This window comes from Ochotona princeps, chromosome 2 (genome assembly GCF_030435755.1).
Source record: "Ochotona princeps isolate mOchPri1 chromosome 2, mOchPri1.hap1, whole genome shotgun sequence".
Classification (NCBI taxonomy): Eukaryota; Metazoa; Chordata; class Mammalia; order Lagomorpha; family Ochotonidae; genus Ochotona; species Ochotona princeps.
The window spans coordinates 25,929,872-26,000,726 of record NC_080833.1 but is presented as its reverse complement, the minus strand read 5'-3'; the positions used below and the strand labels follow the sequence as shown (position 1 = coordinate 26,000,726).

General features: G+C 45.5%; 2 protein-coding genes across 2 annotated transcripts; both read left to right on the top strand.

Annotated features, from left to right (window-relative positions):
• The first annotated feature begins 23,863 nt into the window (after nucleotides 1-23,863).
• On the top strand, nucleotides 23,864-63,616 carry ZMYM6 (zinc finger MYM-type containing 6). The gene is made up of 15 exons (XM_058678658.1): nucleotides 23,864-24,002; nucleotides 30,752-30,836; nucleotides 31,286-31,535; nucleotides 35,086-35,260; nucleotides 35,370-35,561; nucleotides 39,136-39,286; nucleotides 40,886-41,001; nucleotides 42,105-42,392; nucleotides 42,547-42,697; nucleotides 43,448-43,620; nucleotides 47,925-48,072; nucleotides 49,147-49,284; nucleotides 49,676-49,713; nucleotides 59,034-59,178; nucleotides 61,657-63,616. Exons 1-15 carry the CDS (start codon nucleotides 23,910-23,912, stop codon nucleotides 63,486-63,488), a joined length of 3,975 nt encoding a protein of 1,324 aa, XP_058534641.1. The 5' UTR covers nucleotides 23,864-23,909; the 3' UTR covers nucleotides 63,489-63,616.
• Nucleotides 63,617-64,615: 999 nt separating this feature from the next.
• TMEM35B (transmembrane protein 35B) lies at nucleotides 64,616-67,026 on the top strand. Its single transcript, XM_058678666.1, has 3 exons — nucleotides 64,616-64,753; nucleotides 65,808-65,988; nucleotides 66,800-67,026. Exons 1-3 carry the CDS (start codon nucleotides 64,649-64,651, stop codon nucleotides 66,976-66,978), a joined length of 465 nt encoding a protein of 154 aa, XP_058534649.1. The 5' UTR covers nucleotides 64,616-64,648; the 3' UTR covers nucleotides 66,979-67,026.
• The last annotated feature ends 3,829 nt before the right edge of the window (nucleotides 67,027-70,855 follow it).

The following is a 70,855-nucleotide window of genomic DNA, read 5'->3' as shown; positions in this document are numbered from 1 at the left end:
TTTTTAGTGCTGCTCCCTCTTGTTTCCTTTCTAAGGTTTATTTGTGTAGTGGTGGAATCACCTCCTGCAACATCAGCATCCCATTTGGGTACCTGTTCAAGTCCTAGTTGCTCTAGTTCTGAACCAGCTCCCTGCTGATGTGCCTGGAAAGGCAGCGGAAGGTGGCCCAAGTGCTTAACCCATCACACCTATGTGTGAGACCCAGAGGAGACTCCTGATTCTTGACTTCACTGTGGCCCAGCCCTGGCTTGTTATAGTCATTTGGGGAGTGAACCAACAGATGGAGAATCTCTCTCTGACTCTGTAACTCTGCCTTTCAAATAAAAAACATTTATATATATATATATATATTTATATGTGTCATATACAATATTTTATACATACATGTAGTCTATTGCATATTATATACAAGATAGCATAGACTATACATATAATAATATAAAACATATTTTAATGTTATAACTCATATAAATATAAAATATTTATAAATATATAAGAATCTAATAATAAAATGTTACATGATAGACATTATTAATACACAAAACATGATATTATGTTTTATTATGTATCTAATATAATTATATATTAAGTAATAACAGAATATATAATAATATATACCATAGATTATGCTATATATAATGTAATTTATTATACACTATATTGTATTCTGTATAATATATAGTATATTATTTAATATATAAAATAATCTTTATATGTATATGTCATACAAATTTTTTTATTTGAAAGGCAGAGTTAGAGAGAGATTGAGAGAGATCTTCCATCTGCTGGCTTACTCCCCAGATGGCTGCAAAGGTCAGCATTGTTCCAGGATGAAGCCAAGAGTTTCTTTGGGATTTCCCACATGGGTGGTAGGACCCAAGAATTTGGGCCATCCTCTGCTGCTTTTCTCAGGCCATTTCAAGGGGGTGAATTAGAAGTAGAGCAACCAGGACATGAGCTTGTGTCCACATGGGTTGCCAACATCATAGACAGTATCTTACAACACAATATTAGCTCCTTTTATTCATCTCTTGATGGTTCCTCAGAGGGCTTGATAATCAGGGCAGATGTAGACGGTAATGATAGGGACTCCAGGGGACCCTGGAAAAGAAGGAAAGAAGCACACATACTATGGAGCTGGTGTGATGGCTCAACAGGCTAATCTTCCTCCTGCAGGTTCCAGGATCCTATATGAGTGCCGGTTCGTGAGCTGGCTGCTCCACATCCCATTCAGCTCCCTGCTTGTGGCCTGGGAAAGCAGTGGAAGATAGCCTAAAGCCCTGGGATCCTGCACCTGCCTGGGAACCTGGAGGAGGCTCACAGCTTCTGATCAGTTCAGCTCTGGTTGTTACAGCCATTTCAGGAGTGAACCAGCAGATGGAAGATTTTTCTCTCTGCCTCTCCTTTTCTCTATAAATCTGTCTTTTGAATAAAAATAGATAAATCTTTGAAGAAAAAAAAAGTACTTGGGTCCTTCCACCCATGTGGGAGACCTTGTTGAGTTAGCTTTCAGTTCCTGCCTGGCCGAGGCTCGCTATTGTGTGCATTTTGGAGCGAAGCAGCAGACGGGGGATCTCTGAACGCCTCCCCACCTTTCAAATAATTACAATAAATAATAGAAAATTTAAAAAAGAACAAATATTTCATCCATTGTCTCCAATCTCAGTAGACCATGCAACTCATTCCTCTTGGAAATGGCCAGGTGTCCCTGTGAGACAGAGAAAGGTTTAACTGGCCTAATAAATAAATTACTGATCATTCTGCAAACCAATGAGGTCAATATGTCTGTGGGAGGGAAGAAGTCTTGAGACCCAGAATGAGGGAAGGTATCAGGAAGATAGACACATCCAAAACCCTGCTGGGTTTGAGGAAAACCAGGTGGCAGGCAGCTGTGTTTGACCACCGCCACAGACTCTTTTCCCAAGAGGAAACAGGAAGAATAACATTCTGTCACCCATTGAAACAGGGTGAGGGGAGGACCCTCTTCCACAATCCCCCAACCCCTCCCTGAGAGCATATTGGGGGTGACTGTTGTGGGCTAAGGAGTTGATTAGTGCTCGTTAGGTAGAGCAGGAACAGGAACTGGGCAGGAACAGGAACTGGGATTGTGGCTAAAAACACCTAGACTAATTGGACTTACCTGTATCCAATATCCTGCTAAATGAGGATGTGGGGGGAAGACTATTTAAGGAGAGGTGAAGGAGCAATAAAGCGAGACTTCGAAGAGATATCCAGCATTACTGGTCTCCTGTCAGTGCTTCATCCCCAGACTCTCTCTGTGTCCACGTTACTGGCTCTGCTGGCCAGAGCAGGTGATGAACAGCATTCATGGGTTACTGAATTTTGGCCTTCCAACAGGCATAGAAACAATTGTCCTGAAACCCCTCCCGTCTCTTGGGTCTGTTTCTTGGGAGGCCAGAGGTGACTGCTTCCCAGGGCCCCCTGCTTCCCTTAGAAAGTGGAAGAAAATTTTTGAGACTGGAAGGGGCAGAAGTAAATTTTGAATAAAAATGCATTCTGTGAGGCCAATATGCCGGCTTCAGCTGCTTCTTCCATGCTTCAGTGCTTGTATCACATGTTGGAGTATCACATGTTGGAGTGCTGATTTAAGTCCTGGCTGCTCCATTTCCAACTCGGCTTCCTGTTAATGTGCCTGGGAAGACAGTGGAAGATGGGCCATATTTGTGGGACATGAGTCTGAGTTTCTTTTCTTTTTCTTCTTAAAAAATTTTATTTATTTTTTAAAGATTGATTTTACTTTTTATTGGAGAGTCAGATAAACAGAGAGGAGGAGAGACAGAGGAAGATCTTTCATCTGTTGATTCACTCCCCAAGTGGCTGTATCGGCTGGAACTGATCTGATCCGAAGCCAGGAGCTTCTTCTGGGTCTCCTATGTGGGTGCAGGATCCCAAGGCTTTGGATCATGCTTCACTGCTTTCCCGGGCCACAAGCAAGGAGCTGGATGGAAAGCAGGGTGGCTGGAATTAGAACCGGCACCCATATGGGATCCTAGTGTGCGCAAGGCAAGTACCAGGCCCTCTTTTTTTTTTTTCTGAAAGAGTTATTTATTGTTATTGGAAAGGCAGATTATCCATCCATTGGTTTAATCCCCAAATATCTGCAATGGCTGAAATTGAGCAGATCAGAACCAAGAGCTTTTTCTAAGTCTCCCACATGGGTGCAGGGTCCCAAGGCCTTGGGCCATCCTCTCCTGCTTTCCCAGGCCACAAGCAGGGAGCTGGATGGGAAGTGGAGCATCTAGGATGTGAACAGGTGCCCATATGGGATGCTGGCGCTTGCAAGGGGAGGATCTGCTTTTCTAACTGAGAAGCAAATAGAAGGTAAAGAAAAGGGTGAACCCACTTTTACACTTCAAAAAAAAAAAAAAAAAAGTAAGTGGACTCCTTCATTAAAGCATGAATAGAGCACCCCCACAACCCAGTGGGAAACCCATCACGCAAACTTGAGGAAATTTTTTAAGGTGAAAGAAAGAAACCAAAACTAAGGAGCAGAAGTTAGGAGGAAATAAGGCAAATACAGAGAACAGAAGAAAATTACTTAAAAGCTCACCAACTTTAATTAACATACCCCAAGACTGAGAGGATGTATTACTTTAATAAAACAAGAACCATGAAAAAAAAATAAATAAAGCAATGAAAAAAAAATGGGGCAAGAGTGATACAGAGAGCGAGTCCTGGGAAATTAAAAATATGGTAATGAATGGTAGAAATTCAACAGAGATGCTGGGAAATAAAATTGGGAAATTGCTGAGAAAGAAGATCTAAGAGATAAGACCACGCCAGCTGCAGCTTCTTCCCAGAGGACAGACGAAGGCAGGCTGGGTTCAAAAGAAACATATCCCTGTCGAAACCCCAGTGATTGCTTCTGCAGAATTGAACAAGATCTTAAAATTTATTTGGAAATGCAGGGGGATCCAAACTAGTCAAAACAATCTAGAAACAGAGAACAAAGTGGAATGATCCATAGTTTATCTCAAAAGTTGCTACAAAGCTATAGTAATTAGGAGAAATTGATGCTTAAATATATCAAAGAAATAAAACTTTCTTTTTTTAAAAGAGATTCATTTGTTTTTATTGGAAAGGGAGATATACAGAGAGGAGGAGAGACGGAGAGCAAGATCTTCCATCCGTTGATTCACTCCCCAAAGTGGACAAAATGGCCAGTACGGTCCAGGTTAAAGCAAGGAGCCAGGAACTCTGAAGCTTCCTTGCAAGTGGCAGGAAGCCAGGATCTGCGCCATCTTCTACTGCTCTCGCAGGTACATTAGCAGGGAGTTGCAAAGGAAGTGGAGCAATCAGGCCATGAATTAATATTCACATGGGATTCTGGTTCTACAGGTAGTAGCTTAACCCAGCACACTGTAACTCTGGCAACGATTCATATTATTTGACAATAAAAAGAAAGAAACTGCTGATATATGCTGCCACATAGGTTGAATATTATTCCAACTGGAACAAATTAGTCACAAAGGACCACATATTGTATGATCTACTTATATGAATGCTCAGGATATATAATTCTAGCAGAGACAGAAGGAAGGTAATTCTAAGGTTCAATGGAATCTGAGAAATGACTTCTAACAGTTATAGGGTTTCTTTCTCTTTCGTCCTTCCTTCCTTCCTTTCTCTCTTTATCTTTTTTTTTTAAAGATTTATTTTTATTACAAAGTCAGATATACAGAGAGAGGAGAGACAGAGAAGAAGATCTTCCATCCGATGATTCGCTTCCCAAATGAGCCGCAACGGGATCGGCGCGCACCAATGCCGGGAACCAGGAACCTCTTCTGGGTCTCCCACGCGGGTGAAGGGTCCCAAAGCATTGGGCTGTCCTTGACTGCTTTCCCAGGCCACAAGCAGGAAGCTGGATGGGAAGTGGAGCTGCCGGAATTAGAACCGGCACCCATATGGGATCCCGGGGCTTTCAAGGCGAGGACTTTAGCCGCTAGGCCACGCTGCCGGGCCCTCTCTTTATCTTTTTTAAAGATTTATTACTTTTTTTTTTTTTAAAGATTTTTATTATTATTGGAAAGCCAGATATACAGAGAGGAGGAGAGACAGAGAGGAAGGTCTTCCATCCGATGTTTCACTCCCCAAGTGAGCCGCAAGGGGCGGTGCACGCCAATCCGATGCCAGGAACCAGGAACCTTTTCCGGGTCTCCCACGCAGGTGCAGGGTCCCAAAGCTTTGGGCCGTCCTCGACTGCTTTCCCAGGCCACAAGCAGGGAGCTGGATGGGAAGTGGAGCTGCCGGGATTAGAACCGGTGCCCATATGGGATCCCGGGGCTTTCAAGGCGAGGACTTTAGCCGCTAGGCCACGCCGCCCGGCCCAAGATTTATTACTTTTTATTGCAAAGTTAAAGATACAGAGAGAAGAGACAGAGAGGAAGATCTTCCATCTGTTGATTCACTCCCCAAGTGAGCGCAACAGCCAGCACTATGCTGATCTAAAGCCAGGAGCCAGGATCTTCTTCCAGGTCTTCCATACAGGTACAGAGTCCCAAGGCTTTGGGCCATCCTTCACTGCTTTCCCAGGCCACAGGCAGGGAGCTGGATGGGAAACGGGCCACAGGGATACAAATTGGCACTATATGGGATCCCGATGCATGTGAGGCAAGGACTTTGGCCACTAGGCTATTGTGTGGGGCCCTATAGGGTTTCTTTTTGTGATTATTAAAATATTCTGATGATTGTAGTAATGGTTGTGCAATTTTTGTCAGTAAACAAAATCTATTGATGTATACTTTAAATGGATAAACTTTATGGCAATGTGAGTTATAACTCAATAAAGAAGAGAAAGTCAAAGAATCAAGATGGTGGAATGGAGTAAAGACGTGTTTAAACATATGGGGAAATATTAGCAAGTGTGAAGTAGAGAGGGTACATTCTAGGAAATAGAAGAGGACAGAACAACAGCAAAGGGGTACCTAGAGACTGACAGACACAGGGAAGCAGTGGACATAATGGTGGGTGTTGCAGTGACTGATACCCCAGCAGCATTCAGCAAACAGCAATCTGAACTCTATCAGCAGCTGGAACTCCACAAGCAACAAGGTGTGAAGGGATATTAACTGAGAGCTTCAGAGGTGAACCCAGACAAATAACTGCTCGTCTTGCTGGTCTGTTGGATTTGACCAGGAGTAGAGACAGAGCAACAGGTCCCAGACGGTGGTGTGGAATAAAGGTAGATTTCATAGCCCAGTCTGTTATGGGATGCAGCCTGTGATAGCCAGCACCCATTGACAGTGGACAAATGAAATTTGGCTGTGTCCCCCAACCTCTGTCCTGAAGGTGGGTCCTAACAGCAATGGAATAGTAATTGCATCCTCAACCACTTCCCCCACATCCTAAATGAGCCAAAATATTGGAAGTCCAATTAGTCTAGGTGTTTTTAGCTACAAGCCCAGTTCCTGTTCCTGCCCATCCTAACGAGCACTAATCAACTCTTTAGCCCACAACACTTAGGTATTCCCTCCTGCCCACCTATCAATGCCCACTCACCTATCAATTGAGAGGGGACAGTATTGCATTGTTGTGTAACCACTCCCCTCACAGGCCCCTTTAAAAGGCCCATGAAGCAAGGACTCTTTCTCTTTCTGGCTGGGTGCTTCCATTACTCTGGCACCTCGACTTGGCTGACCCAGGACAGGTAATCCCCTGAGCATGGTCCCTGTTTTCTGCTTAAATAAGGCAATGGTTTTAATAATGTTGTTTCTGCTTTGTGCACTCTCTGGAGTTCCAAGAGAATGTGGGCAGAAAAGCCAGGGAAAGGTGAATGTCTGCAGCTTTGTAAGTGTGTCCAGGTTCTTTGTAAGTGTGTCCCGCTTATTTGTTGCATGTCTCTTAGAATAACTTATATTGCTGGGGAAGCTGGGACATAGGTCTTCAGCTTAACGGATGGGCTTAAGGATGATGACCATTTGTTTCTTTTAGGATTATGATTGGTTGGATTATGATTAGGTGGATTGCTGTATGGACTTGTGATTTGCTACTGTGCTCTATTATCACCAAGCTTGGTTAATAAAGACTCCTTAATATGCCTTAGATGCCGGAGTCCAGCTCCGGCCCGGGGTTCAGAACTCGTGAAGTGTGCGTGGAGTCGGCGCAAAGAGAGAAAGAAAGAGACGGACCACTAGGATTCCATGATGATAGTGGACTATGCAATAAAGCTATCTGCTTTATTTATACAGAACCAGTCAAACTCTGGGTCAGACCTTCCACGTCATGGTCAAGTGGGTGTTTCTAAGGACAACCCTGCCATCTGCTTTACCCAAAAACAATAGAAATTCCTGCTATAATTCCTATCCTACAACCTAATCTTGTATCACAAAGAAAAGGAGAACCTAAAGATTAAGAAAAGAATGAAACCCTAAATACAGGTCCCTTGATTAGCATAAGGTCAATGGGGACAGCCAAAACAGTAGGAATAATAGAAGGCCCTTCTTGTAAGACATTATCATTGACATTAACCTCCAAGTTCACATTGTGTAAAAAGCCAGTCTCACAATAACAAAAATGCCTGGACAGATTAGGGTGGTCCGGTATCCATGCAAAGGAAGGTGGAGCTGCATCCAGGTGGCTGTAGATATCCGCCGTGCCCTGCCTCAGCGGAAGGTTCCTTGCGGCCCTGCCAACAATGGAACAATGTCTTCACACCCTCGTGTCCCCCACATCCACTGCACGGACCCCAGCACTTAGACATGTCTGGTATGATCTTGCTCGTACCTTGCAACAAGTCCACCTCTTAGAACCATATTGGGTGCCTTTTTGTTTAAGGAGGCAAGGGCTATGGGGCAGGACTGCGCATACACTGAGCTGGGAGTGAACTCATTTCTGGCTCAGTGAACGGCAGCAATGTGGAATCCTACAGGTTCCATCCAAGACAGATCTGGGTAGCCCTAAGTCCTGATGGCCGGCAGATCAAGAACTGTAGTAGGGGCATGTCAGGCACCATTTTGTACAGTGTCACAAAGAATTTAAGACTGCAGGGACATTGCTGAGCTATGCATGTGCTGACCTGGGAGTGAACTCACTGAGCTCTGTGCATTGCACTGGTCCCACAGGAAAATAATACTGACTATGACATTGTATGGGTCAAAATAGTTCTGTGTGGCCCTCAGGCCTAATGGCCAACAGGTTCCGACAAGATCAGCACCACCAACAACCTAGCTGTATAAGACACCTGGTGTCTCCCTAATCTTGGGATCTGCTCCAACCTAAAGTGGGAGAAAGGTTGTATAGACAATGGTGCAACCTCAGCACGGTATCACAGGAGGTGGAGAGTGGTGAGCCAGGAACTGGGGCTACAGAGACCATGGTGGAAATCTAACATAAGAACCCAGACCTGGAGCTCGTTGGGGGGAGTGGCACAAGTGTCTCTCTCTGTCTTTTGAATAGATTGATCAATTTTTAGAAAAAGGACAGAAAGCACTCTCTGAGACACATGGAGGAAATCCTCTTCTTGCTGTGACAGAGAACAAGGTGCCAATCGCAGGGAGGTGCCTTCAGGTTGAGTTCTTTGGCACCTGAAATCAAGGGACAGAAATGATGGAAGCCTTACTCCCGAGTCATGTGGGACAAGTGAAGATGCAGGGAAGAGTAGGCAGGGTCCAAGAGGATTCAGGACTAGCTGCTGTTGTGTGTGGAGCCCAGGACTGGGGCCAACCCTGGTCATGGCTGGAAGACCCATCCATGGTTGAGGCTGAGGGAGTGTCAGGGTAAGGGGTGTTTGAGAATCAATGTTTCTGGATTAAACCATGTAGCAGTTCTGGAAACGACCAAAGTGCTTGTGGATAGAAGTGGTTTCTTGGGAAATATTGTGACTGGGCATTGTTGACCTTGACGGAGGGAAGGAGAACCCAAGTCCAGTAGATGCTGGTGATTAAAAAGGAGCAGGAATTGAGCTTCCTTCAGGTCCTGGAAGAACACACAGTCCAGGCCCACCCAGGGCTCGAGGCCTTGTGTTACTAGCTGTATTCTTCCTCATTCTGACTTGGGGGCAGAGCTCTGGATCAAATCTTTGAAGGCCATAGAAAGCCTAGCATGGAGGCAGGCTGAGAATATTTACTGGAAACATTCTTCCATGGTCTCAAGTTCCTGGGATAGCTCCTGTTCGCTTACTCTTCTTGAGCTGCCTTTGGTAAGGGCTTTGAATAGACCTGCCATCTGTCCTGAAGCCAGGAGTTTAGTGATGATGCTGATTTCGTCACAGCGCAGAACTGGGCTCTTTTACCTGTATCTCTAGGCTCCTGTCTGGCCTTGTGATGGGTCATGTGATCTTGGTGTCAGCACCATTGTTGTCCTAATTTTCTCCTCAAGTGTCTTCCCCCATGTGTTTGCTAGAAGACAGTGTATCTTTCCAAATTAAAATTTGATACTCACAACAGAGGAATTTCTTTTTTTTTTAAAGATTTATTTATTTTATTACAGCCAGATATATATACAGAGGAGGAGAGACAGAGAGGAAGATCTTCCGTCCGATGATTCACTCCCCAAGTGAACCGCAACGGGCCGATGCGCGCCGATCCGAAGCCGGGAACCTGGAACCTCTTCCAGGTCTCCCATGCGGGTGCAGGGTCCCAAAGCTTAGGGCCGTCCTCAACTGCTTTCCCAGGCCACAAGCAGGGAGCTGGATGGGAAGTGGAGCTGTCGGGATTAGAACCGGCGCCCATATGGAATCCCGGGGCTTTCAAGGCGAGGACTCTAGCCGCTAAGCCATGCCGCCGGGCCCACAACAGAGGAATTTCACGTTTCTCTCCCAGAGGTGGGGTTCTTGTAGGGCAGTGATGTCCTATCTCTTGATCTTGTCTGTGTTTAGGAGACAATGTTCCTTGGTAATTTTTTTAAAAAGTTGTACATCTTAGAATTTGTGCACTTTCCTGATGACATTGGATTTGTCATATCAAAATCTTCTGAATCTCTCCGTAAGAGGGAAATAGATGGCCTGATTCAATGGCTCAATGGCTAAAGTCCTCGCCTTGAACGCCCCAGGATCCCATATGGGTGCCGGTTCTAATTCTGGCAGCTCCACTTCCCATCCAGCTCCTTGCTTGTGGCCTGGGAAAGCAGTTGAGGACGGCCCAAAGCCTTGGGACCCTGCACCTGCGTGGGAGACCTGGAAGAAGCTTTTGACTCCTGGCTTCGGATTGGCTCAGTTTCATTTGTTGGCGGCCATTTGGAGAGTGAGCCAGCGGATGGAGGATCTTTCTTTCTCTCTGTAAATGTGATCTGCCTTTCCAATAAAAATAAATAAATAAATAAATTTTTTTAAAGAGGGACATAAACTTCCATCTCATGTAGGGATTCAAGTTAGTGTTCTCAGCTTGCCTGAAAAGGAGTGATCTGAAGTGTTTATCAGCAAGATCCTCCTTGACCTTTCTGATGTGTGTGCTGGTAGGATAGGTTTTGAAAAATTTTTACTCCAGGCTCTTATTACGAACAAAAACAAGAATGCTAAGTGCTGGCATATATAAACACACACACACACACACACACACACACACACATGGGTTGTCCCACATAAAGAGATCCATCATGATTTGGCAGTGGATCAGATTTGCCTTAAAGAGCAGTGCTAGCAGAAGGGAAGAATTTGGTAGCCCGTCCAGCTGTTGTCTCTTGAGGAAGAGACGCATCCCCCCAGCCCGAGTTGTTGGTCTCCTTTGTGAGGTTGGGCTGGTGCCCTTCATGCTGAAAGTCACCTGGGGATTACCTGACACCCATACACGTTCCATATGGAAGTCATTATCTATATTCTCCTGGTGTCTTCCTCTTAGGTCCCGGATGAAGCAGACACATTCTGTGAAAGGGAACATTTGATTGACAAGTAAGAAGACAGAATTACAGCTAGGGGCTGGTGACTCCCAGCTCAGCAATCCTAAACTTCCTGCCTGTATATCCCACAGCACGGTGACTATAAACAGAAACTTCCCAAGAAAATAGAAGTTTAAACTTAAATCCACGGATCCATCATCTCACCCTTCGTAATCCTGAAATCCAAAAATTTCCAGAAATGGGAAGCTTCTTGTTCAGCTGGCAGCACAAGGCTTGACTGGGACTTAGTAGCAGCAAAGCATGACCTGAAGCAAAGCTGTTTTCAGTTTTTATTTATTTTAAGGTGAATATTCATTAAATTCTGCTTTTAAAACTTTGGTTAAGAGGTATTAATAGATTTTTTTAAAATGTTGCTGGAGAGTATTGGCCAACTCTTTAGTTCCTGCCAGATGTGGGGAAAAATCCTAAAAGAAGTGTGAATAAAGAAACGCTTGTAGGATTCCAATATGAGGAAGATTTTATTCACAAAGGCAAGAGAATGAAACTAGTTTGGCACTTCAGACACTAAGGCAGAAACCAAAATTCAGGACTCTTATAGATGGCTAAAACATCAATCTGGGGCCGGTTGCTGCTATTTTTGGAAATGTTGAAGTAGAAGATGTAATGAGGATTGCAAATCTTCCACCGAAGTTCAGTATGGAACTTAAAGAAGAAGAGTTTGTGGGCCCTCTCTTTGGGTAACCAGGCAAAAGAGGAACATTTTATCAAAAAATAAAGACTGAGCATATATGAATGAACACCACCTGGGTCTCGCATATGGGTGACAGAAGCCAAGGCACTTGAGTCATGACCTACTTTTTGCCAGGATGCATTAGCCGGAAGTTGGATACCAAGTATAGGAGTTGGGACTAGAACCAGGCACTCTGATACATGATGCTGGTATCCCGACACAATACTTACAGTGGCCTACTTCTCAAAAACCATTAAACCCTGTGACAAAAGGAAGGCGCCCATGTTTGAGGTCTGTAGCTGCCTCTTGCCTCTTGCTTAAGAAGGTATAAGATTGAGAACCAGAAAACTGATGATGGGTCAACTTACTGACATGAATTCCTCAGAAGGGCTCCAGTCTCTGAGAAACTAAAGAATATTCTCAGCCATTCCAGGAGAAAACACTGCAACACCAAGCCATGCGAGACTCTCCTCAGCCTCTGTACACATACTCTGAGGGTGGCTTCACCATAACTCAAATTCAGCTATCTGGAGAGAAAGAGAACCTCTTAAAACAACAGTAAAAATTAAACACAGTTCAGAGAGTCTTAAGCTGCTGAAAACCATACTTGGCTCCAAGGTATCTATGCTCTACTCTAGAGGTCATTGAAGCAAAAGATCAGAGGCCATAAACTAACAGATGCAAGCGTTTCAAGAAAGTGTTTCCAATTGCCATTAAACTGATCTCTGTCTTTCTAAACTTTGGCTGCACCATATCAAGAGACAAAGAATTCGGATACAGTCACTGCCAACGCCTTCTCGTACGTAAGGACAGCTGGGAAAGCCAAACTAGAGCTCAGTCCTTTATTTTTTTAATGTTTATTTTTATCTACTTGAAATAAAGAGTCTCTCTTCACATGCACACATGAAAGACAGAGAGAGAGAGAGAGAGAGAGAGAAAACCTTCCACTTGCAGATTTACTCTTCAAATCCCTAAAGCAGCCAGAGCAGGGCCAGATCAGAACCAGGAGCTTGAAGCTCCCTCTACATCTCCCATGTGGGTTCAGGAATTCAGCAAGTGAGTCATTCTTTCTTTCTTTCTTTTTTTTTTTTTTTAAGATTTATTTATTTTTATTGCAAAATCAGATATACAGAGAGGAGGACAGATAGAGAGGAAGATCCCCCGTCCGATGATTCACTCCCCAAGTGAGCAGAATGGCTGGTGCTGCACCGATCCGAAGCCAGGAACCTCCTCCAAGTCTCCCATGTGGGTGCAGGATCCCAAGGCATTGGGCCATCCTTGACTGCCTTCTCAGGCCACAAGCAAGGAGCTGGCTGGGAAGCGGGGCTGTCGGGATTAGAACCTGTGCCGATGTGGGATCCCAGCATGCTCAATGCGAGGACTTAACCCTCTAGGCTACCGCACTGGGCTCCTGAGTCATTATCTTCTGCTTCTCAGGACGCATGGGCAGGAGGTTGGGTCAGAAGCAGTGCTGCCAACACTCTGACATGGAGTAAGGCCACTGTGCCACCATACCCCTCCTTCTGAGCCCCTTTACTGTTCCTTTCCATTGTACATCCAGAACCAGAATGGAACTTGAAACAGAATTTTTAAAAATTATTTTTATTTTTACTGGAAAGTCAAATATACAGAAAGGAAGATCTTCCTTCTAATAATTCATTCCCCAAGTGGCCGCAACGGCTAGAACTGTTCCGATACAAAGCCAGGATCCAAGTTTCTCTTCTGGGTCTCCCATGTGGGTGCAGGTTTCCAAGGCGTTGGCCCATCCTCAGGTGCTTTCCCAGGCTACAAGAAGGGATCTAGATGGGAAGCGGGGCCACAGGGATTAGAATCAGCGCCCATATGGGATCCTGGAGTGTGCAAGGCAAGGACATTAGACATTAGGTTATTGCCCTGGGCCCCAAAATAGAATTTCTTTAGGAGATCGTTTTTAGACAGACTTAGCAGGGGTTGTATCTTAGCTGACACATTGGCTTTTTCTATCAGTACTAGTAATGCTATCAAAAAAACAAAAAGCTTTCTAATAAGTGTTAGCCTGATCGTACAAAACACATACAAGATTGAATAAAGTCACTCTTTCCTTTCTCGGGCCTTGTAGAGGCCACTCTTTTCCTTTCCTCTTTTTGTTCTTTGAGCCTTTATATTTCATTGCTTTGGATTGTATGTGGACAAAACAAATTAAATCCCCAAAAACTGGAGCTGGTGCCATGACATAGCAAACTAAGTCTTCATATGCAGTACTGACATCCCTTATGAGCACTGGTTCAAGTCCTGGGTGCTCCACTTCCAGTCCACCTCCCTGATTATGTCCTGGGAAAGCAGTGAAGGATGGCTCAAAGCCTTGAGCCCTTACCCCACACAGAGGAGGCTCAGAGCTCCTGGCTTCAGCGAGTTGCAGCACTAACCACTGAGGCCATCTGAGGAGTGAACCAGCAATGGAAGATCTCTCTTCTCTGTTTCTTCTCTCTATGTATCTGCCTTTCAAATAAAAATAAATCTTTAAAAACTACAGATGGTTTTTGTTCAGGATATAGACAATTAGGGTTTATTCCTGGGGATCTGCCAGGCCTTTTAATAAATCCAATTCTCACAGAGAGCAGCTACCAAAAAAAAAAAAAAAAAAAAAAAAAGTCTTCAACCCAGGCCCGGGCCTCTCAAAAATGTATGGAGTGAAGTGAAAATAGAAGAGGGATTTTTTGTAACTCCTGTAATGAGAGCTGGAAGAATCCTTCCTTCTTGGTAATCAGACAAAAGAGTAACAGTTCACAGAAATGGTCTTTCTGGCCTAGGCAGAGGAATCAGGTAGCTTTGTCTGACCTGAGATCTTGTTGAAACCATTCAGGGCCACAGCTAGGACCATTGAGCATGTGCCCATGTCCAAAATTGACTGAGAGTAAGTCTTCCCCCAGTTTTCATGCCAAGGTCTCCAGCCCATGAGGATGTCAGCGCAGTTAGCATAACACGCGATGTATGTCTAAGCGTGCATCTGAACTGTGTCTGTGCCTGCTCTTGCATGCTCTAAGGTGGCCCACATTTCCTTGTGTGGCAGAGACATTTTCCTGTGGTCTCCTTACCTGCTGTAAAAGACAATGTGTGACTTTGTGTGACAATGACTTCTGTAGGGGTTTTGAGCAGTGGGCCCACAACTTCGGTGGCTAACAAGACTTTTTCTTATCTGTTGAATTATAATTGTCGCCAGGAGCCTGGCACTGCCTCAACTGCCAATGCAGCTGTGTGTGGCCATGTGGCCTAGATTGTTTCTAATAGGGTAGGACCAGAAGAGCTAGGTGCCACTTCTGAGCCTAGTGACTCAAATATTTATTTATTTTTATTGGAAAGGTAGATTTACAGAGAAAAAGAGATACAAAGAGAAGGTCTTTCATTCCCTGGTTCACTCTCCCAAATGGCTGCAAGAATAGAGCTGAGCTGATCCAATACCAGCAGCCAGGATTTCCTCCAGGTTTCCCACATGGGTGCAGGGTCAAGGACTTGGACCATTCTTCACTGTTCTCCTAGGTCATAAGCAGACAGCTGGATCAAAAGTTAAGCAGTCGGGAGGCTGCTGGGGGCTGCAGGAGGGAGCGTCTTGCTTGGATCCTGATCCCAGCCATCATGTGCTCATGATGAGCTGGGCCCGGGCCTACCTGGATTCGGGGGCTGCTTCCTTTCGGGGTGAGTACACCGAGGGGGGGAGTCTCCGGGACTGGGTGGGTCCAGGGGCCACTCACCGCCCTCATTGGGCAGTGGACAGGATTGGGGTGGGGCGCGACCTTGGGCCTGCGGGTTTAAACTTAGGCAGCCGGGAGGCTGCTGGAGGCTGCAGGAGGAGTGTCTTGCCTGGATCCCGATCCCAGCCACCATGTGCTCATGATGAGCTGGGCCTGGGAGCTCTGGGGTATTGGTTGTCCGAATCGCTGCTTAGGTAGTTCCAGGCTGATCCCACTGTTTCCGGGACCCGAGTCAATCCTAAAGATTCCCAATGCCAGTAACTCTTCCTTTAAAGAATTTCTAATCACTTAACAATGCTGAGCTGTGAACACCTATCATGCAAAAGATAAGGCTCAGGGCTTGTCTAGCAGGATATTGTTTTGCCTGACATGATGATGGTTCAGGAGACTGGTCACATTAGGCAGGGCCATAATATTAACTAGCACTCTAGAACCTTACCCTGGGGTAGATTCTGTGCAGGATGTGTGGGCCACACCCTGTAGAAAGTTTAGCCCCACTGGTAAACCTAAAAGTTTGGGTGGTTATGGACTAAGCTAGGTGTGACCAAGGAGCCTGCCATCAATCACAGGTAAAGGGACCCGCAACAGTCTGGACTGGGTAAGGCAGCAGCACCCAAATGTGCATCCTGAATAGGTTGTGGGGTGGGCCGGGCTGCAACATTCACCAGCTCATACAAGGCCAAATGGAAGGCCAGAGTACGCCAGGCACTGGCCTAAAACCCACTGGCTTGTATGAGAGCTGGGTCTGGGAGTGGATCAAGTGAAGGAACTTGGGAAACTCCCTTGGTGAGTCATAGCTCTCGCTGGTGAACACGTGGTCCAGATCTGGGGGTTGGACAAGCAGGGCATAGTAGCTCCAAAATGTGTAAATTGGTAATGGAACGTAATGTACTGGGCAGGACTGAACAAACCTTAGCCTACAAGCAAAACTAGAAACCAGCATGGAGCACAGGTCATACCGAGCTAGGCTCTTGCACCTCCTCAGAGCAACCACGGGCAGGTGCATAATTTACAGCTAGGAACAGGCCCAATTGGGGAGCTAAGGGGACACCCTAACTGGGTTGAGGTTCCCACCAAGGGGCGCGTGGGCTGGAATGGGGGCTGCGTTCTATCTAGGAAACAGTTGTAGTCACCCGAGGCACTAGTGTGGGCTGGGATTGGATGCACCAGGCCAATTCAGACCCCAACACCATCTGGTGTCATGGAGAACCAGGGTAGATGTGGGACTGACTAGGCTGGGTCTCAATCCCCTACTGAGCCATGTGTGAGCTGTATGTGGGTATGGACAAGCCATGGCTGGGCTGAAACATCCAACAACAAGAACCAGAATGGGGTGAAAGCCAGCCAGGCAAAGCTACTGTGCCTGCTAGGACAGGAGGTGAACTGAGTAGGGTTGGCTCAAGGACCCCCGGTATGTGCAAAATCTGGCATTGGGAGGGGTTCTGATGGAGGAGCCTGGGCAACTCCTCTGGCAGGACACAGACCCAGCAGGTAAGCGCAAGAAGCATGATAGGAAACAGTCCAGAATAGGCCATGGAAAGTTTCCCACTGGCACACATTCGGCATGGGTCAGGGGCAGACCAGGCTGAATCAGTTCATGTCATCCACTGGCAAATCTGAACACCAGAACAGAGTGTGGGTTGAGCCGGGTTTGGTTGCGACAAAACCAGTACACATTACGGAATGCCAGGGTGAGGTTGCCTGTACTGGATATGAATGCAGCACCCAACCAGCACGTGTGAGATCCAGGAAGGGAGGGCATGAAAACTAGGACGGGGGCTGGGGTGGCTAGACAGAGAGGCACTCAACAACATCCGTGAGGCTGGATGGTTGAGTTGGTTAGATGGAACTAAGCTTTTATACCCATCGACATGTACAAGAGCCAAATGGGATGTGGGACAGACTGGTCTACTGCTGAACACACTGGCAAATCAGGGTAGGGGGCGGGCCTGGTGGGGGTTATAGTGGGTCGCCCCGACTAGGCTGCAGCTCCCACTGGTTGATGTAAGGGCCGAGTATGTGCTGGGCAGAACCAGACTGGACTGTAACACCCATTGGTTCCAGTGCAACTCGGGACTGAAAACAGAACCAACCCAGCAATTGCAACCACCAGCTGATCGGCGTGATGGACTGTGCCGGGCCCTGTGCTTGCTAGAACATACAAGAATCTGGTCTGGGAATACCTCAAAGTTTCTTTGGAGATCTCCCCAATCGAACTGCTGGACTCAGAACTCTAACCAAGAAAAGACAGAAGACAGAACAGGTCAATCATTCATCTCAGCTTTATGTTGGCAGCGAAATACTGGGCAAACGGAGACTTTATGATGGACCATATCAATCAGTGGACGACCTCATCGAGCGAAACTGGCAGTGATTCATAACTGGAGAACTATTAAAACCACTCGAGCAAATATCTCAGAGCATGCCCCACATCCGGGACTTGGGGTGGGCGGGAAACCGAGTGGGGCTTCTCCCTCAATATCCCCCTTTACCTCAGATACAAGATGGAAACAATATGGACATAATAGTATTACCCACTTCCCTATACCCCCTGAACCTTTTTGTTTTAACCGTAATGAACTATGTAAAGATTGTCAACAACAATACAATAAAATAAATTTTAAAAAAGTTAAGCAGTCATCCCTAATTAACTATGTAAAAATCATTTAAATTAAAAAAAATAAAAAAGTTTTGTTTATTTGGAAGGCAGATTTACAGAGAAAGAAGATGAGACAGAAAGATCATTCATCTACTAGTTTTCTCTCCAAATGGTCATAATGGCTGGGGCTGGGCAGGCTGAGGTCAGGAGGCTGGAATTCCATTGTGTTTCCCACAAGGGCACAGGGGCCCAAGCACTTGGACTACCTTCTGTTGATTTCTGAGGCATGTTAGCAGGAAGCAGGGTCAAAAATGGAGCAGCCAGGGCTTGAAATAGTACCTAAATGGGATGTCAGCTTTGTGAGTAGTAGCTTTACCTTCTATACCCAAACAAAAATACACTTTTCTTTATCTGCTCAACTCTGCAAAGGAAGGCTGCCAGCTCCTAGTGTTAGACCATGCATGGGAAATATGAAAGCAAGGGATGAGAATGTGGCAAAACACCAACTACTGAAAAGTTTTCAAGAAGTAGAAAAGCCAAAGAGACTCATACGTGAGTGAAATCTAATTTAATATAAAACATTCTAGCTACAGAGCACTTTACCAAGCCCTCATGCCCTCACAGGCAACTTTCATAACTGACAAGAATCAGAAAACCCCAATTGCAGCAAAACGAAACTTCAGCTATTCAGGGTGGGTGGTGAGGACAGCAGTTGGGGGGTTGCTTGAGAAGACAGCTGCATGTTCCCTTAGACTGCCTGGAATCCAGGCCCAGCTCTGCTTCTGCTTCCAGCTTCCTGCTAATGTACACCTGGGGCACAGCAGGTGACTGCTTGGGTGAGGACTTTAGCCACTAGGCCACGCCGCCGGGCCCCATAATTTATTCTTTTTAAACCCTCTTAATTTTATCATCATTTCCCCCATTATTATCATATCTTTTAAAAGCTTTTAAAAATATTTTTAATTCGGGCCCGGCGGCGTGGCCTAGTGGCTGAAGTCCTCGCCTTGAACGCCCCGGGATCCCATATGGGCACCGGTTCTAATCCCGGCAGCTCCACTTCCCATCCAGCTCCCTGCTTGTGGCCTGGGAAAGCAGTTGAGGACGGCCCAAGGCTTTGGGACCCTGCACCCGCGTGGGAGATCCGGAAGAGGTTCCTGGTTCCCGGCATCGGATTGGTGCGCTCCGGCCCGTTGCGGCTCACTTGGGGAGTGAAACATCGGATGGAAGATCTTCCTCTCTGTCTCTCCTCCTCTCTGTATATCCGGCTTTCCAATAATAATAATAAAATCTTTAAAAAAGAAAAAGAGCAGAGCACAGTTCTACACTCTCAGGAAGATGTGCCCAGGACCTTGTTTCTTTTTTCTTTTCTTTCTTTCTATGTTTCTCTCCCTTAAAACAGATTTACTTATTTGGAGGTCCGAGTTACAGAGAATATGGAGAGAGATCTTACATCTATTGGTTCACTTCCCAAATGGTTGCAATAGCCAACCAGGGCTGGGCCAGACAACAGCCAGAAACCTGTATCTCCTGGGTCTCTGACACGGGCAGCAGGGGCCCAAGCACTTGGGTCATCTTCTTTTGCTTTCCCAGGAAAGCAGGAAGTTGAATTAGAAAGGGAGCAGCTGCTCATATGGGATTTTGGCACCCTAGGCAGTGGCTTGGCACACTGTGCTCCCACACCAGCTCCCAGGCTATGTTTAAGTTGATAACTTTGTGTGGCCCAGCAATAATGTTATAAATACCTAACTGACACATGGCACCCCTGTTCTAAATGTTTCACTACTTCTTAATAGTGCCACTTTAAAAAGATTTATTTATTTTTATTGGAAAGGCAGACATACAGAGAAGATGAGAGAAAGATCTTCCATCCACTGGTTCACTCCCCAAGTGGCCGCAATGGCCAGTGCTGAGCTGATCTGAAGCCAGGATCCAGGAACTAGGAGCTTCTTCCAGGTCTCCCATGCAGGTGCAGGGTCCCAAGGCCTTTGGCCATCCCCAACTGTTTTCCCAGGCAGAAGCTGGGAGCTGGAAAGGAAGCGGGGCTGCCGAGACATGAACCAGCACCCCTATGGGATCCCAGCCCTGCAAGGTGAGGACTTTAGCCAACCCTTTAACTCATGTAGTTGGTGGGGGGGCACCTATAGTGATAAAAACAAAACAAAACAAAACCCTTGGCAGTCATAGAAATTTGATCTTCAATATTCAGAGAGTCAGACAGTATATCATCTATAACTTTATCTGAGAAAAATAATAGAAAAAAATCCTTCAAGAAGAGGAAAATTAAAGGGAGAAAAAGAGTGATGAATATTTAATACTTTCCATGGTCAAATCTATAGATAACACAACATTAGAATTCAAAATTTACTGTGAAAAGATAAAACAAAATTGCTTGCAGCAGCACATGTACACTGAAAAAAAAACTACCAAGAACATCAAAGTGTGTATTTTTATTAGCACAACAAACCATTCCAAAGCATAACAGTTTAAAACAGTACTTTAATTTGTTAGTTCTCATGAGTCTGTGATTGGTCAGGCTCAGCCAGGAAGTCTAGCTGTCAATGATATCTATTGGGGTCATGTCTGGAACATTCAAGGTAGCATCATTCACACATCCGGGACCTTGGCCATATCATTCTAGGACTTTTCTCTCATTCTCCCTGTGGCCTCCCCAGCAGCTATTTTTAAAATAGATTTATCTATTTCATTATCTTAATGGCAGAGTAGGAGAAGGGAGAAGAGAAAGAGAGAGAGAAATCCACTTCCATCCAATAGTTCCTCCCCAAATTGTCACTGCAACCAAGGCTGGGCCAGGCTGAAGCCAGGAGCCAAAACTGCATCTGAGTCTCCCACGTGGATAAGAGATAACTTGGGCCATTATCTGCTGATTCGTGAGGCACAGTAGCAGGAACTGCATCAGAAGCAACACGGCCATGATTCAAATCATTGTTGCTAGGATATAGTTGCTGGCATTGCAAGTGGTGGCATCACCTCCTGTACCACAACCCTGGCCTCTCACCAGCATTTGTTTACGTTAAGACTCCAGGAGAGAAACGGCAGATGCTGCCAATGCTTATGAATGATCTAGTGTACTTTCTCTGCACTGTAGGGAACAAGATGAGACACAGCTGAGCCCAGATTCCACTGGAGAAGAATCCGACTCTTTCTGTTGGGAAGAGAAGCATCAGGGACACCCAAAGGTGGTGGGATTGTTGGCAGCCTTCTTTGACAACCATCTCATCATTCACCTTCTGCCTCTAATGATTCAGACACCGCTGAACCAAAACACCTTCATGCACCAAGAATTTCAAACCATCATCACATTCTATCAAAGTCTGGGATGTCATCACCTACATCAGCACCAAGAAAAAGAAGCTTCTCAGATGTGGTTTTGTTGTCTGTAACTATCTTGGTATGATTTCTTCAACCTAGATGACAATGAACTAAATGGACAATGCACCTGCTCCTCCTAGATGACAATGAACTAAACGGACAATGCACCTGTTCCTGTCCCTACATACCCAATACACTTGATGCTGCAGAGACAAAATGACTCGTTGGGCACAAAAGGGAAGAACAGGAGTGTTTTTAATGAGCATCAACCTGCAGTAATTCTGAAAATCTACCTGGGGGTCTATGGTCAGATTCTCCACCTCTGAGGACAGAGAAAGCTCCGCAACTGTTCTGCTTTCTGGGAATGTCTTCATAGTGCTTTCCTTTCTTTCTTTCTTTTTTCAGTTTCTTGCTTCTGTTGTCTGGATTCTTCGTTTCATCCCTGAGATAACTTCCATTCCCGTAAGAAAACTTTTTTTCCACTTCTTTTTGCCCATAGAAAACTGGGAGCACAGAGATACTTGTCATTCCAAACTGTCTTTGCTTATTATTAAAGTGTTTGACTTTTTAAAAAAGATTCATTTATTTTTATTGGAAAGTCAGATACACAGAGAGGAGGAGAGACAGAGAGGAAGATCTTCCATTGACTGGTTTACTCCCCAAGTGACTGGCCAGAGCTGAGTTAATCCAAAGCCAGGAGCCAGGAGCTTCTTCCGGGTCTCTCACACAGGTGTAGAGTCCCAAGACTTTAGGCCGTCCTCAGCTGCTTTCCCAGGCCACAGGCAGGGAGCTGGATGGGAAGTGGAGCTGCCGGGATTAGAACCAACGTCCATATGGGATCCTGGTGCCTTCAAGGTGAGGACTTTAATGGCTAGGCCATCATCGCACAGGGCCCTAACAGCCATTTTCTAGAGAGGAGAGCTGGGTATGAAAATCACAATCTCTCCCTGTCCTTCTTTCAAATGCAAATAATTATTTTTTTAAAGAGGGCTCTAATAAGAAATGGCTCAATCTCATTAGTAACATGAGAAATGCAAATTGAAAGCACCATGAACTAACATTACACGCTTGACAGAGCGGCTTACGTTAACAGGATGTGCAGGAATGCTGTTGTCCACTGAAAATCCTTCTATATGGCTGGTGGGAGTAAACCAAAGACTCCTCTCTAACATTTCCCTTACTATATGATTTTACATTTGTGAGTACAAAACAAGCGATTTCACCATTAGGTGTACACACAAAAGTGTTTGACCCGAATGGTAAAAGTATATTCACAGAGGTAGTAGTCTTCATAGCCGCAAATTGAAAGTAACTCAAATGGCCGTCCGGAAATGACATTTGTGGCCTGTTCACAAAATGGAATGCCGCCAAAATTAAAACACATACACACCCTCTCCCGTCTCTGGGTAAGTCTGTGACTTCTTCATCCAATACTTTTAAGGGCAGAAATGAGGTTAACTGGTTGGATGTTCACCCACGGTTCAGCAAGCACTTGGCTTAGTGAAACTCACCGGCTATTTCTTTGCTCTCTCAGTAAGCGGCCTTTCTGGAAAAGGACATTCAAGAATGCAGTAGAGAACCCGTGGCTGCCTGAAGCCCTGGACATTCACCCCTCTAAAATCCCTGTTTTCAACTTATCCCAATTGAGTCACGGCCTCTTTAAGAAGTCAACCATAACGGAAGCTAGGAGCATGCCGGGAACGTCCACTCGGCTCATGTCTGGGGCCTGATGGGAAAAAAAGGGGGCGGGCACGTGGGCGGCGCAGGCGCAGCTGCAGGAACCTTGCGTTTGGATAGGTCTCTTAGAATCCCGGGGAGGGATTCTGGTCGGCGTCCGACGCGGGCAGCTGAGGCGCGTGACCTCGGCCTGCGGGCCGGCCCGGGGCCGCTCGTGGCGCGGGAGGGCAGAGCAGGTGGGAGCAGCCGCGGCGGGGGGTCGTGGCCCGGGATGGGTGCGCGTGGCGAGCGTGGTGGGGTCGCGGGTCCCGTCGCCGGTACGCGCTGTCAGGCGCCACGCGTGGGAAGAACCCTCGGTGGAACGCTGGCGGCCCCCTGAGGCGGGACGAGCGCCCCTGGTGGGGCTGTAGTTTGGGGCAGGTGGCCAGAAAGTTCTCTTCGTAGCCTTGGGAACGGGGCAGGGGGGGCGGTTCTAGAAGGAGTGCGAGCCTGACTGAACCGTCCGTCCGGCTGGGAGAGAGAGAGCGTGCTTGCTTGTGGTCCGCCCTCCTGGAGTGGCGCTTCCCCGAAGGCGAGGCTCGCCCAACGCCCCGTGGCGACCCTGGCAGCGAGGGTTGGGGTGGCATCCCGGTCACTGACCTGGCCCCGCGGCCGCTAAAGGCTGAGTCATAGGTGAGGGTAGAGGCAGGCTGGTGCGCCCCCCCCCCCCCAGAGGCAGCGGCCGCCGTGGGCTTCTGCGCGTGGAACGCGGGCTTGGTCACCTGCTCTGGGTCCCGCGGCTGTGTGGGGCGGGCGGCCCTGCCGGGGGACGGGGCTCTGTGGGTGCTTCGCTCACTGCACCCGTTTCTGGTACCTGGTAGGGACCCCACAGTCCAGGGCCACGGGGTTGGGAAACGGGTGGTTTTTGCCTCATGCTCCACCCCCACCCCCCAAGCCTTGTGCAACGGGAAGGGGATCAACCTGAACCCAAATCTGCTCTGTCGTGTTGTAGGAGTCCCGAGTGTGTCGGGTTAGAGTGTTTTGGCTGGTGGATGTCTTGACGGAAAAGCTTAGGATGAAAGAACCCTTGGATGTTGGATGGGGCAAAGCCATGGCGCCACAGCAGGGGATCCTGGACAAAATCAAAGAAGAACCCGATGATGCGCAAGTAAGCGTTGCATGTCAAAGTTGACTTTTCATCCTCTTTTATGTGGGGAATGGAAACTTTGAGTTAGCCAGCTACTGGTTTGTCAGTTAAAGCAGTCCCTAGAGTTTATCCCCGCCTCCCCGTTGGAGAGTGGCTATGTTTGGAATGTGTTGCCCAGAGTGGAAGCTGATTTCCGATGTGAGATTGCTGAGTGGTACCTAATAAAAAAGGTGACTGTTATGGTGGGAGTTCCTCCTTAGAGAGTGGGCTGTTACAGAGGCCACGGCAGCCCTCTACTGCTGCGCCTGCCACCTGCACTCTTGTTATCATGCACCTGGACGGGCCTGAGCCCATGGGGCTCCTTGACCTTGGACCAGATATCGTTAGGAGCTGGAAGATGCGAATTTCCTTATGAATTACCTAGCTTGCATTGTTTTAGCAACACAGAATGGACAAAGACAGTTAGTAAATGGGCTTCCCATTCTTTGAATGAAACAAGTTCTTGATAACTGCATTGTTTTTGTAAAAAGGAAGTGCTATGTGTTTTTTTTTCCGTGCTTGGCTCTTGAGACAATTCTGTTGTCTGTGATGTCCGTGGTAGGCATTTCTTTTATCCTGGTGTGTGCTGACTACATTATGCCAGGCGCTGGGGCTCAAGGAGTGGGCAGTCAGTCATGCCCCTTTCTCAGAGCTTGTAGGATGTTAAAGAAAACAGATTACACAAGTAACTGATCAGAGAGTATATATAATCTAGTGTTTAAAGATGCCCCTTACCCATACAGAGTACCTGGATTTCATTCCCAGTTCCTGCCTCTGACTCTACCTTCCTGCTGATTACTGATGACTCAAGTGATCGGGCTCTTGCCACCCACATAGGCAACCTGAACTGAGTGCGTGGTACCCGAGTGCTGCCTGACCCAGCTTGGCCAGTGTAGACATCTGAGGGGAGAGCAAGCAGACGGATGCTCACCCTGTCTCTGCCTAACCCTTCTGTAAGGAAAGGCTGTGTTTGTTCACACACACCACTGTATGTAGAATATCAGACTGTGACAAGTGCTTTGACAGGAAGGCCTAAAATGAGAAACTCTGGGGACACAGTGGCTAGGGAAGGACTGTGAGCTGCGTCATGCTACTGAATGCAAGAGGCATAGGGAAAAGTGATCTACACACAGCAGCTACACATAGGAAAGGCCTGAGTTGGAAGGAGGCGTGGTGGTTTTGAAGAACCAAGAGGTGAGGTCCTGGGCATAGAAGAGGCATGGAAGTGGAGGTGATGAGCGTAACTTAGTAGCTGTATAACATTCATTATACATGGCAGCATATGAGATCATTAATTAATTGCTGCTACTTAGACATCTTCATTTTACACATGAAAAAAACCAAAGCCCGAAAAGGTCAAGGAACTTACCGTAGGTCACAGTCAAAGGCAGACTGGACTCTGATCCAGTGAGAGGGACTCTAGGGCCTCTGCTGACCTCTTGTGTGTGTCTGTGAGCTTGAGGCCAGATCCTGTAGGATGTGCTGGGCGTTGTATGTGGCTCAGTAAGATGCAGCAGATTTGTGTTAGGAAACATTCTGGCTTCCTCTAAGAGAATAAGACTTTTTTTTTTTTTAAGCCCAAAAAGGAGTGTGGAAAGACCATCGAATTATTCTGCAAACATTGTTTTCTTTTCTAAAGGCAGTTCTTTTGCTTTCTCTCTGTAGTTTTTGACTTCATTGCATGAGTAAAACAATTGCATTTAAAAATAATAATTCTGAAGTGCTAAAGTAATACATATAGTCAAAGCAGTCTGATTTCTCACACCATCTCATAGGCTGCCACATTCTGGTGCAGGGATGTCAGGTGGGCCTCACCTCAGCCAGGAGCTTTAGGTCTGCCTGGCCTGCTGGGTGGAGAGGGGCAAGCTGGCCTGTCCACATGGTGAATTTTTTCCTGTGCCAAAAGTAACCTTTTTATTTGGCCAGATTTGTGGTTTCTTTTAAATAGGTGTTTTTTTTTTTTTCTTAAATCTGGTTCTTCCTCTTCATCATGATCTCATTATTTCTCATCTGTCTCCAGCTGTTCTTCCTGCAGTCACAAGGTCCAGCAGCAACTCTGTGGGGATGCCATTGTGCTCTGTGTGAAGACCCCGGCTCTGTGTGAGGAAGCTCACACTTGTTTGTGTGATGTCACACGTGTACACATGTGTAGGCTCTCATTCCTTCCTTCACTGTCCTTGCTCGTCCTTCTAATTGCTTCTAATCTTTTGCAGACTTTTTTTTGTAAGATTTATTTATTTTTATTACAAAGTCAGATATACAGAGAGGAGGAGAGACAGGAAGATCTTCCGTCCGATGATTCACTCCCCAAGTGACTGCAACGGCCGATGCTATGCTGATCCAAAGCCAGGAGCCTGGAGCCTCTTCCAGGTCTCCCACACGGGTGTAGGAACCCAAAGCATTGGGCCATCCTTGGCTGCTTTCCCAGGCCACAAGCAGGGAGCTGGATGGGAAGTGGAGCCGCCAGAATTAGAACTGGTGCCCATGTTGGATCCCGGCGTGTTCAAGGCAAGGACTTTAGCTGCTAGGCCAGCCGCCGGGCCCGCAGACGTTTAAAAAAATTTTTTTTATTTGTTTGAAAGTTAGAGTTATGTAAAGGAGGGAAAGACCAAGACAGAGAGATTCCATCTTAACGGTTCACTCACCAAATGGCTGCAGTTACCACGGCTAGGCAAGGCTGAAGCCAGGAGCTACCTCTCTGGATCTCCCATGTGGGTTTAGGGGCGTGAGCATGTGGGCTCTTTTCCTCTGCTTTCCCAGGCAGATTAATAGGGAGCTGGATTGAAAGTGGAGCAGCCAGGCCTCGAACTGGCACTCATATGGGATGCTTGTGTTGCAGGCAGCAGCTTTATGTGTTAGGCCACAACACACCAGCCCCTTCTTCAAACTTTGTGCAGTTTATTTTAAGATTGCCTTTGCACATGCAGAAGAATACACTAGACTCACTGAGAAAAATGTGCTCCTCTTTTCAGATACTGTAACTGAAAGGAAAAACATCAAGAACCAAGACACTATAGGTTTCATTCAGTCTTTTTTTTTTTTTAAATATTTATTTATTTGTATTGGAAAGGCAGATTTACAAAAAGAAGGAGAGACAGAGAGAAAGATCTTGTGTCTGCTGGTTCACTACCCAAGTGGCTGCAATGGCTGGAGCTGAGCCGATCTCAAGCAAGGAGCCAGGAACCTCTTTTGGGTTTTCTAGTGAGATGCAGGGTCCCAAGATCTTGGCCCATTCTCTGCTGCTTTGCTGGGCCACAAACAGGGAGCTGGATGGAAAGTGGAGCACCCGGAACACAAACTGGTGTCCGTGTAGGATCCTGGCACATGCAAGACGAGGATTTAGCCACTATGCTATTGTGCCGGGCCCAATCATTTTCTTTTTCTATTGTATAATGATTCTTTTTATGGTATCTATAAGTCAAAGTATTATTGTTTTCTCATGATTTAATTATTTGAAAGAATTACAGAGAGAGGGAGAGACAGATTTGCCGTCTTAGGGTTTGCACCCCAAATGAAATGACCAAGGCTGGTCCAGGTCAAAACCAGAACCTCATCCGTCTGGGTCTCCCACCTGGGTGGCAGGGCCCGGTCACCTGGACCATTTTCCACTACTTTTCCCAGGCTGATAGCCAGAAATTATATCAGAAGTAGAACAACGCCGGCAGCAGCTGTAACTGCTATGTCACGATGTTGGGCCCAATTATTTTGTATAAAAAATTTTTTTTTTGAGAGATAGAGTGAGCGAGCGAGCATAGAGCACCTATCCACTGCTTCACTGTCTGTCTGCAACAGTCAGGGTTGTTAAGGCCAAATCCAGGAGCCTGAAGCTCACTCTGGGTTTCTCATGTGGGTAGCATAGTCGCGGCCAGTTGTGGCATCAGTGCTGCCCCCTAGCGATACATTGCTGGAGTGATACTTGGATGTGTACACTCTGCCCGCCCCTGAGTTTATTTTTATATTGATCATACTAGTCCTGCTATTCTTTCTTCTTCCCCCATCTGTTTTCACATGCTAGACTTCATACTGTTTGAAGTCAGAAATTGTTGTTTGACCTGAATGTGCAGTTCCAAGCACAATGACTAGTATTCCAGAGTGCATGATCAGTGATTGGGATAAAGACCTTTGTGTCACAAATAAGGAAACAGTTGAAAGAATAAGTGACTCCACCAGTACAGTACCCGTTGCTATAAACCCACAGTGCCAACTGGAGCTTTTTAAAAAAATTTCAAACTCAGTATTTCCTTATATCTTGCCTATAGTCTATAAATGTAACAAGTGCTATACTGTAAATTAAATAAATGAATATATCAACTTGGGTCATGAATGTAAGTAGGTAGGGACCGCCTTGATTCTCTTTAGTTCCAGGCAGCTGGCTGTGCTCTTCGCGACTGAGGATGGGGACTTGGCTGGAAAGCACGTGAGCGCACTGCATGTGCCGTTTCCGTGCTGCAGAGATGCGTCTCACTTGGAGGTTAGAAAATAGGAGCCAACAAATTGAAGTGACCTTCTGTGCACTAAGAATGTTCTGGATGTTCAAGTTAGAGCTGAGCTGTCATTCATTCATTCAGTGAGTTAATTCCTGCCTACTGTAGGCCCTTCTCCTCCAACGCTGTGCAAGCACTGTATGTAAATTGGTCAGTTGGATGTTCTCCGCCCTGCCTTAGGTGTCATTTTTATCCCCGTCTTACACTGGAGGAAGCAAGCTGTTGAAGGCCACAATGTGTAGGCGCCTGTCTTTCTTAGTCTGTTCTGTTGCTGTAACAGAGTGCTCAGAGCTCTGTGATTGATAGGAAAAGGGCCTTGCTTTGGGTCCTAGTTCTGGAAGCTGGGAATTTCAAGAGCAGGGTGCAGGCATCTGCTTAGCTTCTGGTTAGGGCATCGTGGCTGGAAAACAGACAGCAGGTAAGTGGGGTGTAAGGGACAGAGTGTGAGAGGTGGCCCCTCTGCGTAAGAACCGACCAAGTCAGTTGTCCAAGAAAGGTGTTTATCTCTCTCAAGACCTAATCACTTCTTTGAAAGGCAGAGTTTTACACACACACACACACACACACACACTCACACACTCACACACACACCTGTCTGGAGCCAGGAACTTTTTCTCGTGGGTGCAGTGGCCCAAGCACCAGGGTCATCTTCCACTGCTTTTCCAGGCATAGTAACAAGGAACTGATTGGAAGTGTAACAGCTGGGACTGAATCCAGCGCTCATCTGGAGGTGGCAGCTTAACCTGCTCCGCCACAGTGCTGACCCCTAATCACCTCTGAAAGGTCCTGTCCACACTCAACACCACCATATTGGGAACCAAATTTCCACATGAGTTTCAGCAGATAGATGTACTAAAAAAAGAGCTAGCTGTGAGTAATTTTGTTCTGCTGTAACAAACTAGTAAACAGGGTGACTTAAACACACCTCATGTTTATTTCTTACAGTTTTTGAGGCTACAGTCTGAGCTCAGGGTGCCAGCATGGTCAGTTCCACTGAGGACTGGTTGGAGTTGCAGCCTACAGCTGTAGGGAGTGGAGGAATGGTCAGCTTTCTGTCCCCTTTGCACAAATGCACGGCTGCTATTCATGTGAGCTCCACTCCTTCATGACTTAAGGCCCCACCTCCAGCTGCCGATTCTGTTGGGATTATGGTCTTTAACATTGGAATCTGGAAGGGACACCAACATTCAGTACACTGCACCTACTAAGAAGTGGTAACGAAGTAGCAGAAGACAGTGGAATTGTTGGCAGCTCTGTTTGAGAGGTCTTGCTAGGTAGAAATAAAAGATCTAGTATTTGTGTGTGTGTCATATGTGCTTGTGACTAGCTGGAGGACGTCATGTTGTGTGCTTTATCAGTGTTCAATCATCTACCCCCCTGGAATGGAGCCTAGGCTAAGTAATATATTTTACAGATAAAGAAATTGAAACTTGATCTTGACTGGACAGTGGGATGCTGGACTCTGTATGGTGTGAGCCTGTAATTAGGGAATCCCAACGGAACCTGAGCTGTGGTTATGCATCATGGTGAAGGAATTCACCATGGGGGAAGGGTTTGGGGTGAAGGGGGGGGAAATCCCAGTACCTATGAAATTGTGTCATGTAATACAATGTAATTAATGAATAAAAAATAATAATTAAAAAAATAAAGGAAATCCCCATGTACACTTAAAAAAAGAAAGAAATTGAAACTGAAAAATTTTTTAAAAACATTGCTTATGTTTAAGTTTTGTCTGAAAGATAGTAGCAGAGAGCAATCTTCCATCAGTGATTTTAAAAACTGATTTTGTGGTTATTTTTAGGATGTATTAAGGATAAACCTGTCTTAGGCTGTGATTTTATGTATAATGAGAAAATTGCATTGAAGCTCTTCTTGTGTCTTTTCTGCCTTTGACAGATATGACAGTTAAATGTGCTGTGTAAAATTATTAATTTAGATTGACTGTAAATCATTTAGATTTAATTTCACTTATTGCTTCCTTGTAAATAAAAATTGAATAACAAAGGGGTAGTGTTCAGAATTGACGTAGTTATGTGTTAGTCCCGTGTGTTAGACTGCGTCTGTTACAGATGGCTGTCCAGTTGTGAGAGACTGTCTCCACTAAGATTCAATCTAATCACTGTGGTATTTGCAAACATGATTAGTAAAATGTGTAAGAGATGAAAATGATAATATAATTTTTGCTTGAATGTGTAATTGGCTAGGTAAGCTGTAATCCTTTCTCTCTGGCTTTCTCTAATTTTAAAGGAGTATGGACATGCCCAACAGCCAAAAACTGAAGAAAGTGAACTGAAAATTAGTGCTGTGTTTTCAGTAGGTGATGGTCCTCTAGGTAAGAATGGAACTGCTTGCTTACTTGCAGGGAGTGTGTGTTGATGCTGACCGGTAGGATTGAAGGACAGCACCACCTCACGTCCTTCCTTCTGCTCAGTTAGAGCCATGTTTTTTCAATTGTGAGCAGCTGGTCTTCCCCAGCATTAAAAAAAAAAAAAAATGAAACGCATTAGAGCTACATCAGAGTCTGATGCGTGCGGTAAGGAAGCGTACTGTTTCGTGAAATTTTGTTTCAGTCATTCAGTTGGACACATGCACAAAATGTATATGTGTGAGAACTGGGTTATAAAGTACAAAGTCATTTTTACTGTGAGTCAAGAGAAAAGGTTGTATGAAATCCTCTGTTTTGACTGGCTCTTTCCCTCTTCAATGTTGATAATTTTCCTGTAGGGGGACTGTATGTGCCTTGGAACTGGCCCTAAAACTTCTCTGTTCTTGTTTTGGTAGCTCAACAGTTCAGCCCAGCCTTTCAGCTGCCTCTTGTACCTCCTGGCCCCCAAATAATGCTCCCTCCAGTTCCAGCTGTGCCGCTTCAGGTGTTTTGTTCCGGTTGTAAGAAAATGCTCTATAAGGGGCAGACTGCCTATCACAAGACAGGATCCACTCAGCTCTTCTGCTCCACAACCTGCATCTCCAGGAACCCTGCTCCCAGCTGCCAGCTGCTGCTCCCCAGGAAGACCTGCACAAACTGCTCCAAGTAGGACATGCCTCAGACCCTTCCTCCTCACTCTACTTTGATTTTCAGTCTGTTTAGTTCAGATGTGTTATTGCTACCTTTAATCTCTCTCACATTATTGTGGAAGAAGATTTATAGCTACTGTGCAGTATTAAACAAATGACTTGCCTACAGCAGTTTTCACTGTCTTCCAGTTTACATTTTTACTGTGAAAGAAATGGCAAAAGATTTGTGAGAATTACAGGACCACTTGTATATTCTGTAACTGTAGATTGTAACCATTTAAAATTATCTCACTGTCATTTTGAAATCCATCGAAGTATGGAATAAAATATTACTCTTTTAATGGTATATGAAAGTTATTTAATTCTTGAGAAGATTCTGGAAAGCTAAATGGTTCAAGAATACATGCTTATGTAGCTGTGTGAACTTCTGTTGTCACTGTTGCCTTATAAGGCGCAGATGCCCAGTGAAGGAGGAGCAGCAGCTCTTGCTCTCTGCCTCTGCACACTGAAGCATTGGGCCTATTTTGCCCAGTCCCCTGGTGGTATGCATCCTGTGTGTTGTCATCATTAACCAACACAGAGCAAAAAGATCTTCACGATTTTAGAAATTTCTGTATTTGAAACTCTGAAAAATAGAACGAACAAGTGAGCGCCTCCGTGTATTAACTGCTGGGGTAGGGGCTGGGTTGAGGCTAAAACCATGAACCGGGGACTCAATCTGGGTCTCCCTCATGGTGGCTTGGATCCAGTTACCATCCTCAGCTCTGCATTAGCAAGAAGCTGGAGGTGAGAATCAAACTCAGGTACTGTGAGACAGGACACACATGTATTAACCGCTCAGCTAAGAGTCTACTCCAGGAGATAGGTTTCACCATGTGATTCATTCCTTTTAATTGTGTAACCTTACTTAACTTTTCCAGTTTCTCATTGGTAAGTAATATCAATTTTCTAGGATTTTAACAGTTTTAATTTGTAGGCTAGCACATATAAAGTATTTAATAATAGAACCTTATTATTGATAAAGTTTGTGTTATATACTATTTACAATTAATATTGTTATGTGCTATTCTATACTTTTTATAGTTTACAGGCCCCTATTTTGTTGGTAGAGATAACAAATATGTACGAATTTTTTTTTTTAAGATTTATTTATTTTTATTAGAAAGTCAGATCTACAGAGAAGGAGAGAAAAGATCTTCTGTCTGATGATTCACTCCTCAAGTGACCGTAACGGCTGGAACTTAGCCGATCAGAAGCCAGGAGCCAGGAGCTTCTTCCAGGTCTCCCCCGTGGGTGCAGGTCCCAAGGCTTTGGGCTGTCCTCGACTGCTTTCCCAGGCCGCAAGCAGGATGGGAAGTGTAGCAGCTGGGACATCAACCAGATCCTGGTGTGTGGAAAATGAGGAGCTTAGTCACTAGACTACTGTGCTGGGACCAGCCTCCCCCTTTTTTTTTTTAATTAAAAAGATTTATTTATTTGAAAGGCAGAGTGATGGTGGAGAGAGTGAGGGGGAGAGAGAGGTTGACACAATGGTGTAGCAAACTAATCCTCTCTCTGGGTTGCTGGGATCCCATCTGGGTACTACTATGTCCTGGCTGCTTCATGTTGGATTCAGTTCCTTGCTATTTTCTGGGAAAGCACCAGAGGTGGCTTAAGTCCTTGGGATCCTGCATCCACGTCGAGGACCCAGAATGGAACTCTTGGCTTTTAGTTTTGGATCAGTTCAGCTCCAGCTGTTGTGGCCATTTGGAAGTGCACCAGCAGTTGGGAGACCTCTCTCTGTCTCTGTAAAATCTACCTTTCAAATAAAAAATAAATACATCCTTTATTTTTTTTTATTTTTTTTTTTAAAGATTTATTCATTTTATTACAGCCAGATATACACAGAGGAGGAGAGACAGAGAGGAAGATCTTCCGTCCGATGATTCACTCCCCAAGTGAGCTGCAACGGGCCGATGCGCACCGATCTGAAGCCGGGAACCAGGAACCTCTTCCGGGTCTCCCACGCAGGTGCAGAGTCCCAATGAATTGGGCCATCCTCAACTGCTTTCCCAGGCCACAAGCAGGGAGCTGGATGGGAAGTGGAGCTGCCGGGATTAGAACCGGCGCCCATATGGGATCCCGGGGCTTTCAAGGTGAGGACTTTAGCCTTTAGGCCACGCCGCCGGGCCCTAAATACATCCTTTATAAAAGGAGAAATGGATGGATCTTCCAACTGCAGGCTCACTCCTTACGTGGCTGTAACAGCTAAGGCTGGGCCAGGCTGAAACTAGGAGCCAGGAAGTTCATCCAGGTCTCCCAGGTGGATGTTGGGTGACAGGTGCTCATGCTACTTGAACCCTCAGCTGCTGTTCCCAGATGCATTAGCAGGAAGCTAGATCAGAAATGGAGCAGCCAGAACTGCCATTGGTACTCCAGTAGGGTATGTGGGCTTCCCAAATTGTAGCTTAACCCCTTGCACTGTAATGACAGCCTAAGCCATTTTTTTTTTTTACTTGTTTGGTGTGTTAGCGTTAGTTATTAAAAAGCGGAAATGGAATTTACCAGATAGGAAGTAAAGAGGAAGTTCTAAATATTTTACTTAAATTTATTATTTGAAGACTATTTGTTTTACTGAGAGGAAAGATAGAAAAAAAATCTTCATATGCCATTTCACTCTCCAGATAACTGCAATAGCTGAAACTGAACCGATCTGAAGCCAGGAGCCTGGAGCTTCTCCAGGTGTCCTATATGTGTGCAGGGGACTGCATTCCCAGGCCATAAGCAGGCGGATCACAAGTGGAGCAGATGGGTGTGCGACCAGCAGTTGTATGGAATACCAGTGCCAAGGGGGGGAGCTCACCTTAGTATGCCGCAACACCAGACCCAGTTTACTTAAATATTTAAACTTGATTTTGTTCTAAAAACCCTTGTAATACTTTAACTTTATATGTATTCTTTCTAAAATTCCTAGAGATTTACTTATTTGACAGAGTTGGAAAAAGAGAGCTAAGGGCCCGTCGTGGTGGCCTAGTGGCTAAAGTCCTCACCTTGAACATGCCAGGGATCCCATATGGTCACCGGTTCTAGCCCTGTCAACCCCACTTTCATTCTAGCTTCCTGCTTGTGGCCTGGGAAAGCAGTCGAGGACGACCCAAAGTCTTGGGACCCTGCACCCGCATGGGAGACCTGCAAGAGCTCCTGGCTCCTGGCTTCGGATTGGCGCAGCTCTGGCCATTGCGGTCACTTGGGGAGTGAATCATCGGACGGAAGATCTTCCTATCTCTCCTCCTCTCTATATATATCTGACTTTGCAACAAAAAAAATAAATAAGTCTTTAAAAAAAAAGAAAATGAAACATCCATCTGCTGGTTCACTCCGCAGATAACCGCAATGACCCAGGCTTGGCCAGGCCCCAGCTACAGCCAGGAGCTTCATCTGGGTCTCCCATGTGGGTGCAGGGGCACTTGGCCCATCTTTCTGCCATGCAGTCTTTCCCCCTGGCAAATGTGCCTGTTGCTGACAAAGAGGGAAAAAGTACAGTTGTGATAAAGAATGCTTTTCATTTTGCCTCTCTTATTTTTTAGGAGCATTTTAAATGTAAAGGCTATGGTTACTGCCCGCTCCGAGAATTCCATTCCCGGCAAAGAGTTCTGCAGCCAGTCCTGTCTGTCCTCTTACGAGCTCAAGAAGAAACCTGTTGTTACCATCTACACCAATGGCAATTCAACCAGGTGCAGCATGTGTCAGAAGAATGCTGATGTGAGTCATGTCCAGCAGTGTTTGGAATCTGCTGAGAGATCAGATTTTTTTTAAGTAACTGCTTGTTTTTTGTGTTTTGTTTTTTTTTGCGTGTGTTTTTATCTCCTAGATTCGATTTGAAGTTAAATTTCAAAACGTGGTACATGATCTTTGTAGTGATGCCTGTTTTTCCAAATTTCACTCTACCAACAACCTCACCATGAACTGCTGTGAGAACTGTGGCAGCTATTGCTATAGTAGCTCTGGCTCTTCCCAGTCCCAGAAGGTTTTTAGTTCCACAAGTGTCACAGCCTACAAACAGGTAAGGACATCTGTGTGTTGCTCCCTCCATGCCAGCTACACAGGTCTGAGCTGGCAAATGAGTTCTTCCTTCAGTTCATCCTGATGTCTGGTTTCCCTGCCTGGAAAATAGAAGGGATCCCAGTGAGGAGTGGGAAAATTGGGAGATGGAGTAGGAAAACTGGGGGTGGCTTACAGAGATCCCTCTCATGGCTAAGAATTCCTGATTTGTGATTTCAAGATAGGCTGCAGATTGTTTTGTGACATATTGATACTGAAGATAACTTCATGTTGTACATAAACTGCCAAGCAAGAGGTAAAGGTGATAAAATTAGTGAAGCTAAGGAAAGCCAATCTTGTGCGTTATAGAAATATTCTGGGATTAGTTGTAATTATGTTAGCAACATTGCCTTATTAGAATACTTATTCAATATAATGAATAGAAATGATTCATCTGGTTAAAGTAGAATACTGTTTACTGAATGATTTGAAGTTTTTAAAAAGTTACTCTTAGAGGGCTCAGCAGCGTGGCCTAGTGGCTAAGGTCCTCGCCTTGATCCCATATGGCTGCTGGTTCTAATCCCGGCAGCTCCACTTCTTCTCTATCTCTCCTCCTCTCAGTATATCTGACTTTGTAATGAAAATAAAATAAATCTTTTAAAAAAAAAAAGTTACTCTTAGAAATTATGCATGTAACATGCTTTTTCAGTAGGCAGGTTTGGTTTATTTCTTCTGAACAGTTGGTAAATAACATTCCTCACTGGAAAGTAGACTGGGGAGTTGTGCTTTTGGTCTGGTTGATTTATTGGAGAAGACTCTACTGTTTTATATATATATATATATATATATATATATATATATATATATATATTTTTAAGATTTATTCATTTTATTACAGCCAGATATACACAGAGGAGGAGAGACAGAGAGGAAGATCTTCCGTCCGATGATTCACTCCCCAAGTGAGCTGCAACGGGTCGATGCGCGCCGATCCGAAGCAGGGAACCTGGAACCTCTTCCGGGTCTCCCACGTGGGTGCAGTGTCCCAATGCATTGGGCCGTCCTCAACTGCTTTCCCAAGCCACAAGCAGGGAGCTGGATGGGAAGTGGAGCTGCCGGGATTAGAACCGGCGCCCATATGGGATCCCGGGGCATTCAAGGCGAGGACTTTAGCCGCTAGGCCACACCGCCGGGCCCACTACTGTTTTATATTAAAGCACTTAAAATTCATGGAGGATAGAATTAAATGAATATATACAAAATATACTTATTTTTTTGCAGAAATAAGTATTTTTGTGCAGAAAACTTTTGAAACCATGCCTAGTTTTTTTTATAATAAGCATAGTCTATGAACATTTTATTTGAAAGGGGAAGCAATACAAAGGATATAGAGAGGAGTGAGTGCTTTCATCTGCTGGCTCACTTTGCAAGTGGGCACAACAGATGTGGACCATCGTGAAGCTAGGAACAGGAACTTCATTCAAGTTTCCCACATGTGCCAGGCACCCAAATAACTTGGCCATCTGCTGCTGCCTTCTCAGGATCGTTAGCAGGAAGACAGCAGTGCAGAAATGGGAAGAGACAGACAACTTCCCACCTGATGGTTCACTCCCCAGGTGGAGAGGGGTTGCTCCAAAGTCAGAAGCCTGGAGTTGGGTCTCCCACATTAGTGGCAGAGGCCCAAGGAGTTGGCTGTGTTCCATTGCTTTCAGCAGGGAGCTCAATCAGAAATGCAGCAGCTGGGACTCAGACCAGCTTCCACATGGATGCCAGCACCACAGGCGCCATGTCTACTTGCTATACCAGAATCCCAGCTGTGCTACCATTTACTGTGTTATAGAGAGGCCTTCCGTTGTAGTGCACAGATCTGGGGCTGCAACTAGAGTCTGATGAAAATTTCATCTCCAGCTTCTTTTGTTTAATCTACTGATTTGCAGTTACCTTATACTTTCTGTTAATGTCATTTTTATAGCACCTTGCTGTACAGTTGGATGAGATTTGTGATAGAATGTAGGTAAATGGTTCAGCACTGAGTGCCATATGCCAAGTGTTTAGTAAGGAATAATAGGTTCATTGAAAATTGAGAGGGCTTGGTGCAATAGCCTAGTGGCTAAATCCTGGCTTTGCATGCCCGGAATCCCGAATGGACACCAATTCATGTCCTGGCTGCTCTACTTCCCATTTAGCTCCCAGCTTGTGGCCTGGCAAAGCAGTGGAGGACAGCCCAAAGCCTTGGGACCCTGCAACCACAGGGGAGACCTGGAAGAAACTTCTGGCTCCTGGCTTTGAATCAGCTCAGTTGCAGCCGTTGCGACTACTTGAGAGTGAATCAGTGGACAGAAGATCTTTTTCTCTGGCTCTCCTTCTCTGTATATCTGACTTTCCAATAGAAAAAAATAAATCTTAAAAAAAGGAAGTGAGAGTCATTACTCTTATTACTACTCCTTAAAACGTTAATGTACTTACAGCAAATTTATGAAGCTGCTGGAAAGCAGGTAGTTGTGTAGGCTCTCCTACAGCACATTAAACATTATTCTGTTTCTTGATAGAGTCTCACCAGTGATTATAAATGGTTGGCTCTCCTGTTCACTTCTACTAGCATGGCCTTTTGGTTCAGGAATCACCTGGTCTTTTCCTGTAATTTTTGATGAGAAAAGTGTGTTAGAACTACCTAGTTCAAAACTTCTAATTTGCTCTGCTTTCCTTTTTTTTTTTTTTTAAAGGTATCTGAGTGGTTACTCATTTTCTAATTTCTGTTTTACCATCGTCTGATGGAACTTTACCTACATCCCGACTTTCTTGCTTGCTTTTTTTTTAATGATTTATTTATATTTATTGGAAAGTTAAATTTACAGAAAGATCTTCAGTCTGCTGGTCCACTCTCCAAGTGGCTGCAACAGCAGGAGCTGAGCCAATCCAAAGCCAGGAGCCATGAGCTTCTTCTGGGTCTCCCATGAGGGTGCAGGGTCCCAAGGTTTTGGGCTGTCCTCCACTGCTTTCCCAGGCCACAAGCAGGGAGCTGGATGGGGAGTGGAGCACCCAGAACATGAACTGGTATTTGTATGGGATCCTGGTGCGTGCAAGGCAAGAGTTTTAGCCACTAACCCATTGTGCTGGGCGCTCTCTCTCTCTCTTTTAAGATTTTGTTTATTATTTACTGGAAAGGCAGAGTTACAGAGAAAGAGAATGAGATTTTATATCTGCTGGTTTATTTCTCAAATGGTTAAAATGGATTGAACCAGGCTGAAGCCAGGAGCCTAGAACTTCTTCTTGATCTCCCCTGTGGATACCAGGGACCCAAGCATTTGGGTCATCCGTTGCTACTTACCTGAGTGTAATAGCAGGGAGCTGGGTCAGAGGTGGAGCCGCCAGGCCTTGAACAGGCACTTAGAGGGGGTGCCATTGCCACAGCCTGGCAACCCCCGATCCCACCTTTCGGAAGAGTGGAAGTCTCCATGTGACCTCATTATCATGCTCGAGTATTTCAGGCAAAGGCAGTGCTGTAGGTAGCCTTTTTTTGTTTGTTTTTGTTTTTTTAAGCAATATGTAGTAGTGTGTGTCTTAGGTACCTAAATGTTATTTTATTTTCTTGCTAGAACTCAGCCCAGGTACCTCCATATGCCTTGGGGAAATCATTGAGGCCTTCAGCTGAAATGATTGAGACCACAAATGACTCAGGAAAAACAGAGCTTTTTTGCTCTGTGAATTGCTTATCTGCTTACAGAGTTAAGACTGTTACTTCTTCAGGTAATGTTCAAATTTCATTCCCACCTATTGAAGAGTGTATCTGCTTTTCTTTCATTTTATTACAAATGAGGTTTATCTGTAGAGTTCAATAAAGACATCAAATAAGTAATTTTTTGAGATATTTGTTATTATTGAAAAGGCAGATTTACAGAGAGATGGAGAGACAAAGATCTTCTATCCACTCATTTACTCTCCAAATGGCTACAACAGCCAGAGCTGAGCCTATCTAAAGTCGGGAGCCAGGAGCTTCTTTCAGGTCTCTAGGGTTCAGGGTCCCAAGGCTTTGGGCATCCTCTTCTGCTTTCCTAGGCCATAAACAAGGAACTGGGTGAGAAGCGGAGCCGCCAGCACAGGAACTGGGGCCAATTTGGGATACTGGTGCTTGAGGTTGTGGATTAATCAGTTGAGCCATTGTGCCAACCCTGAAATAATTCATTTTAGGTGAAAATATATTTTCACTGATTATCTTGGTTTGCTACATGCTTTCTATTTAATATGTGAGAAGACAAAACACAAATGTAAATTCTTTTTTTAATTTAAAGGTTTTTTAATTTATTTGAAAGAATTACAGAGAGGGAGATACAAACAGAAGGAGATCTTCCATCCACTTGTCCCCTCCCCAGATGGCTGCTGGGGCTGGACCAGGCTGAAGCCAGGAGCCAGAAACCTTCTCCAGGTCTCCTACGTGGATAGCAGGGGCCCAAGCACTTGGGCCATCCTCTGCTGTCCCAGGCTACTACCAGGGAGCTAAATCAGAAGTGGAGTAGCCGGGACTTGAACCAGTCCCCATATGGGATGCTGTCCTCATAGGTGGTACAGGGGGTGCCACAACTCCACCTCCTCAAGTTTTTATCTAAGTGGCCTTAGAGCTGTAGATTCATAAATCATTGTAAAATATCTTGTTTTTTATTTATGTCTTACAATTGTCTCCTTATGTCTGTACATTGTCCATCCTTGGATTTAACTAGTCGTGGATGAAAAAAAAGTCTATAGTGAATAGATACAAACTTGTTTTCTTGTTGTTATTCCCTAAACAATATAGTCTGACAAGTATCATTTATATTGTGATATGTATTACAAGTAATCTTAGAGATGATTTAAACTATAACAGGAGAATGTATGTAGGTTCTATGTGAATTCTATACCATTTTATCTAAATTTTGTTTATTTTAGTTATTTGAAAGGTGCATCAACAGAGAGAGAGAGACAGAATTCTTCTACCTACTGGTTTAGTCTCCCAAATCGTGCAACACCTGCCTGGGCCCGGCCGAAGCCAGGAGCCTGGGACTCCAGCTGGGTGTCCCCTGTGGATGGCAGGGACTCTGGTACCGGAGTCCTCACCTGCTGCTGTCCAGGGAGTTCACCATCAGGAAGCTGGATTGAAAGAGCAGGACTTGAACTCAGGCGTTTTAACTGCTCACCGAATGCCTGCCCCTGCTACACAATTTTACAAAGGGGACTTGACCTTGCATAGATCTTGGTACCTAGTCTACCTCAGAATGAGGGATGAGTGTCCTATTTTTTTTTTTCATTTACTAACATACTTTTGGATCATTGTTCAGTTGTGTGATTTGCTCTTTTAATTTTTTTGTCACCAAGGGGTCCAGGTGTCATGTCATAGCTGTAAAACTTCAGCCATCCCTCAGTATCACCTGGCCATGTCAAATGGAACTATATACAGCTTCTGCAGCTCCAGTTGTGTGGTGGCTTTCCAGGTATGACCCAAGATGATATTTTTGTCCCTGTTCTTTTTTAAGTCACTGTCCAGTGGCAAAGCATTGTTTGCTAAAGGTCTACCTTACAGAAGTTCAACTTTTAAAAAGAAAAATATCCGGTGGCCCTCAGTTAATAGCACTTATTCTATAGTGTACCTGAACCCAGATATTATGCCTCAGTGTTTTCTTCTTTACTCAAAGTCCTTGACTCAGCACCTTCTGTTCTTTCAGATGGATGGCAGCTAAGATTTGGTTTGGATAGACAGTGTGGTGAAGAATGGTAGCTTACATGGCCCATCTCTTACCCTGGGCCAGATTCCTAATGATGCCCAGTGGGGAACTGGAGGCGGCCACTTGTGCCCTCTTCTCAGTCTTAGAAGGACATGCAGAAAGAGCAGAGCATTAGCGGCCCCTCTGGGTGGGGAGATGCCTGGTGTCGTGTCCCTGGCAACCAGAGAAAGACTGCTGGGGGCCACTGTGTCTTTTGGTCTTAAGATTGATTGGTTGATTTGAAAGATGGAGTTACAGAGATGGGGAGCAGGGGCGCAGAGGCACAGAGATCTTTCTTCTATCTGTTTGATCAGTCCCAAATGACTGCAGTGGCTGAGCCAGGTGGAAGCCAGGAGCCTGGAACTCCATCAAGACCATCTTCCACTGCTTTCCCAGGCATATTAGCAGGGAGCTGGATTGGAAATGGACCAATCAGGACCCAGCACCCATATGGGATGCCATCATCACAGGCAGCAGCTTAGCATGCTGTGAGTTAAGATGTGACAGATCAGCTATCTTAAAGCATGTCAGGAGCTGGCTGTGAACGCACATCAGCTCAGGCTGTCTTAGGGGACAGGAGGGCTGCTGTGATCAGGAGAGGCCTGTGCTGTGGGGTCCAGAAACCATGCATGCTAGGCCTCAGCCTTCTGGTGGTGTCGTTCTCAGGTGTTCTGTTCTGAAATGCTGCTCTTTACTTAGCATCTTTCTGTGAGATAGAAAATTTCAGAAGTGTCTCTGGGAGAATTATTTTCTTAAAAATGAGGGGAGAAAGATTCCTAAACTGTGTTGTTTCACTGTTGGTAACATCTCTGCCTTGTCTTGTATTCATGCAGAATGTCTTTAACAAGCCCAAAGGAACAAACCTTTCTCCAGCAGTGCCCCTGTCTCAGGGCCAAGTGGTCGTAAAGCCGCCCTCTGGGTCAGCAGAGCGAGCAAGAGAAGGCACTGCTTCCACAGCTTCATCGGTTGTCCCCATCTCCGTCGGCGGCTCAGCTGCTGCCAGTCTCCAGTCTCTTGCTATACAATCCCAGCAAGTTGCTTTATCCCATGCAGTTGTTAAACTCAGGTGTCAGCACTGTAACCACATGTTTGCCAGAAAACCAGAGCTCCTTTTCTATAAGGTAAAGAGAGCATGAAAGGGCTTGAATATACATGTATTCAACAGTAGCACTTTTGTCTTTTGTTTTTTGACAGTCTCTTGGTTTGCATTGAAATGGAAGAGGATTTATTAAGCAATTGTTTAGCTGGAGCTTAATGACTTTTGTTTCTCTGCAGGGTAAAATGTTTTTGTTCTGTGGCAAAACTTGCTCTGATGTATACAAAAAGAAAAATAAAGTTATAGCCATGTGTGACTACTGTAAACTGCAGAAAATTATCAAGGAGACTGTGCGATTTTCGGGGGTTGATAAGCCATTCTGTAGTGAAGGTAAACACAAAAATTCAGCTTTACCCTGTAGCCACCAATAGCTGGGAAATACTGCACGATGAGTTAGTTGGGTGATGAGTCTGATTCATTTACAGGAAATTTTTGTCTTAGGAGGCAAAGTTTGAATGCTTTTATCTTGACTTTAAAAAAACTTTAAAGTCTATCTGCTTAAAATATTATAATGTTTGCAATAAAGAAAAGCTGTCAGAATTGATTAAAGACATTAAGGTAGACAATTTCTTGAGAAATTTAACTAGGGCATCAAGAAATCTTGTTCTTGCATCTGTGATGATCTGATTTTTTGTTAAAGATGTACTTATAACCAAGATGACAGAGAGAGAGAGAGAGAGAAACAGAGTGATACTTTCTGTCCATCTGATGCACTCCCAGGATGCCTGCTAGAGCCAGCCCTGGAGCCAGCCTAAAGCAAAAAATGGCCTGGAAGCTAAGTAGCCCAGACATGAAAGCAAAGTGTAGGACTCAAGGGTGCATGTCAATGTGGAATGTTGCTATCAAGCAGTGGCTTACTGTGCTGCGCTGCAACACAGGTCCCCTGATGATTTTAGTGTTTAGCGTGTATTTAGAATGTGAGAAGAGCTGGTTTTATGACTATGGAGACTATCCTCTAGAAGTCGTTAATTGGGTGTTTTGACGTCAATAAGTTTTGGCCAAGACCATAGAAACTCATTTGCCCTCCCTTACGTTAATGTAAATTTGATGTTTCTTCCTTTCATCTGTTCTGGTTCTCAGTTTGCAAATTCCTCTCTGCACGTGACTTTGGAGAACGATGGGGAACCTACTGTAAGAGGTGTAGTTACTGTTCACAGACATCCCCAAATTTGATAGAAAACCGTTTGGAGGGCAAGTTGGAAGAGTTTTGTTGTGAAGAGTGCATGGCTAAATTCACAGTTCTGTTTTATCAGGTAAATGTGATACCCGGTTTTTGCTTTCTTAAGTTAGTATGTTATTTTCTATTAATTTTTTTGCTTGAATTTGTTTGGATTTTGTTTCATGTTTAGGTTGAGTAAAATAAATTATGGGCAGCAGCAGTTAATAGTGCCACTTGAGAAGCCTAGCTCCCACACCACAGTGCGTAGGTTTGAATACCAGCTCGTTTGCCAGTTCTAGCGTCCTGCTGATCTGCACCCTTGGAGTCAGCAGATGGCTCTAGTACTTAGGCCCTTGCCCAGCCATGTGAGAACCCAGATGGAGCTCCAGGCTCCTGGCTTTGGCCTGATCTATGTTTCTTTCTTTTTCCTTTTTTCTTTCTTCCTTTCCTTTTCTTCCTTTTTTATTAAATAAAAATTTATTTATTTTATTGGAAAGGAAGATTTACAAAGAAAGCTCTTCCATCTTGCATCTACTCCCCAAGAGGCCGCAATGACAGGAGCTAAGCTGATCCAAAGCCAGGAGCCAGGAGCTTCCTCCAGGTCTCACATGTGGGTGCAGGGTCCCAGTGCTTTGGGCCGTCCTCTGTTGCTATGTGTGGCCGCAAGCAGGGACCTGGAAGGGAGATTGAGCAGTTGGGACATGAACCGGTGTCCAACGCATGCAGGGTGAGGCTTTAGATATTAAGCGATTGTGCCAGACTCCCTTTTTTTTTTTTTTCTTATATGTAAGGCACATTGGCCTTACTGGTAACTTTAGTTCTTTCAGCTTAGATGTTTGTGGTTGCCTTAATGTGGCTCTGTCATTCAGGTTATGGTAAAGAATTTGAAGTTAGATCTTTTTTTTTTTAGAAGATTTATTTTTATTGGAAATTCAGATATACAGAGAGGAGGAGAGACAGAAAGGAAGATCTTCCATCCATTAATTCACTCCCCAAGCAGCTGCACCGGCCAGTCTTGAGCTGATCCAAAGCCAGGAGCCAGAGCTGCTTCTGGATCTTCCATGCAGGTGCAGGGTCCCGAGTCTTTGGGCCATCCTTGACTGCCACGAGCAGGGATCTGGATGGGAAGTGGAACAGCCAGCACCTGTATGGGATCCTGGCACATGAAAGGGAAGGATTAGCCAACTGAGCCATTGGTCAGGTCCACCAGTCTTGCTTTTAAATGCAGGTTAACCTTTTTGAGGGATAGGTGTTTGGTGAAGTCATGAAAACTCCCCTTGGGGTACATGCATCCCATATTGTAGTGCCTGGGTTGAAGTGCTGACTGTGTTCCTGATAATAGCCTGCTGCTAATACACACTTTGGGAGGCAGCAGGTGATGGTCTAATAACATGGGTCCTTTCTACCCATGTGGGAGACATGAATTGAGCTCTAGACTCCTGGGTTTGGCCTGGCCCAGCCTTGGCTATAATTGGCATTTGACAAGTGAACCAGCAGAGAGAAGATCTTACTCTGTCTCTCTGCCTTTCAAATATAAAGTGAGTATTTTTTTAAAATGTTAACTTTTTAAAAAAAGATTTATTTTTTTAATTGGAAAGCAGGTTTACAAAGAGGAGAAAGATCTTCCATACATTGGTTCATTCCCCAAGTGGCCACAGTGGCCGGAGTTGAGCTGATCCAAAGCCAGAAGCTTCTTCCAGGTCTTCCACTCAGGTGCAGTGTTCAATGCTTTGGGCCATCCCCTACGGCTTTCCCAAGGCATAAACAGGGGGCTGGGAGGGAAGTGAAACAGCGGGACATGAATCGACATCCATATGGGTTCCTGGCACATGCAAGGCAAGAATTCAGCCATTGAACCATTGCACCAGGCCCAAGAAAATTCACTTTTTGAAAGGCCAATAAAGATAGATATAATTAGTGGAACTACTAGTACACGTCTGGTGTTCCTGAAGTGTTATTTCATTTACTCCTCATCATGGTCTCAAGAAATAGGTGTATTGGGCTTGGCAGCGTGGCCTGGTGGCTAAGGTGCTCACCTTGATCCCGTATGGCCGCTGGTTCTAATCCCGGCAGCTCCACTTCCTCTCTATCTCTCCTCCTCTCAGTATATCTGACTTTGAAATAAAAATAAAATAAATCTTTAAAAAAAAAAAAAAAAAAAAAGAAAGAAATAGGTGTATTATTGTCAGTTAATAATTAGAAAAGAGTGAGGTCCTGTGAGGTTAAATAAAGTGCACTTTAGGAAATGTTGAAGTGACAGAGCAGCTGGAGTGCTGTAGTTAAATCCCTGTTTAGATAGCTACGTCCCTCCCAACATGATTTTCTTTTATTTAAAAAAATATATTTATTTTTAATTGAAAGCAAATTTACAGAGAAAGTAGAGACAACAGAGAAATCTTTTGTCTGCTGGTTTACTTCCACAATGGCTGCAGTAGCTGGAACTGGGCGAGTTTGAAGCAGGAGCCTGGAGGTCCTGTGGGGTACAGGGCCCAAGAACCTTGGGTATCCTTCACTACTCACCCAGGCACATTAGTTGGGAGCTGGATTGGAAGCCCAGCAGTCTGGACTTGAACCGACGCCCCTATGGGTTGCTGGTATTGCAGGCAGAGGTTTAATCTATTCTACTACAGCATGGGGTTACTCTCTTCTCCCCCCACAAGCTGTGACTTTCTTAGGGAGAGGGCCATGGCAATGTCTTTTTCCTCATTATATGACCAGTAGTAGTAAGAGCAGTACTCAAGACAAAGAATGTTGAATTGGATGCTTATTGGGTGAGTCATATTCCTTATGTCTCCAAAGTGCACATTTTTTAAAAAAGATTTCATTTATTTTTATTGGAAAGGCAGATGTACAGAGAGGAAGAGAGACAGAGAGGAAGATCTTCCATCCGATGATTCACTCCCCAAGTGGCCGCAATGGCCGGTGCTGTGCTGATCCGAAGCCAGGAGCCAGGAGCTGTTCTGGGTCTCCCACGCGGGTGCAGGGTCCTAAGGCTTTGGGCTATCCTCGACTGCTTTCCCAGGCCACAAGCAGGGAGCTGGATGGGAAGTGGAGCTGCCGGGATTAGAACCAGCACCCATATGGGATCCTGGGCGTGCAAGGCGAGGACATTAACCATTACGCTATCGCGCCGGGCCCCAAAGTGCACATTCTTTAATTGCAATATGCTGCTACTTAGCAATGAAATATTTTGTTTGTTTATTTAAGGGCAGAGGGGGAGAGAGAAGAGTTCCTGTCTGCTGGTTTACTGTACACATGCTTACATGCTGAATTGAATAGCAGAATTGGACTGGGCAAATGTGGAAGTCAGAAACTCAATCCAGGTGTCCCACATGGGTGACAGGAATTTGATCATTTAAATCATCACTGCTACTGTTTTGGAGTCTGCATTGATAAGAAGCTTAAATCAGGAGTTGGAACCCGGTATCAAACTTAGGTGTCTCTAACTGGGATCTTTTTTTTTTTTTTTTAAGATTTGTTTGTTTATGTATTTGAAAGGTAGATGTTCCATTCATTAGTTTACTCCCAGATGGCTGCAGCAGCTAGGGCTGGCCCAGGCTGAACGCATCTGGGTCTGCCCTGTGGCTGGCAGGGACACGGCTAGTTGGGCCTTCCCCTGCTGCTTTATGAGGTGCATCCGGAGGGAGCTGGACCAGAAGGGGAGGAGCCCGGACTAGTCTCCACACTGTGGTAATGGACACCAGCAAAACAGGCAGCAGCTTAATGCTGCACCACATCGCTAGCCCCATAACTGGCATCTTTTTTTTTTTTTTTTTTAAGATTTATTTATTTTATTACAAAGTCAGATATACAGAGAGGAGAGACAGAGAGGAAGATCTTCCGTCCGATGATTCACTCCCCAAGTGAGCCGCAACGGGCCGGTGCGCGCCGATCCGAAGCCAGGAACCAGGAACCTCCTCCAGGTCTCCCATGCGGGTGCAGAGTCCCAAAGCATTGGGCTGTCCTCGACTGCTTTCCCAGGCCACAAGCAGGGAGCTGGATGGGAAGTGGAGCTGCTGGGATTAGAACCGGCGCCCATATGGGATCCCGGGGCGTTGAAGGCGAGGACTTTAGCCTTTAGGCCACGCCGCCGGGCCCCATAACTGGCATCTTAACCACTAGAATAAACATTTCCTCTGCTCTTACTATTTCAAAAGTAGAATTTATATTCATTTATCACTTTTGGAAACAGAAGAGCAAGTTTTGTGTGTCTCAGTTTGGGGCATCTGTATGAAACAAATATATGCATCACATATATAAAAGTATAAGATGGGAACCTTTTATGGCCTCAGCTGACTTATATGTGCCGTTCTCAAAGTGTATCTGATTCTCTGATTTTTTTAAATTAGTATTACTTTATGGTTCTAAGCCTATCCTGTCTTAACGTTTCTTTCCCAGATGGCCAAATGTGATGGCTGTAAACGACAGGGCAAGCTCACTGAGTCCATAAAATGGCGAGGCAACGTCAAACATTTCTGTAACCTCTTTTGTGTCCTGAAGTTCTGCCATCAGCAAGTTATGAATGACCCTCTTTCACAAAGTAAAGGTAATAGTAACTTTGGCTAATGAGATCCTTGTGTCGTTGCTTGGATATACTGTTGGCTTACGCTGTTAGCAAAAACAGGATTTTATTGGATGGCCTGAATGTCCTTAAATTCCCCCTCTTAGATATTTTAAAGGTTTGCCCTTGAGGAGAAAGTTATTCAGATGCTTTTTTGCTATCATAGTCAAACACACTAGTGTTTTAGTGTGGAGTTTTATAGAAAACTGTATTTCTTTTGGTTGGACGAAGCTGTACATAAATGACTTAATGGTAATATGTATCAGTCTATGTCTCTCTGTGTATGCTATTCGGTTAATAAATTGGACATCAATATAGAAAATGAGGGCAAAGTGGGGAGACGTAATTTGTGCTAATACAGGTATTGTGACTTCAACCAGAGTTTGCCTGTAGTCAAGGAAAGAACAGAGCATTAATTATCTCAGAAAAAAAATAATAAAGTAGACCAGTTCTTCATGGGTAGCAAAAGTTTTTCCTTACTAAGAATGAACGATTTTGCAAGTAGGACATCTAATGTGGTCAGACAGAGGGATAGATACTGGCATGGACTTCTAGTGCCTCATTGGCAGAATTCACTTTTTTTGACCCCTTGCATTCTGGCCTTTCGTCTGCACTTTCTGTCTTTTAAGCCAGTTAGGTATGCCTTTTGCTCACCTGTTAGGTTCTCCATCCATTCTCTAGGACCAAGTGGTACATAGTTAATGTGGGTGAAGAAGGCTAGTGTTGCACAAGTTGGCAGCTCCCTCATCTACGTACTTTTTGTCATTGTCATGTCAAATTTCCTAAGGTGTAGGAAGAAGCCTGTTCATTTATACAACAGCCCTGTGAATTCTGAGGCTAGTACCTGCATTTTTACCTGTTAAATGTCATTTGAGTTTTGTAGTTTTGGGAGGCTGGTTCTTGTTAAGTCTAAATGAAAGCTAATCTATTCAGCTTCTTCCAGCTCAGTACGGAGTCCAATATTTTCATTTCTCCTAGAAATCTGGGTTGTTAAACCGGGATTTTTCTGTGTGACCCTTTTGTTATCTCAGGCCTTACCTTCTTATTTATTTTAATCAGTACCTATTTCTAAGGCACCAACTCCTTTGGTGGAGCTCCGCCCTGTGAGGATGACCACAACCCCAGTTATAACCAAAGTGGTATCGTTGGCAGAAACACCTGCCGGACTCACTGTGGACACTAACACAGTTTTAAAAGGTATGACTTGATATGAGGGCATTTGACTCCAGGTGGCGCTGCTTTCTGTGGTAGTGGTTTTTGCTGTATTTCATGAAGAAGCACGTGCTGAATAGACAGCAAGCAAGGGGGAGGAGTGGGAAGGAGGTGGTGAGCATGGTTTATTTTGTTAAGATTCCAGCTGGTCGCAGTGCACGTGCTTCTTTTCCACCAGAGAGTCTAATGTAGTAGGGTGGGTTTGGGCCTGGGAATGGCACCCCCTCCCCCTGTGGTATTGCTGGGTGCCTTTCCTTGGACCATTTTTTGAGAAATTTTGGCATAGTACACCTTCCTGAGAGAAGAGGAACTTTTGGATTTTGACATTTATGTCTTATACTCTGGGGATAATAGTGTATGTTTTTATCCCTAACAGCCACAGCTACTGAGGAGGCAGCAAAGACCATAGATGATGTAAGTTTTAATATTTTTCCTGTTGTTGCCATGTGAGTTTATTTTCACTTCCTGATGCATATCTCAGTATTTTTCTCTTGATAGCTTAGTCTTAAAGAGTAGTAGTATATTGTTGTATAGTCACCTTTGTTTAAAATCTTACAGCTTAACCCTTGGTCGTTAATAAGAATGCAAGTCTGATTTATTTTTTGTGTTCCATCATTTCTTTAGTAACTTTGTTGATTTCTTTTGAAAGTTAGTTTATTTATTTATTTATTTATTTTTAAGATATATTTTATTTTTTATTACAAAGTCAGATATACAGAGAGGAGGAGAGACAGAGAGGAAGATCTTCTGTCCAGTGGTTCATTCCCCAAGTGACCGCAACAGTCGGTGCTGCGCCAATGCGAAGCAGGGAACCAGGAACCTCTTCTGGGTCTCCCACGCAAATGCAGGGTCCCAGAGCTTTGGGCTTTCCCAGGCCACAAGCAGGGAGCTGGATGGGAAGTGGAGCCGCCGGGATTAGAACTGGCGCCTGTATGGGATCCCAGTGCGTTCAAGGCGAGGACTTTAGCTGCTAGGCCACCACCAGGCCCCGGAAGTTAGTGTAGTTTATTTGATATAACTTTGGATTATGTGAGTTTGAAAATACTGCCAAGTGAATATTTAGTTAATTAATATTAAAGAATATTTAAACTGTTACTTGATGTCCAAAATTTGAAATATTGTACAATTTCCCTGAATCACATTTTTTTCCCTGTAGATTTATTTATTTTTAATGGAAAGGCAGACTACAGAAAGAAGCAATGACAGAGTTTGTCTCTCTGCTGGTTCACTCCCCTAATGACTATGATGGCTGGAACTGAGCTGATGCAAAGCTAGGAGCCAGGAGCTTCTCTGAGTCTTCCATGTGGTACAGAGACCCAACAACCTGAGAGCCATCCTCTGCTGCTTTTCCTGGCTGTAAGCAGGAGCTGGATGGGAAGTAGGCAACCCAGACATGAACCAGCACCCATATGAGATGCTGGTGCTTGCAGGTGGAAGATTAGCCAGTTGAGCTATCCTGCTAACTTCCCAAACTCACATTTTTCAAGAGGTGCTTAATTTCCAGTCTGGCAGTCAGAAAGGTTCATGTTTTTGGTGATGGTTGTGCTAGCTTTAACGTTGGCTCTAGATAAAATTAAGTGCTTTAAAAAAAAAACTATATAACAGTGTCATTCAACTAGTCTTTCAGTTGTAGTGCCCCAAATTTAGTAACTTGGGAACAGAAACTAGATATGATAAAGCTCTCAAGGTGACCAAACGCCTGCTGTTTGTGAGAATCTTCTCTGTATGATAGGAGGTAAGGCTTGAAAAACCAAAAGTAGCATTAGAGCAGGTGTAACCCTCTAGTTCCCAGAATTATAGCCAGAGGAAGATCATGGAATAAATGGACACAGTCCTGGCAGCCCAGGACTGTGAAGCGAGTGCTGCCACAGTACCCTCTAAGTGCCAGCTGTTGGCTGTGCCAAGGCGTGAAGTGTTTTGATGGTTTGAAAGGTGGCAGACAGAGTGTTTGTTCTAAGTCACTGCTGGCTCTCTGGTTTTCAAGCCCAGTGAGGGTTTAAGAATTTAAAGATGAGCAAGGAGGCTATGGAACTGTTACCAGATTGGAGCTTTACAGAGAGCTTGGTGCTGAGAAATGTGTGAGAGTGGCGCAGAAGCTAGGGCTGTACCAAATGGGGGGAGAAGATACTGACAAAGGAATGCTTGCTAGAATTAGAAAGACAGCGGGCAGGGCACCCCGTCAGTTTCCCTGGGTGTGCAGCACAGCCGAGGGTAAAGCTGCAGATACAGGCTTGTGGCCGCATTTTAGTACCTGTTAACTGGTTTTGGAAGTTCAAATGTGGATTGCTTGTGCTTGGTGGCGAGGCAGGGATGGGAAATGTGTTTTATTTCAGCAACTTCTTTTTGAAATAAAAAAATCGGAGGAAAAAATCTTTCAACAAAAGCCTTCCAAGGAATGAGGCTGGCCTTCACCACAGTGTGGTAGGATAGCTTGTCCTAATAGTGCCTCTAACTCTCCTATTACTTGTATTGTTAGAAGATGATTTCTACCTAATTCATTTTAGATAGTATTCTACGATAGTTAATGAAATGCCATTAAATTAGTTTTGTGTTTGTATGTTAGTTATTACACCTTAGATTATAAAGTCCTATGATTAATTATTACATGTTGAATAATGGTAACTACACAGTTATATAACTAAGATATTAATGTGTTGTATATTTAGGAAAGCATTCTATATTGGTTGTATATTTATGAACACTGAAAACGTACCCCTCCTCTGCTTTATATGTGTGGGACAATTAGTCTTGAATTAGGCCAACGTTGAATTATTCAGGTTTTTCAGGAACAAATAGTTCATATTTAATGACTGCCCTATATATGGTTCCCTGTGTGGAGTATTGCTATAATTCGCCAGTCATTTAAACAGTGTTACAGAATAGCTCTGATTAGTATTTTTGGTTTAGTCTATAAAAAGTGTAATAGTAAATAATGTAGTGTTCTTAATGATATAAATGGACAGTTTCAGATTATTTTTGTTGTTGTTTCCCTGAGGATTTTAGTATGAATCTCCCTCAAGTTATTTAAGTTGTTTTAAGATTTTTTGTTTGTTTGTTTTTCTTTGAAAGGTAGAGTGACACAAAGAAGGTGAGACAAAGGTAAAGATTTACCATTTTCTGGCTCACTTCCCAGATGGCTGCAGTGGCCAGGGTTGAGCCAGACTAAAGCCAGGAGAGTGCAAGGGGACCAGGCTCTGGGGCCATCCGTGCCCAGCTGATTTGAAGTGAAGCAGCTGGGCATTGAATTAGTGCTCATATGGGATGCTGTTGTCATAGGTAGCTTAACCTGCTGTCCACAACATTGGCCCCAAATCGTTTTAAATGTAAAGATGAAAATAGAGAATGGTATAGAAAGGAAAATTACTGCCAAAAGCACGCAACTGTTTGTGTTAAGGTATAGATAGTACTTAAATATGTTAGGTTCGCAGACTATCTCTATTGTGACTTAAGACTGCCACTTCAGCTACGAGAGTGTGCAAGAGGTTATGAATAGCATGGAATGAGCAAATGTGGCTGTGCTCCAGCAAAGCTGCACTTGGCCTACAGAGCACTGTTGGCCAATCCCTGCCTGTATTTCCATACCCAGAATCTAACCTTTGTCAGATTTGGGTCGTTTGCTCACCGTACCCTTCCACCTCCCTTTATAATCCTGATCCGTCCCGTTTGCACACCTCCAGAAGCACTTGTGAGGGTTTTGCTGTATGACTTTCAGACTGGTTTGTGCCTTTCATATACAGACACCCTAGAAATGTTTCGTGTTTTTAAAAAATGCCTATCCGTGTTGATGCTTACTAGGTTTGCTACATTCCTGTTGGCTTCTGGGTATCATGTCTTGATTTCTCTTGCCCTGACCTTTGAGCTTCGTTTTTGTAAAGCCAGTTGCTACTTGAGGCTTACACTTAGATGTTACTACCCATCTCAGGTTGTCCGTCTGCATAGGGGTCGTCTGTGCCCCTGTCATGCTCTCCAGCGTCCTCCTCCTCACCAGCCTCATTGCTGCCCCCTTAGTTTCAGCGCCATTGTCTCTGTTAGGTTGTTGCAGTGCCCTTCTTGTCCTGCAGCCATGCTTTGCTTTTGCAGTTTTTTCTGCATGCTATTACAGAATGATTTTTTAAAAAATAATAATAAAAAAAAGCAAAACAAAACCTTAATTGAAAGGAGGGCTTGAGATGACTGACTCACTCACCTACTGGTTAACTCCCCAACTCCCCGAATGACCACAACAACCAGAACTGGGCCATACCCACTGAGGTCTCACACAAGGATGGCAGGGACCCCAGTACCTGAGCCATCACCCGCTGCTTCCCCCAGGGTGCGTGTTCCCAGGAAAGTGGAGATAGGAAGAGAACTCGGCCATGAGCTGAGCACTCTGATATGGCATGTGGATGTCCTAGTGTACGGACGACCCTGCCCCATGCTCACCCCCCAGACTTGTCTTCTAAAAACACTCATCCCCTCATGCACTTCTTTGCTCAGGAATTTTTAGTGAAATTCTAAAGAATACAGAGGGGGAAGGAGGCTAGTTTCCTTATGTTAATGTCATAGGAAAACTACAGCCATTATAGAGCTGTATAGTTAAAAAATAACTGATACTGGAACATGAGTAGACCAGCATTTCAATAGGAAATAAAGTAGAGCAAATATGTGTGTATGTGTAGATATTGTGTGTGTATATATATATATATATATTATAAATATGTGTATTTATAAACACAAATATTGTAAATATATGTAGGCAAGTATATTTATGTTGATAAAGGTAGCATTTCAGATCAGTAGAAAGATTTTTCTACAAATAATTATGTGAGAACTAGATAGATATATGGAAGAAAATGAAAAAAACAGTTATCTACCTCACAATTTAAAACTTCAAAATGAAATTGAGATGTAAAAAAGATCTAAATATAAGAAACAGTAGGGCCTGGTGAGATTGTGTAGTGGTTAAAGTCCTCGTCTTGCACGCCCGGGATCCCATATGGGCTCCGGTTCTAATCCCGGCAGCTCCACTTCCCATCCAGCTCCCTGCTTGTGGCCTGGGAAAGCAGTTGAGGATGGCCCAAAGCTTTGGGATCCTGCCCCCGTGTGGGAGACCCGGAAGAAGCTCCTGGCTCCTGGCTTTGGATTGGTTCAACTCCAGCCATTGTGGCCACATGGGGAGTGAACCAGTGTATGGAAAAATCTTTTTCTTTGTGTCTCCTTCTCTTTGTAAATCTGCCTTTTCAATAAAAATAAATAAATATTTAAAAAATACTTTCCACATTTCAACATTATGAAATATTTTCCTACAGTTTCATTGTTTCTTTTTTTAAAAGATTTATTTATTTTTTATTGGAAAGTCAGATATACAGAGAGGAGGAGAGATAGAGAGAAAGATCTTCCGTCCGATGATTCACTCCCCAAGTGACCGCAACAGTTGGAGCTGAGCCGATCCAAAGCCAGGAACCAGAAGCTTCCTCCGGGTTTCCCATGTGGGTGCAGAGTCCCAAGGCTTTGGGCTGTTCTCTACTGTTTTCCCAGGCTACAAGCAGGGAGCTGGATGGGGAGTGGAGCAGCTGGGACAGGAACTGGCGCCCACATGGGATCCTGGTGCGTGCAAGGTGAGGATTTAGCCACTGAGCCATTGCTCGAGCCCAGAACCTGTTAAAATTTGTAATGTGGAGACACTATTTGCTTAGGAGCTCTTTTTACAAACTTTCCCTTCAGAAGCGTTCTGCACTTGTATGAAATGGAGACTGTGCAAGGAGCTTGACTGCATCATTGTTTGAAAACAAAGCCACAGCAGGCTCACTCTGAGTTGTTATATGTGAGTTAGCAAAAAGAGCCTTATGTGATCAGTGTGAAATAAGCTCTTTCCGGTCCCCATACCTGCTGATGTGGCCTGGCTGCAGTTAATTTATGGATTATGTATACAGAGCAGTGCTGTGCAGTTGTTTAAAAGGATGCGGAAGCTTTGTCCATAGAGCCAACTCGTAACTGAAAAAAAGACATAAGACTGGATAACATACACTGCTGTTGGGCTTTGAACATATGTGGGTTCCTCATGTATGTGCCTGTGTGTATGTCCAGAGTATCCCTAGAAGGCAACCATTTAGCAAATAATAATGGTTGCCTAAATGGCTAGGGGAAAACTGAAAGAGGAAAAAATTGGTTTTTCATTGTTGACCATTTGAATCTTTGAACTTTATGTCACATGACCCACTGAAAAATATGAATGGATTTGGTGGTTTTTTTTTTTTTTATTCTTTTAAGAAAAGGCAAGCAGGGCAAAGGATCTCACAGAAATAGATAACTCACAGAAGAGGAATTGTTAACCACACTGCAGTAAGATAATTTTTCACTCACTGAGAAATAGCAGAAGATTTGATACTACTGAGTTGGCTAGGATGTTGGGAAACGGGCTCCCATGCATTGCTCATGGTTGTGTAATTTGATGTGAGATCTGTGGAAGGAATCTGGCAATGCCATCAGGATGAAAGGTTGATGATATTCACTCGTTACTCTGTTCCCAGCTTGTTTTGTTGGTGCTTCTAAAGCAAGGCAGGCCTTCCCACTTTAGGGTGTTGCACTTGCCATCCCTCTACCTGGTCTCTTCTGATCCCAGGCCTCTGCTTGGCTTACTCTTGAATCATTCAGAAGATCCCTTGCTCAGCTGGCATTGTGGCATAGCAGGTACAGCTGCCACCTGAGAGCCTGGAATCCCATTTGGGTACTGGTGCAAGGTCTGGCTGTTCCAGTTCTGAACCATCTTCCTGCTGATGGCATGGAAAAGCAGGGTAAGATGGCCTTAGTGCCTGGGCCTCTGTACTCAAGCAGGAGACCTGGAGGAAGCTCTCAGTGTCAGACCTGCCAAGCCCTGGCTTTGAGGCTGATCAGGGTGTGGATCAATGGGTGAAAGACACATTTCTCTCCCTTTTCCTCCTCTTTCTGTCTGTAACTCTGTCTTTCAAATAAATCTTAAAAACAAATTAAAAAAATCTTCTCAGATGTTTACTACAGGATCACCCCTGTTCAACATCATTGCTTCCTTTTTCTTCATAGCTCTTATCACCACCTAGAATTAGACGTTCCGTGTTTCACTTCTGTGCTGTCTCCCTGTAGAATGTAAAGCCCATAAGACAAAACTCTGTCTCACTTTCTACCACATCCTCAGGGCTTAGAAGAGTGTCTGGCTGGAAGTGAACGTTCTGTAAATATTTGCTGAATGAATAAACATGCTTTAAATATATGCTTGCGTTCTACTGTTTATTCTTTAGCTTTGTTTTATAAAGACCTTTGTTTATAAATGTTGTCACTTTTGAGGTAGTCAAACGATATAAAACTAATAATAGCATGCTGCCATTTGTGCTTTGAACACACACACCCGTGTGTACTTACACCTATGAGGTACTTCAAACATTTCATGGAAAATGGAACTAAAAAAATTATTCTCTTGCAAAAATTTTTTTGAAACTGACACCTAGTTTTTTAAAGACTTATATGCAAATATTTCAGGGTTTTTTGTTTGTTTGTTTAAATAGACTTTTAGGGCTGACATTGTGGTATAACAGCTTAAGCTACCACCTGCAGTGCAGGTATCTTATATGGGCACCAGTTCAGTCTTGGCTGATCCACTTCCAGTCCATCTCACCTGTTAAGGCAGCGGAGTATGGCCCAGGTATTTGGTTCCCTGTGCCTACTTAGGACACTGCCAGCCCATTTGGGAAGAAAACCAGTGAATAAAAGATCTGTCTTCAATCTCTATCTCTTTGTGTAACTTTCTCAAATAAATAGATAACTTATTAAAAGACTTACATATTTGATAGAGTTACAGAGAGAATCTTCCATCCACTGGTTCACTCCCCAAATGGCATCTACGGACAGGCCTAAGCTAGAAGCTACGAGCTTCTGGGTTCCCCATGTGAGTGCTTGGGCCATCCTCTGCTGCTTTCCCAGTCTATAAGCAGATGGATCAGAGATAGAGCGGCTGGACCTTGAACTGGCAGTCAGATGGGATGCTGGTGCTGCAGAGAGCAGCCTAGCCTGGCCCAATAAATTAATCTTTAAAAGAAAAGTAAAATATACTTAAAAGATTTTCTTTTTTGGGGGGGGGCAGTGTTGAGACATGGAGGTTAAGCCACAGCTGCACTCTTGGCATGCCGTATGGACACCATTTTGAGTCCTGGTTTCTGTACTTCCAATTCAGCTCTTTGCTAATGTGCACAAAACCGGAAGATGGCCCAGGTGCTTGGTTCCCCGCTACCCTTGTGGAAGATCCAGTTAGAATTCTTTCTGCTAGTGTTGGCCTGGCCTAGTGCTGGCTGTTGCAGCCATTTGGGGCATGAACCAGTAGATGAGTTTTCTCACTCTTTTCCTTTCTCTCCAGCTCTGCCTTTCAAATGAATAAGTAATTCTTTGAAAATTAAGAAAAATTTTCTTTCAAAGTAAGAGTGAATTTGCAAAACAGAAATTGGGAAGTGGCACGAAAAGTTCCCATATAGTTTACACCTAGCTTCCCCTTTATTAAGATCTTCTATTAATATGCTGAATTTCTCTCAATAAACCATACCCAGCAGCTCCTGTTTTTAAAGTTTTTTTTTTTTTTAAGATTTCTTTATTTCAGTCCTGGTGCGGTAGCCTAGTGGCTAAAGTCCTCGCCTTGCATGCACCAGGATCCCATATAGGCACTGGTTCATATCCCAGCTGCTCTACTTCCCATCCAGCTCCCTGCTTGTGGCCTGGGAACCAGTAGAGAACAGCCTTAGTCCTTGGGACCCTGCACCCGTGTGGGAAACCCAGAAGCTTCTCCTGGTTCCTGGCTTTGGATTGGCTCAGTTTTGGCTATTGTGGCCACTTGGGGAGGAAACCAACGGACGAAAGATCTCTCTCTGTGTCTCTTCTCTCTGTATATCTGCCTTTCCAATAAAAATAAGTAAGTCTTAAGAAAGAAAAAAAAGTTTTAAAGGTGTACTTATTTCAAACGGAGAGTGACAGAGGAGAGAGGGCTTCCATCTGCTAGGTGATTCCCCAGATGTTCACAAGCCACCAGGTCTAGGCCAAGGCAGAAGCTGGAGCCAGTAACCACCTGGGTGTCCCACGAAGTGGCGGGGCTCAGGCACTTGGGTCACCTTCCTTCCCAGACCATCAGAGGGAGCTACACGGGAAACAAAATGGCTGGGACTCAGCACACTCAACAAGATGCTGGCAGCTGCAACACTTCCTCCCCATCCTATAATGGTTTAAGAAAATTACCTTAAAAAATATATAAACTTATCTGAAAGAGAGTTAGAGAAGAGAGAACCTTCCATCCATTGATCCATTTCCCAAATGGCCGCCACAGCCGGGGCTGGGCCAGGTTGCAATTAGGAGCCAGAACCTCCCTCATGTCTGAGACGTGCATGGAAGAGGCCCTAGGACTCAGGCCATCCCCCATCCTCCCAGGTGCACTTGCAAGGAGCCGGTTGGAGGGGGAGCAGCCTCTACTTGAATCAGTGCTGTGATAAGAGAGGTTGGTGTTGCACACAGCAGCTTAGACACTGCACCACAGCAGCCCCATAGAATTTTTTTTTTTAATCAGTAAGTGTAAGTGATGCTGATGAGGAGAGTTAGGAATTAGTCCCTGTCTTCCGAAAGAATGACCTCTTTATTGCACCCACTCTTATTTCTCTTGATACATACTACTTTTCTATTAGTAGCAGTTGGATCAGTGATAAAATACTAAAAGTATCCGTTTGGTGCCTGAATTTGTTTTTCACCAGGAAAGTATGCAAGCAGATGCCACAAAACTCGCATCTCCCCAGCTTCCCATGGCTTTAAAGAACAAAGCCTTACTATGCAAGCCTGTCACCCAGACGAAGGCCACCTCCTGCAAACCCCACATCCAACACAAGGAGTGTCAAGCAGGTATGTGTCGCTGTACTGTTCCTTGTGGAGGGTCTGTTTTCTGGTTGGTTGGTTTGGGATTTTTAGTTGCTTTAAGAAAGGAAATGGACATTTTTTTTTCTGAATTATGAGAGCTTTAGCTCACTCTTCTTTTTTCATTTTGTTTATTTTTTATAATACTGTTTCATAGGTTCAGTGCTTTCCCCTGCTGCCTCCCTCACTGATTTCCCCAATGTTATTACAATAGTAGAGTCCGCCCACATGAGTCACAGTGAAATGGACAGTTCTTGAATGTAAAAACATTGATTCTTTAAATTTTCTTTAAAGATTTATTTATTTTTTTGTTACAAAGTCAGATATACAGTAAGGAGGAGAGACAGAGAGGAAGATCTTCCATCCAATGATTCACTCCCCAAGTGACCTCAACGGCCTGTGCTGCACCAATACGAAGCCAGGAACCAGGAATCTCCTCCGGGTCTCCCACACAAATGCAGGGTCCCAAGGTCTTGGGCCATCCTTGACTGCTTTCCCAGGCCACAAGCAGGGTGCTGGATGGGAAGCGGGGCCGCCGGAATTAGAACTGGCGTCCATATGGGATCCCGGGGCTTTCAAGGCGAGGACTTCAGCTGCTAGGCCACGCCGCTGGGCCCTGATTCTTTAAATCTTTAAATAACAATACCTTACCCTTGTATATAATTATTGTTATTAATTCTAATCACTAGTAAATTATATCATCTGCACACAAAGCCCGTGTGGAGTAGACATGCATTTTCTACAACCTGTGCACTGCTAGTTTTCACATTTGTAGACAAGCTTATAGAATTACTAAGATACAGATGTAGTTAAAAGCATCGCTAATTTAACCATAGTTGTTTTATTTTGAACACTGAGCACAGTTGCCAGGGTGACAATGTACAGTGCTGTGTCCGAGGCTCTGCTGATTCGGGATGTCATGTGATCACACAGTGGAGCACTCTGGGAAGGGTGGCCCTGGCGATGCAGACTACTCAGAGGGCCTCTCTCCTCTTCTTAGTTACATGAATAGCCAGCTCTGCCTAAATACATTTTTATTTTTATTTTCATAGAGCATACTGTCTTTAGTGGCTTTGTCTACCAATAAATAGTTGTGTATTTTTCTGTAGGGGACCTTTCTTTTGGTGGGAGTAAAGGAAAATTCTGTTTTCCTTTCTCAGGAAATTGTGCTGTATTCCTGTTAAGGGGCACTTTCGTGTGCATGAGTTCCTATTATACTTTCACATGTGAGGGGGTAAGGCATCTATGGACACCGTATGTCTGGGTGTGTGAACTCAGCACTTCTTTGAACTTCCAGATGCAATATGGTTTTCCTATGCTGTCAATTACTTTGTCATCAGACAAAGCATTGAAAACATTCCACATCAGTATAAATTCAGATGTACACTATGATTATGAATGGACACGGATTCCAACATATGGAATACAAGTAGCACCCTGTATAGAAGTTCTAATATGTCTTTAGTTATTTGAGAGAGAGCTGCCTTCTGCTAGCTCTCTCAGAAGCTTACTTGCAACAGCTTAGTTTGGGCCAGACAGAAGCTAGGAGCCAGGAACGTCCGTCTGAGTGTGCCACAGGAGCCGCAAGGACCCAAGCACTTGAGTGATCACCTACCAGCTCCCAGGGCTCCCAGGGTGTGCATGAACAGGAGGTTAGAATGGAGCAGAGCTGGGACTGAAACCAGATGTTCCAGTAAGGGTGTGGGTGTCTCAGCTTCAAGCCACACGCCTGCCCCCACCTTGAACATTGTAAGCATTAAGACGATCGGCCGTCTTAATGGATCTTTGTCTACTTGTCTGATTATATCTTTAGAGTAAACTCTAAGCAGAATTATGGATTCAGATTTTAAGGCTTGTGATACCTCTTGCTAAATTGACCTCAAGAAAAATTCTATCCATCCATGTTCCACACATTCTTTGTATGCATATGGATTCAATTTAGTAGGTATTAGAGTTAACAAAAAGCTATAAAAGAGTGAATATGTATTTAAAATGTAAACTATGTGTTAAAGATCTGTTTCTCCATATCCTGCCAAATACCGTATATTAAAATTAATAATTACCATTTATATTTTTCCCAACTTCAGTTTAGAAAAACACATTTCAGAGAGGTTGGAGCTGCAGTACAGTGAGCACTACATTGCTCCTTATCCAGATTTCCCTATGCTTTTTTTTAAAAAAATTCTGAATTGTTTGTCAGTAAAGTAATTTATTCATAATTTGGCATGTTCTTTGGGCTTCAGCCTTAACTCTAGTCATCTTACACGTGTATCATAATCTACTTGGTCTGCAACTTGGGACAAAGTAGAAACTGTTTACTGGCACCCTGTAGTTACTCTGGTTTGTATTTAAGCGAGTCTGTGTACTGTTTTGATGAAAATAAATAGTAGCAAAATATGAATTTTGAATGTGTGAAGAAAACTATAAAGAACATTGCTTCTAACATGATTCAAATGTTTCATTCAGATTTACCTGTGCCCAATGAGAAAAATGATACAGAACTTGATTCTCCACCTGCAAAGAAAAAAAGAATAGGTGTTTTCCAGACTTACGATGCAGAATATCTAAAGGTTGGCTTTATCGTCTGTCCTGGCTCAAAAGAAAGTTCACCGCGGCCTCAGTGTGTCGTCTGCGGCGAGATCCTACCCAGTGAAAGCTTGAAGCCAGCCAGTCTTTTTCATCATCTGAAGACAAAGCATTCAGAACTACAAAACAAACCAGTAGATTTTTTTGAACAAAAATCTCTTGAAATGGAATGTCGAAACAGTTCTTTTAAAACATGTTTACTAGTTGAAAACTCACTGGTGAAAGCTTCTTACTTAGTTGCTTTCCAGATTGCTGCCAGCAAGAAGCCATTGTCCACTGCTGAAGAATTCGTTAAACCGTATTTAGTAGAAACGTGTTCGGAGGTTTTGGGTTCAAGTGCTGGGGACAAGGTGAAGACCATTCCTCTCTCTCATAGTGCCGTCAGACACAGGATTCAGGAGCTGTCTGCCGACATTGAAGAGCAGCTCATCCAGAAAGTCCGAGAGTCCGGGTGGTTCGCCCTGCAGCTAGACGAGTCGGCAGAGGTCTCGGATGCCACCCTTCTTCTGTGCTATGTTCGTTTCATTGATTATGACTGTAAAGATATAAAAGAAGAATTACTATTTTGCCTTGAAATGCCTTCTCAAATGAGGGACTCTGAAATGTTTGCACTAATAAATGGGTATATCAGTAGTAAATCCCTGAACTGGAAACACTGTGTCGGGCTGTGTCTGGATGGGGTGGCAAGCATGACTGACAGGTGTTCTGCTTTAAGGGCCAAAATTCAAGAAGTTGCCTTAAACCCAGTGGCGTTTACTCCTTGTCTTATTCATCGGGAGCATCTGGCTGCAGAAAAGTTGTCTCCAGGCCTGCATAAAACTCTTTTGCAGTCAGCACAGATTATAAGCTTTGTAAAGAGCAATGCATTGAACTCACGCATGTTAATGATTTTGTGTGAAGAGATGGGGTCCCAGCATGTCAATTTACCACTCCCTGCTGAAGTACGCTGGATAGCAAGAGGGAAAATTTTAACAAGATTATTCGAGTTACGACATGAAGTTGAAATATTTTTAAACCAGAAGCATTCAGATTTAGCCAGGCATTTTCGTGATGAGGAATGGGTTGCGAAGCTAGCCTATTTGGCCGATATATTTTCACTTATAAATGAATTAAATTTGAGTCTGCAGGGAACTATGACCACTTTCTTCAATTTGTATAATAAAATCGATGCATTTAAGAAAAAGTTAAAAACATGGCTGGGGCGCACGCAGGAGAATGACTATGACATGTTCCCTGCATTTTCGGAGTTCTGGAGTTCATCAGACTTGCACAGCAGCAGCATCAGAGACATCATCTTGGAGCACCTGGAAGGACTCGGTCAGGTGTTTGAGGCCTGTTACCCCATGGCAGAAGATGTTCGCGCAGGCAACTCGTGGATCATGAACCCTTTCACAAGCCACCAGCACAGTCACCTGAGCAGCAGGGAGGGGGAGAGGCTCACCCAGTTATCGTCCGATTCAGGATTACAGTCAGTGTTTAAGTCTATGCCTGTCACTCAGTTTTGGATAAATGCAAAGACAAGCTACCCAGAACTGCATGAAAAGGCAATGAAGTTTTTGTTGCCTTTTTCCACTGTGTATTTATGTGATGCTACCTTTTCAGCTTTGACTGAGTCAAAACAAAGAAATCTGTTGGCCTCTGGCTCTGCCCTGAGACTGGCAGTCACATCTTTAATTCCAAGAATAGAGAAATTAGTAGAAGACAAAGAATAGCAACATGCATATTTGCTTATCGTCAAAGTCTATAATTTTGTGTTAAATTTTGTATAAGTATCCTAAAATATAATTTCCTAATGTGGACTTGTGTTTTCAGTGATTAAAGAAGTGTTTTAGTAACTTTTTCTTTGCTTTAGTAATTCTGCACTGATGCATCATTGCATGTCCCTGTCCTGAGTGCAGGTCATGGAAGCCCTGGGTTTTGGAGCTGGGAAAGGCTTGCTGGCAGGTGAAGCAGCGTGGGCCTTAGAGACACAGGGCACCTTGCACGGCCCCTGCAGGCCTGGGCTGCTGCAAGGCAAGGCCTCAGCAGCAGGGGGAGTTGGACATCCTTGCTCTGGGTGGCTCACGAGATCACGGCACGGAGTAACCACCCTAGCAGGTACTCAGTTCAACACAGCCATGGCCAGTCCACAGACAAGTGTGGCTGTTTCAACCCAACTTTGTTTAGGAGCGCTGACATACTAATTTCATGTCATTTTCATGTGTCATAGAAACCTCCTTTTAATAATATAAAATGTAAACAGTATTAGCCTGGAAACAGGGAGGAGAGGAAACAAAACAGACAGCTGGCTGGGTTGGGTCCTCCCAGCCTCGAGGGCTGTCTGCTTAAGAGCAGGTAGGTTTATAGATGCTTGACCAGGAAAAGTCCCTCTCCCCGCCCCCCGCGGGTGTTCCAATCTCCAAACGCCTTCCACAGTTTGATTCAGAAACTACAGAAGGAAGTATACTTCCCAGATGGACGTAAAGAACAACTAACTACTGGGTACTGACTTATTACCAATAACCGTATAAGACAATTTCTTAACGTACAAGTAACTTTCTAAGCTTGTGACAGCCTTGGGAGAATTGTTAAAGCCTCTTTGTCCCATTTGGGGGACACGGAGCGCCCCCGGAGCTCTGGGAGCAGGGGCAGGAGTCCCGGGCTCTCCGGGCGCCGTGACGACCTCCACCCGACTGGCAGGGGCAGAGGCTCCCTTTGTGCGCACAGACGTGCGGCTACCTGAACTCTCAGGGGGCGGTGACTCCTGCAGGGAGAGGGGAGGAGGCCGCGGCCCAGCCTTCCGGCAATGCTGGGGAGGGAGAGGAGGGGCGGGCTCTCGACCGGCCCGGCCCTAGGGCGACGGAACGCGGTGTCCAGGAGTCCGGGCGCGGCCATGGCGCTGTCGCTGGCTGCGCTGCGCATCCTGCTGGGCAGTTTTTTCGTGCTCACGGGGGCGGCCAAGCTCGCGCCCATCGCGGCCCCTGTGTCGCAACAGATGGTGAGCTGCGTGCAGCCCAGTGGTGAGAGCTCAGCCTGGCCTTGAGGCCAAAGCGCCCTGGGGGGTAAAGTTGCCTGCTTGGCGCGGAGGTCTGGGGCCGCCTCCGGGTTTGGGATCTTCCTGGCGGAAGGGGGCGGAACCTCACCTTCCGGTGGGTCTGGGTGGTCTCTGGCACGAACAGAGGTGGAAGATGAAGCCGCCTTGGAGGAGACACGGGTCGCTCCTCGCCCTCCTGCTCTTCTCGGCAGGGGCCGGTGCAGTTCTGGGAAGGTCTGCGAGGCAGGTTCGCCCCGCCCCGCCGGTGAAGCGTGCCGGCTGAAGACGCCCACAGCTGGCCAGAAAGCGGGACCCAAACCAACACCTGCCCGGCTCAGAATCCAGAGTCCTTGCGGTGAAGCCTGGAGGCCACCTGTCGGCCTCATCCAGCCCCTCCAGGATGCCAGTCCCCCTCGTTTAGCTCCCTGCCTAGAGCCTGAGTTACTAGGGGGTGGTTCCTCCCCAGACCCAGAGGGCAGGGAGCTGCTTCCCTGCAGGGGCTTCAGAGAGGAGGCACAGCTAAGGCCAGGTAGCCCCGGGAGGTCAAGGGGAGGTGGCATGTGACCCGGCGTAGGGGCTGGCTAAGCCAGCTGTGTCACTTCGAGGCCCCTGAACCAGCCTTATACCTGCCACAGTGGGAGCCATTTAATGCTGCCCTTCAACCATTCCCCAAAGATATGCCAGACCTGGCATAAGGGAAGCAGCTGTGAGTTCCTGAGACCTTGGCATTAGATGGGAAGACCCTGCTACCTGCTTTTGGGATTTTGGACTGGGATGTAATCTGCTTATTGTGGGGTGAGCTGAATGGGCCCCCTCTTTGCATCACTGCTTGGTCCTGACGGGGAGCAGAAAGCCTGGTTCCTCAGTGCAGTTCAGCTCTTCTGCAGGGTGACTTGAGGCCACCTTTGCTGTGTGTGTGTGTGTTGGGAGTGGAAGGTGCAGGCTCAGTGCCCTTGTGTGGCATCTGGGCTGTACACCCAGCTGAGTAAGGCTGACGGCCATTTCCTGCCACCCTTAGAGAGCCCTGTTCGTGCGCTTTGCCGAGGTGTTCCCATTGAGAGTGTTCGGCTACCAGCCAGACTCTGTGAGCTACCAAACAGCAGTGGGCTGGCTGGAGGTGCTGGCAGGCTCACTGCTGCTCGTGGGCCCACCGCTGCTGCAACGCGTCAGTACCATGTTCCTGATCTTGCTCATGATGGGTAAGGGGGCCAACTGACCTGGGGCAAGGGCCCTATGGGCAAGAGCTGACCCTTCCCCTTCCTCTGGCTGCCCTCCTCTTTGCTCAGGGAACAGGGGCACTTCCTGCTGTCTCATAATTCTGATAGCCCTGGGACTAGGACAGTGCCTTGGAGACTTCATGTGTCAGGATGCTGTTCCCTGCCAAGGACACTTTCTACCTCTTTCTTTCTGGTGGTTACATAGTATTGTGTTGGGGTATGTCCCCAGAGCTCCAACTCTGAGCTGAGGGGTTGGAGCAGCCATCTAGGTGTCTGGCAGGTGGACATAGAGAGTAGGGAGGCTGGGGCCCCTTAAACAGGAAGGTGGACACTTAATTTCCCTCCAGGGGCCCCTCCCAGTGGCTCTGACCACAAGGACAGCTGCTGCCTTAAAGGCCAGACATCTTCCGGTTCTTCTGTGTTGCCTGCCTGTCACCATTGCTACCACCATCAGCACCCCCAGGCTTGCTTTCCAGCTCAGGAACCTTCTTTATTTCCAGGCTTTGCCATGCCCTCTTCACTGCCAACCCCTCAGCCTCCTTCCAGGAAGTAGAGGATTAGGAAAGGAGACTATCATGGAGAGTTTGCTCCCCAAGTCCCCCGTTACCAGCCTTGGCCCCTTGTCCAGTTCCAAGCTTCTGATCCCTACTGCTGCTTTCTCTGGGAGGCGGGAGCCAAGTGCAGCTGGTTTGGGGTGTGTCTGTTAGGAGAGGTTCGGAGAGGGTTGGTCAGCTCGGGCTGCAGAGTCAGGAGCTCCTGGGGGGAGCTTAGCAATCTCCCTTTTCTATTCCAGGGGCCATTTTCACTTTGATGTTTCTGAAACAATCCCTGAGCACCTGCATCCCGGCCTTCGTCTGCCTGTGGCTCCTGCTGCTTCTGGATGTCTGCCAGCTCTTACCCCAAACTGAGAAGGTGGCCAGACCCAGCAGGAGGAGGAAGACATCTAGCATGCTCAAGGAATCCTGGGAGTAGATTCCCTACCAGATGGTGCCTTGCTGGTCTTACCACAGGGTCAGGGGGACAGAAGTGACCTTCATGTTGAAGACACACCCACCACTGGTGTGGAAAGACATCTTGTCTACCCGGCTCTGTGCTGCTGCTCTCTTTAACTGCAGTATGTATGTAACATGCATGTGTGGAATACATGTTACATCCCTCATGCCATGTGAAAATAAGAGACGGGCACCCCAAATTCTGTAGCCCCGGCATAACCACTTCTAATGCCTTGGTTTAAGCTGTACCTTTCAACTTTGTTTTCTATGCTTTTATACAGATACATATTTTTTTAAGGAAAGTGAGACTATTACCTTCCACCTTGTTACCCAATTTTGAAAACTTAATACACTATGAATTCCATGTGGTGTCGTTGTGTCTCATTATTGTGAATGGCTGCATGGAATTCCCGCGGGAAGGATGTCCTGCCAACACCCCGGGAAGACTATGTGGGTGGCTCTGAAGTCTTGCAATTATAAGCCTCACAGTAAGTCACCTTTGCATTCTTTTTTTGCATGGAAGTGAAGGTGCCAGCTTCAAAGGCATGCCTGCTTTTGAGGTTTTCAATACATAGTTAAAATGTCTATATTGAATATGGCAGAATTTAGGCACCTGCTTTGGCCTGAGCCCTTCCAAGCCAGACAAAGGAATCATTGCCTCACACTTAGGATTTGCAGAGTTATCAAGGATGGGCATTGAGTCGTTTGCAATCCCAAACCCAGAAGCCTCTGGTGGTGAGGTGGGGCACCCAGTCTGTTATTCCTTCTCCCCCTCCAGATACATGAGACAGCAGGACCCGATGCTGGGGAGAATCCCTGAGGCCTCTAGCAGTGAGGAGGGTGCGTATGTGGGTGGGGGGTGGGTAGATGGACAACATGTTAGGGTACCGATTCTGAAGTCCCCAACCATCTTCACCTTTGCCTCTTGGGGGGCTCTTTGGGGGAGGAAATGTGCCTCCCAAGAGGGAAAACTGAAGAACTAGAGTTCATTTACCTAAGCAGTGATTCTAGCCACCAGCCTACAAGGTGCTTGGAAGGTAGGACAGTTGGCTTTGGGGAGCCCCCGGAGGGTGGTGACTCTTGCTGTGCCCTGAGTCTGGGCACCTTGGGCAAGCCGACACTCTTAGAGCTTTTCTTCTTGTGTCTGAAAGTGGTGATGCAGTCTGCAGGAAAACATGGCTCTCTGGATAGAACATACGTACACAGGGCCAGGTCCAAACAGGAAGGATTTTGCTCGGGCACAGAAGAAGTCCAAGACAGCACAGCTTCATTGTCAGCTTAAGGATGGCAACAAGAGCCAGCAGTCTTTGAGCCCCCAGCTCTGCTACATTCACTGTACTTGCGACTTTCCCTGGAGAGTCTGCACCATACTGCACACTATTGTCTCACATCCAAAGGCACAACAGAGTATCCCGTGGAGACCTTCAGTTTCCTTCACCTCTCATTGGCCAGAATCATGTTGCATTTCTACCCATGGACCAATCATTGGCAAGGAAAATGGCATTCCCATCACCAACTTAAATTAGTTGAGAATTACTCCTCACTGGTTAACAAAGACAGGAGTGCGTAGATGATGGTTTCCGTTTATTTGCAAAATATGGGTAATAGCAAATATCTCACAGCCGGGCATGGAGTAATAGCTCAGTAAAGAATGGGTATTATTAAATATTGGTTTGTTCTAGAGGTTGAAGAAATAGATTTGGAAGGCCTGAGTGTCTGTGTCAGACCTAGATCCAGAGCTAAGGCCTGACTGATTACAGAACCCATACTTATCCCTGTATCTGCTACTGAAACTGCAAGTGGGCAGGTGTGGCATCTAGAGTTGTCTGTCCAGCCTGGTTAAATCTGCCTTGCTTTCCAGAACTACTCCCTCTGCATGGATATTGGGGAGTCCATGCAAGTAAGCAGAGCTTGGCACCCCCAGGATCCTGGTATGTACTTTATTCACTCCTCCCAGGATGCCACAGCCAGCCTGTCTGCAGCTGAGATTTTGAGTAAAACCTCCAACAGCTGGCATTGGCTTGAGGGCTGCTAAGCAGCTCTCAGACGTCTATCTCCAAACATGACTGTCAAATGACAGGAAATACAGGCACTGCAGGAGTGGGCTGGCCACTGGATGTGGGGCAGCGGTTGGGACTGACAGCAGTAGGAGTACCTGGGGGCCCCGGGGGAAGCCAGCACCCCTGGCAACCACAGCCTAAATGCAATCAGCTCAATGCCATGCCATTCAGCAGCCGGCCTCCTCCCTTTTGTTCAGAAGATTTCTGCCTTGTCACCACACTCCCAGGCCCTGCGCATACTCCAGAAAGACAAGGTGACCCCAGCCCCTCCAGCAGGTGGGCCCGTTCCTGCTGGGTCCATTGGTGGGAGGGTCTAGAATGTGTGAGTGGGAGGGGATTTTGCTGGCCCACTTTCCTACCGTCAGGACCCCAGAGAGAGCTCCGGCATCCAGCACAGCCAGAGGGAAGAGAGGAACCATCTGGAAGGATGGAAGGTTCAGAGTTGGGTCACTCAGGATTCCAGAAGGTACTCAAAGGCAGAAAGCCAGATACTGGTGATGAAGGATGTCCTGGGGTGTATCTATGTGGCTTGTACGAGGCCCCCGCCCCAGCCCCACCCTTGGGGAGAAAGGAATATGGCTAGATGTTTTTGTGTTGTTCTGTTTGTGCCTCTAGCACAGAGCGCATGCGTGTGTGCTTGTGTGGGTGTACACATTTATCTGTGCACTGCCCAGGAGGGAAGGCGGCTAATAGCCATGAACCATCTCCCCAGTGTCAGCCACAGGGCTCAGAGTGTTACTTATGTTTTCTCATAATCCTCGCACAGCCCTTGGGAGGTAGGTATTTTACAGCAGCCAAGACAGGCTCTGGGAAGCTGAGTAATTTGCCCAGGGACACATGGCAAATCAATGTGTGGAGCTAGAAGCAGTCGGCTTTCCGGGCCTGCGCTTTCTGCTTGGCTGCCCCAAGTTTGGAGCCTGATCCAGGACTTCTTTGTGGGCAAAAGGTGAGGAAGGAGGCTGACACTGTGGTGGAGCAGGTTCAACCTTGGACCTTGCAGCTGTGGACCACTGAGGCCATCTGCGGCAAGGAGGTAGAACGTTGTTTGTAACTCGGGTTTGAAATACAAATAATATGCACATGTTTTTTCACTCCTTTGGGTAAGCTTTCCACTCCTTAACAGGACCGACAAGGCCCTGGCTGGTTTGGGTCCTGCTGCCTTGGTGACTTCCCCCTCTGTCGCCTCTGTGTGTCTCTGGGCCTTTGCTACCTTCCTGAGTCCCAGGAGTAGGCCAGGTTCTTCCCCATCAAGCCTTGCACCTGCCATTTCCTAAGCCAACACTTGGGATGCCTGCATCTCACACTACAGTGTCTGGCAACAGGCCCAGCTACTCCACTTCTAATCCAGTTTCCTGCCAATACACCCTGGGAGGCAGCAGCTACGGTCCCTGCCACCTACGTGAGAGGTCCAGAAGGAGTTCCTGGCTCTTAGCTTCAGCCTGCCCCAAACCTGAACTGTTGTCGGCATGTGTGGGACTGAACCAGTGAATGGAAGGTTTCTGTCTCTTCCTCTCTCTGTTGCTCTACCTTTCAAAATAAGATGGGCCTGGCACAGTATCCTAGTGGTCAAGGTCCTTGCCTTGCTAGCACCAGGTTCCCATATGAGTGCTGGTTCTAATCCCAACAGCCCTGCTTCCAATCCAGCTCTCTGCTCGTGGCCTGGGAAAGCAGTCGAGGATGGCCCAAAGCCTTGGGGCCCTGCACCCGTGTGGGAGACCCGGAAGAATCTCCAGGCTCCTGGCTTCAGATCGGCACGGCTCCAACCATGGTGGCCACTTAGGGGAGTGAATCAGTGGA

Bases quoted from the DNA above. Each gene is read 5' to 3' on its own strand.
- ZMYM6 (XM_058678658.1), top strand. From the start codon at position 23,910: ATGAAAGAACCCTTGGATGTTGGATGGGGCAAAGCCATGGCGCCACAG. The intron at 41,002-42,104 runs GTATGACCCAAG...GTATTCATGCAG, and splicing joins GTTGTGTGGTGGCTTTCCAG to AATGTCTTTAACAAGCCCAA. The intron at 59,179-61,656 runs GTATGTGTCGCT...TGTTTCATTCAG, and splicing joins ACACAAGGAGTGTCAAGCAG to ATTTACCTGTGCCCAATGAG.
- TMEM35B (XM_058678666.1), top strand. From the start codon at position 64,649: ATGGCGCTGTCGCTGGCTGCGCTGCGCATCCTGCTGGGCAGTTTTTTC. The intron at 64,754-65,807 runs GTGAGCTGCGTG...TGCCACCCTTAG, and splicing joins CCCCTGTGTCGCAACAGATG to AGAGCCCTGTTCGTGCGCTT. The intron at 65,989-66,799 runs GTAAGGGGGCCA...TTTCTATTCCAG, and splicing joins CCTGATCTTGCTCATGATGG to GGGCCATTTTCACTTTGATG.